This window comes from Tenrec ecaudatus, chromosome 2, assembly GCF_050624435.1.
Source record: "Tenrec ecaudatus isolate mTenEca1 chromosome 2, mTenEca1.hap1, whole genome shotgun sequence".
Classification (NCBI taxonomy): domain Eukaryota; kingdom Metazoa; phylum Chordata; class Mammalia; order Afrosoricida; family Tenrecidae; genus Tenrec; species Tenrec ecaudatus.
The window spans coordinates 133,853,717-133,925,805 of NC_134531.1; the positions used below are offsets into that span (position 1 = coordinate 133,853,717).

Consider the following 72,089-nt stretch of genomic DNA (forward strand, 5'->3'; position numbering starts at 1 on the left):
TGCGCTCACCTTACATTCCATTTGGGTAATCGTCACAATATTTCCAACTTTTTATAGTGCGATTGCATGCGTAGGACGTGTGATCAGGAGAGACCAGTCTCTAGAAATGGACATCATACCAGTAAGCTAGAGGGGCAGCAAAAAAGAAGCCCCTAGATGAAATGAATTGACACAGCGGCTGCCACCATGGGCTCAGACATCAGAGCTGTTTTGCGGGTGGTACAGGAGCAGGCGGTGTTTTGTTCTGTTGTGCACAGGTCACTTTGAGTCGGATCCGACTCGACCAGCATCATCTACCAGCAATACTGAACACTTACTACATACCTTAACAGTATGAACACTTACTAATATAAAAATAACTTGAATATACTCTTAAAAAAACAGAAACACTGTGAGGTTTGCTTTGTTGTGGTGGTCAGGAACTGAACCCACCATATCTCAGAGATAAACTTGTATCAAATATTCTTTGTTTGTTTTTTTATCAAAATGGTTTAATTAATTTATCTGCTCACCAGCAATGTATGAGAAACTCTCACCAACCATATGGTGTAGCTACTGACACATATTTACAATGACATCTTCAGCATTTGACATTGTGTTATTCTTTTCTTATATATTTCTAATCTTTTGTTTGAAAAACAATAATAATAAAGTCTTACCCCTAGTGTCAGAGCACTTCAAAGCAACCAGCCAATATACAGGAGAACAATGTGACAGGCTCCGTCCCTAAAGATTGATGACTTTGGAAACCCAATGGGCCAGTTCTACTCAGCCTTATGGGGTAGTCATGAGTCAGTCAACTATGTGGCAATGGAACTGGATTTGAGTTTATAGAATTGATTTAGAAATTATAAAAGAAGCTCCAAATAAAGGTTGGCATTGAGGGTACAGAACTATAGCAGGTTAATCTAGACGCATCTCTGTTTAAAAGTTGATTAATACTATCCAGTAAGGCTTGTTTACTATTTACTGCCAATTCGATTATGGTGTATTTTTCGTTTGCTTGATAGATTGGTAAGTAGGTCCATTAGCTCAGGAAGCACCTCAACTGCACGCTGTGACCACAGCACACTCTCTATTCATTATCCTGAAAGTGATTGCGAAGGTATGAAATGATGACATACAAGATGGAACGGGCATCAGGCCAAAATAAGAAAGCTGGGATATTTCATAACCTAGAAACAACTGTCTGTAAAGGAGAAATCTCTTTTTGACTTCAATCTTGGCATATTGTTTAGGGGAGTTTTTCTGTAGACCTCCCCTCCCCCTACCAAAATTTACTTAAAAACCCAATCAACAGCTAACGAGTTGATTCCAACTCATAGTGAATCTATGGTGTCAATTAATTTTTAATAGTACAAATTTTCTGAGTTCAGATCCAGGCCATGCCACTTAATTTTTTTTTATCTTGAACTAATTGTATAACCGTTCTTTGCCTCCATTTCTCATCAGTAAATGGGGCTAATCCTACTACTTATCTTTTTAGTTGTGGGATGACTAAATTAGTACAAATAAATTACTATAGTAGCCTGAAAATAGCCCTCCAAATATGATGTCCTAACCCATGGAACCTGTAAATATTAGCTTACATACATAAGAAAACAGTCTTTGTAGATGTAATTACATTTAGGATTTGAGTTCAGGAGATTATTTTAAATTATCTGGGGTGAAGTGGGGTGGGGTGGGATGGGGCATTAGGCTGAGTTTTCTAGAGAAACAAACCAGTGACACTTACATATGTATTAAGAAATAGTTTTATATCAGGAAGGAATTTTATATTAAGAAAGTGGCCAGCCAACCCCAGAGCCAAATGGGCAATCCAAGCAAGCAGCAAGGCAAAGAGGAAGGAGTGATAGCTCAGTTCTCCTCACTGTGTCTCATATAAAGAGGTCCTTCCACCCCCACCCCACCCCCAGACCTCCAAGGAGGCATCATCAGGCTGTGACCTGATTGAGAGACTGTCCTCTACCCCTACCTTCCACACAAGTACCTCAAGTTGACATAAAATCTGACCATCCCAGGTAGGGAATGGAGTTAATTATAAGACTCCTTACAAGAGGGAGGCAGATGGAGATGTGCCTCAGACACGCATAGGAAAAAGCGATATGAAAACAGAGGCAGAGATTAGAGTCATGTAGTTATAAGCCAGAGAATTCCAGCAGCCATTAGAAACTGGAAGACAGAAAAGATTCTTCCCTGGAGCCTCTGAAGGAAGTGTGACCCAGATGATATCTTGATTTGAGCCCAAAGATACTGAATTTGGATAGTTGTACTTCATAACTTTGAGAACAACTTTATCTTTTTGTAACCCATCCAAACAAAAGCAAAACAAACAAATTCTCACTGCCATAGAGTGGTCTGGGACTCACTCTCACAAAGACCCTGTTGGACAGAGTGGAACAATTCCATAGGGCTTTGGAGATTATAAATCTTTACGGGAGCAGACAACCTCATCTCTCCCTCAGCTGAAGTGGTGGGCTTGAACTGCTGACCTTGTGGTTGGCAGCCCACCACCTAACCCACAGCAGCACCAGGGCTCCATGTAATTTGTGATGGCTTGTTACATAGTGACAAAAAACGACCAGTGCCTCTAACACCCCAAACATGAACTTCTTGCTTACAATGCTCCCAGAGAATGGACACAAGTCCACACTAGAAATCCCTGAAAATGAAAACAGCTCAACAGCCGATAACGGTGTGGTTTCTCTTGATTGCTCTGTGTCTGATTGACATCAGAAGCCATTCCAGATAAAAACTCATTCTTATGAAGAAAATGAAGCTAATACATCTATTTCCATGGAAGATAGAAGCAAATCGTATACTGGAACAACGCTTGACCAGATGGCATGGGCTAGAGAGACCAGTGTGGACGTTGAGTGAAGTGGCAAAACGCTCATTGGTCTTGAGTTGGTTCCGACTCCTCAGGAGCCCGCGGGACAGAACAGAACGCACTCAGGCTCCTGGGCTGCAGATCTCCACGGAAGCAGCTTACCGTATGTTTTCACCATGGAGCCTCTTGGGGGTTCTGTGTAGCAGTCCAGGGCTGAGCCCTCCGTCCTGCCGAGGTGCCTGAATGGGTGACAGACACCCTCAATGACCTTCTCCTTCAGCTTGATTAAAAAGACATCCTGTCGATATGTCAAAATCAGCTGGAAATGACTTGGGCATTTCTCAAAGACTTGCTAATCACGGCTTCTGATAGCATCTGGAGGTAAAATTTGCTTCTCCAAGAATGATAAATGTATGCCCCAAAGGAATCTACTATAGTAGTTAGGGCCTTTGCAATCATATAAACCGGACTCCATGCTCTGCCGGCTATAAACTACATGACCCCCAAGCAGCTTTTGACCTTTCTGAGCTATGGTTTCCCCTGGAAAAGATTTTTAAAAGACTAAGTTGTCTCACTGGATTTCTATAAGAATTAGATTTTAATAATGCATGGATGTTGCTCACTGTTGGACCTGGTGAGGAAGGAATGTTGGACCACTGAAGAGGCGACAGCAGGAAGCCAGGCAGGAGAGAGGTGGTGTGGTTGCCACCAGGAGAAAAAAGCAATGGCCAGAAAGGGAAACAATTGAGAATGACTTGCAGATATCTAGCTTAATCACTGGGCTAGGAAGGTAATTTCCCTTCCCTCTGATGAGAAGGAATTTGGACGAGAAGGCTAATGGGAATAAATCAGGTGTGTTGCTTTATTCATGGTATGCTCCAGAAGTCCTTGAGAAATACAAGTGGGGAGGCCAAGTAGGCAGTTCGACTTAAGTGCCTGAAACACAAGGGAGGAGCCAGGACTGGGGATGAGATTGGTTGTTATCAGCAAGTAGGTGGCATGCAAATTATGGAAAATCCAGAACACCTACTTGTGTTCATGTAGAACATGAACGTCTACCAAGGAATACTCTGTGGTTGAAAATCAGGAATGGTGTCCACCAGGATTGTATCCTTTCACCAGACCGAGCAAGGTGAGCAGGTCAGTGATTTCAAGGGGAAGAGCTCCAGTTCCCCCTACTCAAAGGTCACAGGGTTAGGTGCTAAAAGTTTAACTCTGATGCCACGGATGTTCAGGCTAGAAATATTTCCTGGGATTTAGAGATTCAGAGGTCCAATGAAGCTGGCTGTTGGGCTGCAGTAGTGAATAGGACGTGTTATTTTAGCAGGGTCTATGTTTAAGGGACCAAGCTGATAAGGAAATGTGTGTACTGCCATCTGCCAATCTAAATATGGCATTCTCCTTTGTTTTTTTATTTGCATGTGTCTGTGTGTGTTTATGTGGACTGGGAAATACACCAGTAAACAATGGTAAGTCAATGTGTACATGTCCACCTAGCATAGAGCACCAATGACAAGCCACCACTGTGTGACGGGATTCCAAACCAGCAATAACTGAACTGGCAATAGAAAGCATGCAAGATGTGATTAATGAGATGTTGCTAAACAGTTTTAGGTTTCATCAGTTCAAGATCTCAGGACATATTTCGGAGTCAGTGGGCGTTCTCGGTTCAGAAAGGGCAGGGTTGATAGTTTTTCTTTTTATTCCAGATCGGTCATTGAAAAATAAGCCAGACTCAGAACTAGATGGAAACTTCCTGATGAGCTACATGGAAGTTCCAAAAGAAAAATATAATAAATGGTCAACACTGCTATTCTCAAGGGTCTGAGGTGAATGTACTAAAATAGAAATGTGGTTTCGAAAGTATGCTTTCTGTCTTGTAAGAGAAGACAGCTTAGGATTTCTGGGCTAGGACACAATTATAGCTGCCTTCAATGTGGCAGATGAATGTGCTGTCGTAGTTATTAGGTGCTGTCAGTGTAATGTCAGTTATGACTCATGGTGACCCTACGGACAGCAAAACAATAAGCTGCCTTGTCCCGAGCCTCGCTCATATTGTTGTGCTTGCATCTACTATTGAAGCCACTGTGTCAATCCCTCATGTTGAGGGATTTCTTTCTTCTTTTTTTCTTCTGACTCTCTTAATTGCCAAGCATGGTGTGCTTTTCTAGAGACAGCTCTCTCCTGATAACATGTTGAAAGTCCTTGAGATGAAGTCTCTCCAATTTCAATTCTAAACAGCATTCTGCTTGTACTTCTTCCAAGATGGATTTGTTTGTTCTTCTGGCAATCCAAAGTACTTTCAATAGTCTTCTTGTGTTAGTCCTAGTAGACTAGAGAAACAAATTCATAGACATGCATATGTATATAGGAAATAACCTTCTATAAAGAGTAATTGTACATTAAGAAAACATCCCAACCCAGTCCAGATCAAGTCCCTAAGTACGATATTAGCCCATATGACCAGTTCCAGTCTGTAAATTCCTCTTTAAACTCATGCAACACATGCAATGACACCAATTACTGGAAGATCACAGGCAAGTGGGTAGAAGGTCTTGTGGATCCAGTGGTAGTGGAAGCACCTGGGCACTGGCATGGGTCTCCGTGTGGCTCCTCCAGCTTCAGGGATCTGGCTCTCATCAGCCTGTCTCCATATGGCTTGTCAACAGAAACGTCTTGCTGGGAGTGAATAGGCAGAGAGAGTGTGTCTGTGTCCCACCAGCAGCGAGCTATTTATCTGCTTAGTGCCTCCAAATGAGGTCATCAAGCTGTGATCTGATTGACAGGTATGGTAGTTTCATAAGCTGGTGTCAATTTGGGACTTGAGAGGATTAAGAGTGAAGGGGTGGAATCTAGTCTGTCAATCAGATCATAGCCAATGAGGCCTCTGTGTGGGCATGGCCTTCTCAGAATTCTTGGAAATTCTGTTTTTCCTCCTTGGAGGCAGGAGAGACTCTCTCTCTATTCACTCCCTGAGACAAGAGACATGGCATTATGCTGATAGACCCTGTGCCCTGGGAACTGGGGAGCCACTGGAGACCCCTGCCAGCACTGAGATGCTTCTACTTCCACTGGACCCACAAAACTTTGCACCCACTGGACTGTGATCTTCCTGCATTTGTCATCATTGCATGTGTTTTGTGAGTCTGAAGAGGAATTTATAGATTAGTATCGGGCATATGGCTAATATCAGATTTATGGACTTGATCTTGACTGGGCTGGGATGTGTTCTCAATATTCAATTGCTCTGTATATAAACCTCTTTTTAAATATCATTTTATTAGGGGCTCATACAACTTTTATTTCAATCCATACATACATCAATTGTGCAAAGCACATCTGTACATTCATTGCCCTCATCATTCTCAAAACATTTGCTCTCCACTTAAGCCCTTGGAATCAGGTCTTCATTTTTATCCCTCCCTCATGAGCCCTTGATAATTTATAAATTATTATTTTGTCATATCTTGCCCTGTCCAACATCTCCCTTCTCCCACTTTTCTGTTGCCCATCACCCAGGGAGGAGGTCACATGTAGCTCCTTGTAATTGGTCCCCTCTTTCCAACCCACCCTCCCTCTACCCTCCCAGTATCACCACTCACACCACTGGTCCTGAAGGTAACATCTGCCCTGGATTCCCTGTGTTTCCAGTTCCTATCTGTACCAGTGTACATCCTCTGATCTAGCCAGACTTGCAAGGATGAATTCTGATCATGATATTGAGGGGGGGGGGGTTTGGAAGCATTTAGGAACTAGAGGAACATTGTATTTATCATCAGTGCTACATCACACCTTGACTGGCTCATCTCCTCCCCTAGACCCCTCTGCAAGGGGATCTCCAGTGGTCGACAAATGGGCTTTGGATCTCCACTCTACACTCCCCACCTCATTCACTATAGTAAGATTTTTTTGTTCTGATGATGCCTTATACCTGATCCCTTCGATACCTTGTGAGCGCACAGGCTGGTGTGCTTCTTCCATGTAGGCTTTGTTGCTTCTGAGCTAGATGGCCACTTGTTTACCTTCAAGCCTTTAAGACCCCAGACGCTATACCTTTTGATAGCCGGGCACCATCAGCTTTCTTCACTACATTTGCTTATCAACCCATTTGTCCTCAGCTATCGTATCATGGAGGTGTGCACCCAATGATATGACTTTTTGTTCTTTGATGCCTGATAACTGATCCCTTCGGCACCTCGTGATCACATAGGCTGGTGTACTTCTTCCATGTGGGCTTTGTTGCTTCTGAGCTAGATGGCCGCTTGTTTACCCTCAAGCTTTTAAGACTCTCTGGTGCTATATCTTTTGATAGCCGAGCACCATCAGCTTTCTTCACCATATTTGCTTATTCACCCACTTTGTCTTCAGTGGTTGTGTCGAGAAGGTGAGCATCATAGAATGCCAATTTAATAGAAGAAAATATTCTTGCATTGAGGGAGTACTTGAGTGGAGGCCCAATGTCCTTCTGCTACCTTAATACTAAACCTATAAATATAGGCACATGGATCTATTTCCCCATCCTCATTTATAAATATATTTGCATATGTACATATCTTTATCTAGACCTCTATAAATGCCCTTTGCCTCCCAGCTCTTTCCTCTATTTCCCTTGACTTTCCTTCTATTCCTCTATCATGCTCAGTCCCCACCTGGGTTTCAGCAATACCTCTTCGTTACATTACCCTTTATCATTCCCTACCAGGCCTCCCACACCCACCTCACCACCAATTTGGATCACTTGTTGTTCCCTTGTCCCTAGGTTTGTTAACACCACTTCCTTTCCCCACACCTTCCCTTATCCCATGTCCCCCAGAGCTGTCGGTCCCGTTGTTTTCTCCAGATTGTTCATCCAGCCTTTGGAGATTATAACATGCACAAAAACAAGGCAGAGCAAAACCAAGCAACAATATACAACAAACCACTGAAAAAAAAACACAATAAGAATGAAAAGCTTGAAACCTCTTTCTTATATACATATGAGTGTACTTATGAATTTGTTTCTCTAGTCCACCCGGCTAACACAACAGCCTAGACTCCACCCCTTCACAAGTTGACACCACATTATGTAACTACCACACTTGCTAAGCACCGTATTTCAGATGCATCCATTTTTCCTTGGTCTGCCATATTACTTACCCAACCTTCCCAGAGGGGGTCAAGGATATCATGGCTTCTGTCAGGCGTGCCTTAGTTTTCACGGTGACATCCTTGCTATTCAATATTTTAAAGTGGTCTTTAGTACAGATTTGCTCAATGCGGTCAAAATTTGAGTTTTGGATCACTGCTTCCATGAGCATTGATGGTGGATTCCAGCAAAATGAAATTATTTCCCATTTCAACCTTTGCTACCTCCAGCGTGTTTTCTTTCAGTCCAGTTGTGAGAGTTTTTATTTTCTTCACATTAAATTGTAATCCACATGGAAGGTTTCGGTCCTTAATCTTTATCAGCATGTCTTCAAGTCCTCCTCACTTTCAGCGAGTTAGGTTGTGTCATCTGCGGATCACAGATTAATCAGCCTTCCTCCAACCTTGATGTCACATGCTTCATATAATCTAGCTTCTCGGATGAATTGGTCGGCACACACTTTGAGTAAGTAGGGTGAAAAGACAAAACTCCTCAATAGAGCTGTGTTGATTTCTGTCTGAAATGCTCTTCATCACCACTCAATCTCATCTTTAATGCTTCCTTCTAAGAAAGGATATCATGGATTCCAGGGCAAGATGGACAAGAATATCCCTCTAAAACAAGGAGAAAATCAACATGAATGAAAAATCGGGCTCCCTGTAAACTTGAAAAGCACCTTTAAAGCTAAGTGGACTGGTTTCCACACCCCAGTGACTGTGGATGTTGGCAAACCAGGGAACACAGGAGTAAATCCAGCCATGAAGCACTCTGTGTTCCCGCCCACTCTGGTCCCTAGGCCACTTGATCTGCTGCCACGTTCCTACACCTACTCCAGAGTCCCGCCCTTCTCGCTGCAGCTCACCTGTGCCAGCTGCAATGCTCCTGGGCTGAGGGATGATGTCAAGCAAACAGTGCATTTAAAAACTATATATACTTTATCATTTTTATTGCCCATTTTCTTTCTTCTTCCTCCTTTCTTTCTTGCTTGCATGGGGTATCAATGAAATCATTCTATAATTTGAGCATTCTGTTGGGTCACCTTTCTTTGAAAAGGGTGCATATATGGATTCCTTTGTTAGTTGGCCAGGTAGCTGTCTTCTAAATTTCTTGATACGTATGAGTGAGTGCTTCCAGTGCTTCACTGGCCGGTTTAGACGTTTAGTTGGTGTTCCATTAGTTCCTAGAGCCTTGTTTTTGGCTAATGAGTTCAGTGCTGCTTGGTCCTTGGTGGGAAACTGAGGACCAGGAAGAGAGTGTATGCAGACAAATTCCTTATTCTCATAATAAAGAAGCTTGGGAGGCCAGGATTCTGGGTAGAGGGAGGCCTTCACGTTTGTGAGTTGGAGAATATTCCCAATCACATTCTCCTAATTAAGTACCATCTCCACAATATCCTCCTATGATCATGCTGCCTTAATGATACCTCTACGATCAGGCAGACACGCTGCTATTATTCCCCCTTACCTGCCCCCAGCACTGGTGTTAGGTTACTCCCCAATGAGCTCAGGGATCTCTAGGGCTGATACTGCCCACCTTGTCATGGAGATAAGTGTCTATGGTTGGGGGTAGGGGAGTGGGGGACTTGCATGCCCCGATTATATAAGTTGGTGAAATAATACATTCTCTCTCTCTTTCCCACTCAGTCCTAGCCCCTGAAGCCATGGGGGAAGTGAACACCCTAAAACTTTTGTCTGTCTCTTATTTTCTTCTCTTTAATTACACAACCATCCCCTAGGACCCATCCAGATGTGGGCTGGATTCTAGTCTTCCTTCAGAACCAGTGGTTCTGGATCAAGTGCTCCCTCTTGAAATGGTTGAGTGTTGACGAGGCCTTTTTGGTGGTCACACTGTCCTACATGTTGAGTGGATTTGCAGAAACAGGCTCTCCCCCAGGGGACAGCTTCATGTTCTTTCTGCTATGCAGCAATCACGGAGGGCTACCCTTCTGTCGTTTATTTTAAAAATGTATTTGTTTTAATCATTTTATTGGGGCTCACACAGCTCTTATCACAATTGATACATCCATTGTGTCAAGCACATTTGTACATACATTGCCATCATCATTTTCAAAACATTTTCTTTCTATGTGAGTCCTTGGTATGAGCTCATTTTTCCCCCTCTCCTCTTCATGAACCCCTGATAATTCATAAATTTTATATTTTCATGTCACTTCTATAATTTTATAAAAAGCATTTTTGACACATCATTTAGAAACCCATACTCCTCAGTGTGATTTTGTTACTTAGGGCAGTTATTTTCAACTTGTCATCTGAATATCTATTTTGGGGTTCTTGTTCACTGACTCTTTTTAATAATGCATATTTGTTAAACTTACCTTTTACTTTCATCACTGTGACAATTAATTTCTGAGAAGATTAATTTGTCACTGAGATATACAGTGATGGTCCTTTCTTGGTATAGTGATACCCCGGCACACTGGTACACTGAGTAATCAATAAATGCAACTATGCCTGTATCTATCTTATTAACACTATTGGCAATGCTCTGATCACACAGACTGCACCATTTAAATAAGGATTCCAAAGGCCAATTTCTAAGTAGTGAAACAGATACTATTTTAGCAAGGTATTTAAAAATTCTGAGCAGAATGAAGTATGTTGATTCAGGGCCACCACAGAAGACTGTATCCATAAGAAAATACCTGTTGAAAAGGGCTTGCAGGTCAAGTGAATCTGATCTTTAAGCCTCTCTGCCTCAGAAAAGGAACCCTTCCCAACGGTGCCTTCAAAAGTTCTCTTTCTGTAAACAGGCAGCTTACACAGGGATGCTTCTTTTAGCAGTGCAAAGGCTGATCTAAACATTGGAAACCTTGAAATGCAGTGATAATTTCAAAAATATCATTTTGGTTTGAGTTGTTCAGATAGCAAAATTTTCATTGGAATCTCTAAAAATTTGATAAGAAAACACACACACACACAGAAGAGAGAGAGAGAGAGAGAGAGAGAGAGAGAGAGAGAGAGAGAGAGAGAGAGAGAGAGAGAGAGAGAGAGAGAAGAGAGAGAGAGAGAGAGAGAGATATTTTCAATATCTGTATGGCCAGATTTTTCTTCCCAGGGATCTCAGATTGGATTCAACCTCCAACATTTGTGTTACCAGCTGAGTATGCCCCCAGGGACTCCAAAGAATGGTTTTAGCATTCTCAGTTGGGGGCTAATTTACCCTCTAGGGCACATTTACTCACAATTCCAGTTAATTAGAGTGCCCAGAAGCTCCAATGGCCTCAGTAGCTGCTAACCCTAGGATGGACAGTTCAAAATCACCAGGCTCCCAGGACAGAAAACGGAGCAGTAAAGAGTTCCAGTCTCAGCAACTCATAGGGGCAGTTAGTTCTACTCGGTTCCATGGGACCCCTGTAAATTGGGGTCCGCTGGATAGCAGCGAGAGTTTTGAGTCTGTAGACCACAGAGGAGTGTTCCTACTGAAGGTGAGGACACTTCCTTACTTACAACCAGAAATCTCACAGTTCCAATATAAAGTCCAGATGTTTGCTCTCAAGCCTCCTTTTATATCTTGTATTGCACAATTCAAGTCCTACCAAAACCAAATGATGTAGACAGATCTTTTCCTCTAATCCTTTGGGGAGAGAAAAATCTCTAATTCTATTAAAGAAGTATTGACGTGTTACAGTCAATGCTCCCCAATTCGAATGGGGAGTGTGAAATAGACAGGGTCTGAAGCTCACCCAGGGAACTTACCGTAATTATAATGCCATTTGAGGTTCTACAAACGTAATAGTTACAGCGATTGAGATCAATGCAGGACAACGTGTAATCTTTAACATTATTGATGATCTTACTATAACGGAACACCGTGATTGTCTAAAAGACACAATTATAAACTTTTTTTTTGAGGAGTGGTGGTCGCTTGTCTCAAAACAATGGCATGAAGAAGGCATGGCAGCGACTAATGGGAATAGACTGATAACCTTACCTAGTTGGGAGTATTAGATCTTGAGATCTAAGGAAGAGCTTGATAAACTGGTTACTGATACAGACTTTTAAACTACAAACCTTAATAGGCTTGGTTTCTAAGCAACAGGTTTGAATGTATAGGATGCTTCCAAAAGTTGGTGGGGAAATCCTATTATCCTTTCATTTCATTACCAGCGAATTTGTTGAAGCCCCATTCACAGGTGAAAGGTTAACTGAGCTTTTAGAACGAATGCAGCCACTTTTATTTTAGGCCAGATGCTATTTTAAATATGCTGTCCTGACCTAGGGGGGCCTCAGAGGAGCCTTGGTGTCAGTGGTTAGGCCTTGGGCTGCAAGGTGAGCAGTCGCTCAACAGGAGAAAGGGTTCATCTCGGAAACCTACAGGGGGGGGGGAAGGGGGAGGAGGGGAGGGTGTCACTTCTACCCTGTCCTTTAAGGGTCAAGAGTGAAAATCGGCCCGATGGTAGTGAGTTTAGATTTATTGGTTTTACCGTCCACTATTAATGATATCGTGCTCCATGACACTGCAACACGAACGTCTGGGCTTGGATGGCTTTAGATGGGCATTCATCCAGCCTCGAGTCCAGGGACCTGCACGCGCACTGTCTCTACACAAAGCCTACAGGTAACACGCATTCCGGCGGTCTAGACTCGAGGCGGTCTTTTGTAACCAAGCGCACCCTTGAACTCTCCTCCAAAGGGACGTGCGGCAACGCCAACCCTTCCAGGACCCGAACACCTGGCCGAGAACAAACGGACCGGTCGAGGGGGGCACAGGCGTGTGCAGCGGGGACGCGCTCAGCGGGCGGCCCGCGCGGGGGCGGCCGGTGGTCGGGCGGCCGGGGCGGCTGGAGCGGGCGGCCGGGGCGCGGGCGCGGGCGCTCGCGCGCACTCGGAGCCCCGCCCTCCGCCGGGGCGGGCAAGAGCGCGCCAACTGCGGCCAGAGGCCCCGCCCCCTCGCCTGCCGGAGCCGGAGGGCGCGCGGCGGAGCGCTCAGTGGGCGGGGCCGCCGCGCTGGGCCGTGCCGGTGCCTCCGCGCTGCCTCGGAGCTCGCACCCGCTCGGGGGAACATGGCGGCGGAGCCCGTGGTCCCCGCGCTCCCCGGCAGCGGCGGCGTGGGCGGGGGCGCGCCGGCCGGCACGGTGCCCGTGCTCTTCTGCTTTTCGGTCTTCGCGCGGCCCTCGGCGGTGCCGCACGGCGCGGGCTCCGAGCTGCTGATCCAGAAGTTCCTCAGCCTGTACGGCGACCAGATCGACTTGCACCGCAAATTCGTGGTGCAGCTCTTCGCCGACGAGTGGGGCCAGTACGTGGACCTGCCCAAGGGCTTCGCTGTGAGCGAGCGCTGCAAGGTGCGCCTGGTGCCGCTGCAGATCCAGGTGGGTCCCACCGTTGGGCTCCGCGCCCGGCGCGCTCCCCGCTCCGGCTCCCGCCCCCGCCCCCGCCGCGCTCATCAGGTGCCCGGGGCGCCCCGCCTCCCAGACGCGCGGGGTGGGAAGGGCCGCGCCCCGCCGACTGGGCTCGGGGCCAGCTGGGTGCAGGCGCCCCGCGAAGGTGACGGTCACCGGCCGTCCTCGGTCAGGGGAGGGGCGTGGGCCTGCACGCCGATCGGTTAGCCCGCTGACACCCCCACGTGCGCGCGGTCCTCTGCTACCCGCATCCGCTTTGTGTGCCAAGAGCAGGGCTCAGCCTCTCGGCCAAGCCAAGGACTGTGCAGGGCTTGTCTTCCCCACTCGCAGAAACAAACTTTAGGAATCCAATCTCCTTCCTCCCCTTGTTTTCCCGGAGCCCTTGGGCTCACTTGCCTCCGCCCTGTCAGTTGAATGTATCGATTATAGGAAGGGGCGTCACATAGTTCGTGGGGAAATTCCACGAATTTTGTGACGCTCCCTCCTATGTGTCACCTACATTGAAAAAGTCATTTGACCCCGGGATTTCAGTGTCCTTTTAAAGATCCAATATACGTTATACCTGGTGAGGCTGGCGGAGAAAGTCATTCTACTGGAGGGTCATTTTAATAGCTTTATTTGCTCATTCGTAGCTATGATTCAGTACAACGTAGATCCGAATCTCAACATTTCAATCCTAACCCCCCCCCCCTTCCCTGGGAAGCTGATAAACCATTTCTTGAACTGATCAAACTGAAGTGTGGCATTGAGGGTAGAAGAGATTTTTAATACGAAACTCTCGTAACCTGAGGATTCTTCCCTGGTTTTCGTTTGGGATGTGTAGTGTGCTGCAGAATTAGCTGTGTCAGGCCCTTGTGCAAAGCATGTGTTTTAACCGGAGGAAAGTTCCTTGACCAGAGGTCAAGGCTGTGAGACTGCTACGGGGACCCGGGGAGGGCAGACCGGTGATCTCTGAGAACCTGGAGTGGGCTTTGCTGCTCCAGGTGCATACCATTTCCTGGTCTCATGGCTGTTGCAGCCTTCCTTGTGTGCCACTTTAGATTGTGTTTGTCAGAGAACTCGCCGAACTGGATGCCCCTTTGTGTTTATAAGGACAGAGTCGAATTCTAACTTAGCCACCAAAAAGTTACACCGAGTTTGCCAACTTCTTGGTGAAGCATTTCCTGTTGGGGTTAACAGGGGAAGGTGGGCTGTGTTTCCCCCAAGACGATCCTGTCGACAAACTTGTACCCATCACCCACTACATGTGTCAGGAGTTTTGTTTTTAAGATGAGTTTTCACTTGGAAAAATTTCTTTTCAAGGCAGTTTGTTGTAGGCCTTGGTCTGAGAACTCTTTTAAATTAAGCATTCAAGAAACTAATGTCAATGTATATAGTTGAAATACCTTGTTTGGTCTTAAAAGATATGTGACTCAAATAACTTGTGGCTTTTGAAGTATTAACTTTGGTGTAAAAGAGAATTCCCAGTTAATCGTTTTTTTATGGTGAAATTGGCTTACAGTCTGTGTCATCCCTTTAAAAATGGTTTATTTTTCTCATTCCAAGAATTTTTAGGCATTTCATGTATTTTCCTTCTATATTATCTCTAAGAAATCGTAAGGGGCCCTGGTGGTATAGTGGGCCAGCCCCTGAGCTGCTACCCACAAGGTCAGCAGTCAGATGGAACACCGCAGCCTATCCATGGGAGGAAAAAGAGGGTGTCCACTCCCACAAACCAGGTAACGTCTCGGACACTCAGAGGGGCTGTTCTGCCCTGTCTTGTCATGTCCTTGACTTTCTTCAGCCAATACTTCTCCCAGATTCCCACTGCCATCGATTCCAACTCATAGCAACCCTAAAAGGGTGGATGGGAGCAGACGGCTTCATCTTTTGCTCGCAGAGCAGCTGGTGGTTATCAATCAGCCCAGCACTGACCCAACAGAGCCACCAGAGAAATGTGGAGTTGGTCATGATCTAATGCATGTACTAAGCCCAAGAAAGGAAAGATGTTTCTTATCCCACCTACTTTACAGTATTTTTGAGAACTGAGCTGTCTCATAGGAACTGAGAAGTCAGCAGTTTGAAACCATCCTTGGGAGAAAGAGGAAGCCTTTAACTTTCATAAATATTTAGCCTCACAAACCCACAGGCCCAGTTCTACCGCTGTCCTACAAGTAGGTCACTGTGAGTGAGAATCGACTTGATGGCAGAGAATTGAGAACCTGTATCATCCTCGAGACTTGAACGATGTATAGCTAGAAGAGATCATGGAGTTCGTCCCACATACATCTGAGTGGCACTTTAAGAGCCTGGCATAGGGGGAATGGGAGCATGGGTACCATCCAGTTCATATTCCCTATCTAATAAATCCCCTCTTTCATCTGGCACAGAGAAGGGCATGTAGAGGTGAGCTAGTGGTGCGCAGCAGGGCCTCACTTAGAGCACACCACAGTGCTCCTGGGTTCTTAGCGAGGCGATTGGCGCAGTGTGGAAAGCCTCCAACAGTGATGTTGTGGTGTCATTTGTCTTGGTGTTGCTCCCTGCTTTTTAGAAGAGGTGCTTACCACGTGACAAGACTTGGGGCCCATCAGTGAGATCGAGGCAGTAGGTGTGGGTTTGGCCACATGCCTTCCACTGTAAACAAACCTCCGTGGGCCCAAGCTCCCATATGAGGGGCTTTAAAAAGTTCCTGGGAAACTAGGATGAAGAGCTACTGAATGGCATTTTACATTTTCTGAAGCCCCCTTGTTTGTACTAGAGTTTATGCTTAATTTGCATAGGCATCTGGGTTTGCTTTTGTGCTTTTTCGTACTTCTATTGTGAATGACCTTTCGTTTCAAGTGCCCTTGTGCCAACCTGCACCCGTGGTTAGTAGTTCTCTGGGAACTGATCTGGAAGACCCCACTGCCCCCAGCAGATGGTGGTAACTTTTACAATGTCATTGTAAAGTAACTGAGTATCTACTGACAGCCCAGGTAGCAGACACCGTAGCTCCTGTTTCATGCTGGCTTGTCCGCCTGTAGCTTTGCTGGTGCTTGAAGTCGGATGCATTTTGAGACTCAAGGGATGGAATGTGAATGAGGTAATTATAATGTGGGAATTTAGACCACTTTGACAACGTTCAGGTTTTAATTTTTTAGAAAGTATTTCCCACGTTTTGGATTTAACCCTGGAAATGACTGTACATTTGACATCCTACCTCTACCAGTGTAGCACTCCTCTGACCCCAGGTAAGGCCCAGCCTAAGTAGAAGAGAGAGGTGGACGTAACCATTAAGAGAAAGAAGCCCCGGACAGGAATGTTTCCTTCTGGATGTGGGGAAAGGCTTCATGTGGCAGAAGGGCCTCCTTGGGAGGCTTATTTGGGCCTTTTCTTGAGATGGTTAATTGGGGCAAGATTCACCCCAGCCAGCATTTTCTTGATGCTTGTTTTTATTTTTTAAACGGCCCGTGGACATTTCACAACTGGAGGAGCATAGCATTCCCAGAGAGAAAGCAGGATGTGGAAAGAAGAGGCAGAGGAGATAGTTCACCCTCTGGCACACTGGTTTGAAGCCGATCATTGGACTGCTTCACTCCCGTCTGACTGCTCAGGCTGAGAATTTGCATTTCCACTCCAGATCTGTTGAACCAGAATCCATGGACCCTTGTGCAGGTGTGGTTCTGAGTCCGTGTTTCTGGGATTGGAAGTGTGAAATATTAGCAGGGGGTCGGACTGGTGTGAAGGTGGTGATTTTTGATTACAAGACCCTTTCCACAGAAGCAGAGCACGTGGATGAGTGAGTGCAGAGAAACTCTGAATACGGACACAATCTATTTCCTCTCTGTTTTCCGCATAGAGAGGCTGTGTCAGGGACACGGAGAAGAAACAGCTGGATCCTGAGGTCAGATAGGGTGGTGGTGGTGGTGGTGGTGGTGGTGGTGGTGGTGTGTGTAAAAAGCCTTAATGCCCAAAGAATACTACATCCTTTTTGTCTCTTAGGAATACCTTAGAGACTACCTGTAACTAAATGGTGGTTGAGGGTGAGACCTGTGATCTGCATTTGGAATGGTTTTTCTTCCATATCCAGAGCTAAGAGGAATCCTAATTGGTTCCTTATGTGCAGACTCGAATGTCATTGTGCTCTCAGGCTTTGTCCAGCGTCTCCGAGCTACAGCCCTAGAAAGCCTCCAATCCATTGATGAGTGTAGACAGCTGGCTGCTCCTTGCAGTTAGAGACCTCATACCTTTACCTGATTAGCTATAGTTGTGAATTATGCCAGTGGGGGTGTGTTTATGATAGGTGACTCAAGTATGTCATTAAAAATAAGAGTGCCATAATCTCTTCTAGCCTAAATTAAAATGCTGAGACCAGTTGTATGACATCCGAAAATTTGCTTTATGATTAATTTGCCCAACCCTGCAGTTTATGCGAACGTAAGTTAGGCAACATTAGTGTTTCGACATAGGCTTATCTCTTGAAGGATCTTTATAGTAAATGGCATTTTAATTTCATTAGAGAATAAGTTTTATACATGTGCTGTGTTTTATAGTGCAGTGTATAATGCTTCATATATGCAAGTTCTCAAAGCACCCTAAGGCATTTAATCCTTAAAACAACCCCTTCAGACAGATAACCGGTACAGAAATGTAGAGCTGATAAAGGGCTTGGCCCTGATTTCATATGACTGGAATTAGAGAAACTGAGATTAGACACCAATTCCAGTGACTACCTCACTGAACTGAGCAGGGATCTTTGTCTCGTGGGGCAATCATGTCACAGGTGTCTGTTTAAGGCAAGCCTATATGGAACAATTGAGATCCTGGTGGCATAATGGTTACGCATTGGGCTGCCAACCTCTAGGTTAGCAGTTCAAAACCACTTTCCCCGTTCCACAGGGGAAAGTTGAGGCTTTGCACTTCCCTCGAGTTGCAGTCTTGGAAACTACAGGGGCAGTTCTACCCTGTCCTGTGGGGTCTCCCGGAGTCAGAGTTGACTCGATGGCATAAGAGCCCTAGCAGACCAGTGCTTAATGTGCTCAACTGCTAACCGGGAGCTGCCAGATGTTCAGTGAGAAAAGAGATATGGCCATCCGCTTCCGTGAAGATTTACAAGTGGAGAATCCCTGTGGTATCGATATGGGTTTGGCTTCCTGTTTGGAGGCAGCTGGGCTGTGGTATCAGATTCCCTTGGACATGCTTTCGGAATGAAATAACAGCGCAACAGATCCCCTTCCAGACTCTATACCAAGCAGATTAGACCCATTTTATAAGTGATGGGCTACTGACATTTTGAAAAGATCACTTCTACCATTCCAATGATTTCACAGTACTGTGGGCAGACAGACCACGCAGCATGCAGTACTTTGATGGAGAGGACAGATGTAGGGACTGGGGCGTCGGGATGCTGGGCCAGCCCCCCTGCACACAGCTCTCTTTTGTAGTCGTTGGAACTGAGAAAGGGTGAGGCATAAGCCTTGCTGGTTCCGAAGGTGCTGTTGGACAATGGTTCTGAATGCCCAGGGCAGTAGGGAAGTTTGATACTGTTTGATTGTGGTAGTAATGGGCCTTGGGGTAAAAAGCAACCTCAGAGTATGAAACTGCATCAAACCCCAGCTCTGTCAATTCTTGCCAAAGTGCACCAACCTTTATCCTGCAGTTTATCTATCTCTTCAATCAGGAGTGGGGAATCTTTTTTTTTTCCTTTTCTTTTCTTCCAAGGGGCTTTTGGATATTTATAACATTCCTGGACCCTACTGGTCAAACATTTAATTAACTCACCCTAATGGGCTCACTGGAATTGCTTCTTGTTGGTGAGGCCTGTGATATTAGCTGATATTGAAGATTTGGCAGGGCTTGTGTGACCTGAAGGCTGGATGTTCCCCTTCTTTGTCTTAAACTCTTGTTTGAGGAAGCTATTGACAGCGACGGAAATTCTACATTTTAATAAGTTCCGATCTGTAGGTGTTATGTGTATGTATTTTAGGGATGCAAATAGGTGGCATAGATATGTGAAGGTGTGTATGTACACGTAAATATTCTTACACGGGATCCTCTCGCGCTTCTTCAATTCGTGTTGCTCTGTAGTTGCGATTCCTTTACTCGGTAGTGTTTCATCAAGCCCTCTTGTAATTTACTGCGGAAGGGTTGGCGCTCTTGTGGTTGCCCGCTGGGAGAGTTTTCGGTTATCTGTAATGGTTGGGTTTAAGAGAAAGTCTTGAACCGATGTGGAAGAAGTTCCTGAATTGCAGTTGTGATGTCATTTTAGGAAGAGCCTGTTGGGATTCGTGTGGATTTGAGGTGAGAAGCGGTGGTGGTTGCACATCATGAGAGTGTTTAAAATTGGTTCTCACAAAGCCTCCTTTTTGTGGTAGGGAGATTATGTGTGAGGTAGCTAGCATCTTCTTCAGAACTCCTGCAGTGTAGGAGCCCCATCCCCATCCCCCAACCCCACTTTCTTTATAAAAAAAGATTGACAGCAAAGTTGAAAAAAAGAGAGAGTTCCAGTCTGCCAGCATGCGCTTCCTTTATTGTTAATCATCTTCTGTTTCTGTGGTGCCTTTGTCGTAAGTAAGGTACCAGCCTGATATATTGCTATCAACTAAGCTCCATCCTTTATGCAGATGTCACTGGTTGAACCCACGGTATCCAGTGCCTGTTCTTCCACATTAACATTCCGTTGTTGTGTCTCTTTAGGTCTTTCTGGGCTGTGACAGTTTCTCAAGCTTTGTTTGTTTTGGGGGCTCTTGACACTTTGGATGGGTCTGTGGTCCGCTGTCTTGGTAGAAGAGCTCAGCTTGCAGGTGTCCGGTGGTCTCCTGGTTAGCCTGGGTGGTGGGATTTTGAGAGGAAGATGAGCGGTCATATTCATCACATTCTATCAAGATCGTTTGTACCATCAAGATGACATCATCGATCCCACATTTCTCCATGGGAAGCTATCTTTTCCCCACCCCCACCTCTGTTTATATTCTTCGGAAGCAGATCACTGAGTATAGCCCAAGGCGGTGGGGGAGGTAGGGCACGTGTCGTTTATTGGATGGCAGTCAGACCTTCATACAGTATGCTTTGACACTGCATTTATGGTTTCTTGCCTCATTTACTGGGATGGTGTCAGTGATGAGTCCCGTTCTGGAAAGGTTTTGTGCTGAGGATTGTTGTGTGGTCAGCGTTTTCTGACCTCAATCTGTGGCTGCTGTGACATCCGTCTCCTGCCCGGAACTGGATACCCAACAGCTGACATGCAGCACCTGGAAACACCAGGCAACATGAAGCCTGCCAGGCCATCTCTTGGAATAGACAGAATTTCTCAGTAGGAAAGGTTTTAGTCCTTTAAATACCCAACTTAAAAACATCATTGATCCTTTTATAGTGTAATCCTTCTGAAATAGTTGAACATTTTCTTAATCAGGATATTGATATTGGTAGAGTTTTCCAAGTTTATAAGTTATATACAGATCCATTCCTAACTGTGCATTTTAAGTGAGTCAGAACCGGTGCAGACGGCTCCTGTTGCAGTGGGTTAAGCACTGAGCTTCTCACTACAAAGTCAGTAGTTCTAACCCAGCAGCCACTCCCTGGGAGAAACAGGAGACTAACTGATCCTATAAAGAAATAACAGTGTCAGAAACCTATGTGATGAGTCGGAATCCACTCAGTGGCAGTGAGTTTGGTTTTTGAGCTTATGAGTCAGAATCAACTCGATAACAGTGGGCTGGTTTGGGGTTTTCGAGGAATGTCGTGGAGGCCAGGCCTCATCTCTGACTCCACCAAGGAAGAGGAGAATTCAGTGACGTGGAGGTCAGACATGCCTCCACCCTCCAACCTTCTCTACCCTGTTCTGACATCACCCATCCCACCCCTGACACCCTGCTGCTCTGCCTGTGATCGTGGCCACAGAACTCACAGACAATACAAACAACCAAGAGGTAATTTTAGGCGAGTTAACAGGTTACACCATCCGGATCAGAGAATATACGGATGCTGCCCTTTTGTCAGCAGCAAAGCCTCTCATGTTGGCAGGCATGTTTCCCTCAGGTCCTAGGCTTCTTTATCACATGATCCCTTGGCATCTGCCCTGCCGGGCCAAGTGTTATAAAGTTCCTTTAGCGCTGATCAGTGTCCACAGAGCACTCCACTCTGGAAGCCAAGCCAGCCTCCTGCACAAAGGCACTCAGCTTTACCTCTCCTGTCAGCCGGGAGGCCTGCTGCTCTGTCTCATGCTCTCTGCAGCCATTTCTCCAAGCAGTGAACCAAAAAGTGCCTCTTCCTTTTCTGCGTTTGGGATTCTCTTTCCTCCAGCTTCCAAGGTGGCGGCACACTTAGATCTAGTGTAGCGATTCTCAAATGACCCTTTCCCAGGGCTCGCCTGATTCATAATAGTAGCAAATCACAGTTTTGAAGTAGGAACGAAAATAATGTTATGGTTGGGGGATCACCCCAACATGAGGAACTGTATGAAAGGGTGGCAGCCTTAGGTGGAGAACCCTGCTCTAGTGAAGTGGTAAAACTGACCAATCTCCTCCTTACAGCCATGTTGGCATGCTCTCATCCAGTCTCTTGGTGGAGCTACAAAGGCAATGAATAGAAGGGCCTGTATGACCAAGTAACTTCACTTCATCGGAGTTACCTACCTACACACTGCCTTTGAGCTGATTTCTGTTCCTAGCGACCCTCCTTGGCAGGTAGAACTACACAGGGGCTTGGAGGCTGCAAATCTTCATGGACACAGGCTCTTCCTCCTGCACAGCGACTGTGTAGATTTGAACTGGTGACCTTCCAGGAAGCAATTTAACATTGAACTCACTGCCACCAGGGCCCAAAGCCTTTTCACTGACTTAAAAGCTGCACACACGTGCATGTAGTTGTGATGAAGAATTTGTTGCTGGTACGGGTTGGTTTGATTATGTTCAAGTGAGGACAACATTGCATGCTATCAAGGGCAAAGCGGAGTTGTCTTGAAGTCAGAGTTGCTGGAACCTTTGAGATGCTGACCGTAGACACCCTTCAAGCCAAGAACTGAACTCACTCCTGTGGATCAACTTTCAGCCATTGGCCTGTAAGGTGATCAATAATATCAGGAAGGCATGCATTCCTTAGAACACTCAATCATTCGAGGCCAGAAGATTGGCAGTTGTTGGGTGACAAAGCTCAGAAAGCAGGAAGGGACAAGAATGAGGGATGAACGGGAACGGGAAACACAGGAAGGAAGGGGCAAGAGTGCTGTTTCTTTCTGAGGGTTGTAATCAGTGACATGAAACAAATGTGTATGGATTGTTGAATGGAAAATGATTTGTTCTCTGCACTTTCACCCAATTCTCAATAAAAAGTTAAAAAAATTGCTTGAAATAAAACCAATTACCTTGTCCCATTTGACAGGGTGACTCCATGATTGAGAAGAATTTAAAGTTTTCAGTGGCTGGTTTTTCAGAAGTTGGCCACCAGACCTTTCTTCCAAGGTGCCTGTAGGAACCTCTTAACTGTAGATTTGGCAGTCCAGCAAGCTGGTCATTTGAACCATCCTGGAGAACCCATCTTGATGATAGTAATAATTATGAATTTATTCTGGATTTGTCTCTGTTTTAGCTTTATATTCCATAGTCTGTGCCACAGATTATTTTAAATTCCAGTTTACTTGTAAGCTACTCTACTACCAGAGTCATGTGGTCATACAGCTCCGGTGGTCGGCAGCTCATGTGATCCTTTAGCATTTTTTTACTATTGTAATTTTTTCTGATTATTAAGTTAAATATATGTTTTGTCTTTAATACTTGGAAAAAAGCATTATGAAAAAAGTTTGTCAACAATTTTACCACTTCTGTGTAAATACCATGAACATATGTGCTTTACATTTTTTGTTTCTACTTTTTTACAAGATTGAAAGGCTACTGAACTGTAGTGTTTTATTTGTATTATGTTATGAATATTTTTCTTTTGATAATTGCAAAGTCTTTGAGAACATATACAGATGTTAGTTTAATTGGCTAAAAATATTTGCCAAAAAGACATGACTATTTATTAAACTATTTCTTTATTGTTGCTTTTTAAAATAATCTTTTTATCCTGATTTAGATAAAGGTTTACAGAACATGCCAGTTTTACATCCAACATATTAGACCCTTTGTTTCATTCATTGATTACAATCCCACACCATCCACAATATTCATCCCAGTTCTTGCTTGTATTTGCCCTTAGTCCAGCCTTCTGAACTATGTCCCTTGGCAAGTGCTGTCTTTTGGTCTCAAATGTTGTTTGTTCTGAGCAATGAAATGTCCCTCGTGGGACTGTTCACCTTCTCCGCGTGTCTTTTGTTTGCCTGACCATTGATTCCCAGGGCTTTTAGTTCTAGACACAAAGTGTGGCCAACTGTGGCCAGATGTTGTCAGGTGTCACGGAGTTGGTGAGGAGTCACAGTGACCCCGTGGATGGCGGAGAAACACTGCCTTGTCCTCGGCCTTCCTCACAGCTGGCGTTGGTGTTCCTGGTTATGTTTTGCTCCACAGTTTTTCTCCCATTCTTGCTGGAACCACCTACCTAATGTATCTTTTTCAGAGCAGTTGGTGCATCTAGTTAATCTGGGCCCAATGTTCCCAAAGTGATTTAACCTCCCGCTCCCTTTTCAGGGAAAACAATTACTCAGCGCCCTCATTGGCAATTACAGGCTTTGGTTCTGTAGCCACAATCCACCATGAAGGGAGGGAAAGCTGAGCCCATGTGGTCCTTTAGCCCTTTGGACTGATTTTTCCCACATTTCTTAATTTTTTTTCTGACTTTTCGTTGTTCCGGGTGGAAGGTGACAAATAGGTTGATCTTTGATGGCTGCTGCTGACAAGGTTTTCAGACCGTAGTCACTACTCACCAAAGTAATGTTGGTATATATCTTAACTTTTCATTTTCCTAAGCACTTCTGTGAGTTTCCTTGTGAATCCTTCTTCTCCTTGTAATTCAGATCATTTGGGGAAAGAATTGTAACAATTGAACAAGCAGATTAAAGAGTAGGAACGTTTTCCTTTATTGGCTTCCACGGAAAATAAGTAGCAGTGCATAACGTATGCTAAATCTTTTCCTTTATCCTCTTCCCGCAGCTCACCACGCTGGGAAACCTGACGCCTTCCAGCACTGTGTTCTTCTGCTGCGACATGCAGGAAAGGTTCAGACCGGCCATCAAGTATTTTGGGGACATTATTAGTGTGGGACAAAGATTGGTAAGTTTGCTTGTTTGTCTCCGTTTCCTGAAGCATAATACACATCTTTAGATATACACGTGCTGATTGTGTTTCCGTTGGTTGCTTTTGCAGCTGCAAGGAGCTCACATTTTAGGAATCCCAGTTATTGTGACAGAACAGTATCCTAAAGGCCTTGGAAGCACTGTTCAAGAAATTGATTTAACAGGTGTGAAACTAGTGCTTCCCAAGACCAAGTTTTCCATGGTATTGCCAGAAGTGGAAGCTGCACTGGCAGAGATCCCTGGAGTCAGAAGTGTTGTATTATTTGGAGTAGAAGTAAGTACTTTTAATATTTGGCATTTGATAATTATGGAAAAAATTAGTGTTTCCAGAATTCAGTTTTGTATAGGGAATAACATTTAAGCGACAATGATGAAAAATTAACTACTTAGTGGTATTGACTCTTTGCCCGGCACCGGTCTGAACACTTTTTTAACTTGTTAAATCCCCACAATTCAGTTCACTATGTGCTCTCAGTCTCCCATTTATGGATGAAGAATCAAGCACAGTCACCAAGATCCTAGCGCTGACAGGTATAGAGCGAGATTTGAGTCTAACTCATTCGGTCTGGGACTTTACATTTTAACCACTATCTTGAACACGTTTTCAACAGAGGCACTGTTATGAATGTCGAATGGGGTTTTGCTTTGGTTATGCTTTCGTACTACAATCCTAAAAGCAAGTAGTGTGCTGTTTTTCAGTACATGGTGGTAAAAATCCTTATGGACTCCTAATGTGGAGTTAGATTGATTTTGTGTATATGTTTTTTAACATAGACCAGCCGTTCTCAACCTGTGGGTTGCGACCCCTTTGGGGGTTGAACCAACGACCCTTTCACAGGGGTCGACTAAGACCATATTTCCGATGGTCTTAGGAACCGAGACACCACTCCTCTGCTATCTCCAGATGGGTCCACCCACATGCAGATACGCCCACATACAGGGGTCACCACAACATGAGGATCTGTGTTAAAGGGTCGTGGCATTAGGAATGTTGAGAACCCTTGGCATAGACAAATTCTAGGTAATTCATCATAGCTTTTTAGCAACTATTAGCCTAATATTAAAAACAAACTTGAACAAAAATGATAAAATCATGAAGTCAGAACAACAGTTTTATGTATATTTGGTATTATGTCTCTGTCAGCAGTTCTCAACCTTTGGGTTGAGACCCCTTTGGAGGTTGAACGACCCTTTCGCAGGGGTCGCCGATTCATAACAGCAGCAAAATTACAGTTATGAAAAGAATTTTACAGTTGGGGGCTCACCAGAACACGAGGACCTGTCTTCAAGGGTCGCGGCATTAGGAAGGTTGAGAACCACTGGTCTCTGCAGTTTTGATAGACTTCATTCTAGTAACCTCTCTGTCTCTCATAGCACTTTCAACTTTTCAACTTGGGTTTTATAATTTATTCATTGCAGTGGCCACCCAGAACTCACATGGGGTATTCATGATTATGAATTTTATGAGGAAAGTTAACAGGTTACAATTCAGGTGAGAAATGATCAGGGTATCATTGCACATTCAGAACAGTTTTTTTTTTTTTTCCTGAAGACAAACCTTTCTGACCCTCAGCCTCTTGACCTGGCCTCTCTGCTGCTTGGGCAATATTTCAAACCTCTTTTATGTTGCCAATAATACATGCCAAAGGGCATGCCATCCACTCTATGCCTCAGCCCAAAGACATTCATCTCCAGCTCCATGGGTCCGCAAACCCGGTTCCCTCAATGAAGTGCCCAGAGGTACCTCCTTTTCACAAGCCAGGACATGCGTGCTCCACCGCTGCCTCTCTTCTCGTGCTGTTACTGAGTCCCTCCTCCTACTTTTGGGATGGCTGGCTTTCTACCCAGCAAGATAGCAGTCACAGCTGAATCATTTAATCCAATCAGAATCTTCCCCAAACCTCCCTCCCTCGACCCATCAGAATAGGAAAGTTGTTTGGTGGATGGTCAGAAAAGCTATATTAGATAATTCACAATATTACATAGCTTTCAGTCATGGAAAATGTACAGTGAGTGTTAGTACATTTTGATTTCAATCATGAGAATATAGAGGAAGCTTATTTGTATGCATACAGTGTACCAAATGCTGTTGCTGACTTTTGCACATTTTTTGCTTGTTTATCATTACTGCCTCGCATGCTTAATCAGAATTATCCTTGAGCTGTCCTCCAATGCTAATTTTAATGAGCTATCCATTGATTATTTTCCAAAGCTTTTTTGTCCTATGAAATTTAAAGTTGGCATTATATTGATTATATTAACAAGTTATTATAGAAGCATGTGTTTACTCTCTATTCTTTGTTAATGAATTGGTACAAGTTGGTACTTAGAAAGATGGAATCCGTATAATGCATTTGCTGGTGATATAAACTGGATAATTTTTTGCGTGTGTTGCAAATGAATGGCCCTGGAGGTGGAGTGGTTACTCGTAATCACCAGCAGGTCTGAGCAACACGATAGGGCGTTCTGCTCCCATAAGCAGTGGCAGGTCTCGGGAACTCCTGGGGCAGTGCGACCTTGCCCTGCAGGGTTGCTGTGAACCAACATCTACTTGATGGCAGTGAGTTTGGTTCTTTTTGGTGTGTTGCAAATTAATTTTAGTTTGCCTTCCTTTTCTTATTGAATGCCTTGCAATGCCTGGATTTTTCCTCTGTTTCCTCATTCTGCAGTGCTGTAAAATCACTATGTAAGATTGGTGCTTGGTGTGCATGTAGAAATAAACTCAAGTGGAAGTGCCACTGATATTGAGTGGTAGCAGCAGCCTGGGTGACATGAAAATCATCCAGATGATCCAGATGAAAATCCTAAAACATACTCTCCCGTTGCTCTAAGAATATGCTCAACGTTGATAAAACCTCATTACTGATGTTAAAAAATGAGTAAACCCGAGTCAGAGATGTTGGTGTATGTTCAACATCACCTAGTTACCAGCGGCAAGGGTAGGTCTAGAACATAGGATCCCAAACTTACTTGGTCTACCATCCCTGTGTCAGAAAAGCAATTCCTCCGCACCCCCTGGCAACTAAAAGATTTTGTACTCTAGCCCATAGTCCAGGATAAAGTGTAGGTCTCTGCTTTTGTAGCCCCCACCCCCGCCTCCCCTCCCAGCTCTCACCCCACAGCATCGTGCATTTTAGGAAGCTGGTCTAGAACAAGGTCATTAAATTCGTAATGTTGGTTTTGCTTTCTCACAGCAGTAGAATTTGTAGAATATTTTCTATTTACTGTGTATGATTCTTCACTTTGCTGCTAGACTCATGTGTGCATCCAGCAAACGGCTCTGGAGCTAGTCGGCCGAGGGATTGAGGTTCATATTGTTGCTGACGCCACCTCATCAAGAAGCATGATGGATCGGATGTTCGCTCTTGAGGTAACTGACCTGCTTTAAAATAAATCATTTATTAAGTTTTCCTCATAAATTTAAAGAACATTTCTTGCTTTTCAGCAATAGCAGGTTTACTTCTTTAATGTGTGCTTTGTTTGACCGTACATGACTCATTAATTTCCAGAACGGTATCCGAGTTTATTTCTTGCATTCTCCTTTGAATTAGTAAAGCCTCACAACCTCCTATGTACCTATTTTACAACTTCCCTGTAGTTTTATACATGAACGATAGTGGTATTCCAAGAGGCCTAGGCTTAAAAACACCTTACTGCCACGGGTTCCATGCTGGCTCATAGTGATGCCATAGGACAGGATAGAACTGCCCCTGTGAGTTTCCGAGACGGTAGCTGTTCACGGGACTCGGCGGTCTCATCATTCTCACAGTGAATGGCTAGTGGTGTCCGACGCCGACTTTGCCAACTCATATCCACTGTGCTACCCCGCCTCCTTAGAGAACTTCTAATTAAAAACCATTCAACTCAGCCAAGACCTAGCAAGAAACCTGAGGTAAATTAGACCTAAGAATGGTTCTCCCTCCCGTAATGTTAGAATGCCTTCTGTGTAAATTGGATCACTGAGTTCCTTAACTATTCTGTTTTTAATAACAGTGGGAAATGTAGATTATTTTAGAGACTCTCCATTGTTCCATGCAAAGGTTGACCTGTCACCTGCTTGTGTGCCAAGTCTTCTAGTTAGCCTAAGGTGTCCTTTGACCATAAGGTAGAGCAAGATTCAAACTCAAAAACTCACTGTCATGGAGTCAACCCTGACTCCCAGCTAGCCCGGAAAAAACAGAGGAGTGAAAACCGGTAGGAGGAGGGCTGACGGGAAAGGCAGTTGAGGCTCAGTCTTCCCTTCTCTGTTATTTCTAAAGCAGTGAATCCTATTAGTGGATTATAGGTAGAAATAGTTTTATTATTTTTTAAACCTATTGCCAAATCCATTCAAAGTATTGAAACCTTCCTAGTAGCTAGATACTAAGTCAAGTATTGCTACTTCAATCTCTGCAGAGGTCTTTAACCCGATCTACAGGAAAGGAGTTAGTTCAACAGCGCCCCTTGGTGAGTTTCTCTAGAGCCTGATTTTAAACACTTCCCATGACAGGTCCTTACTCTCTCAGCAATCGGTTCTTTTTTCCTTCAGATAACCTTTATTGTAACGCAGAGGTCCAGAACTTAAAGTATTCCCAAGGAAGTAAAAAAAGCTAAAAACAAAGGAACAAAATAATTGCCTTCCTTGCTCACAAAGAAATGTCAAGGATGTTTCTTCTGCATTCCTGTACATTTACTAGACCTGTCTTGAGTGCGACATTCACCACAGTAATCCTATCTTTCCACAAGACTCAGTGGAAACAAAGCCAGCTGCTTACCATCTGTAGCCCATCCTTTGAGAGGCAGTGTGTGAGCCCAGTGATGAGGATGGCAGGTTCAGGCATTCGTGCCTTGAATAAGTGACCTAACCCTACACTTCAGCTTATTCTTTGTCGAAATGGAAATCATACTAGCCATCATAGGACTGTTGTGGGGACTAAATGAGCACACTACAGGACACACTCAACATGAACTATTAGTCAGTATTAGTTAGAAACTATTAGCATTAGAAACTGTTACTTTCTGTTTGAAAACAATAATTCCCACCAAATCAAAGTCACTGCCAGGGAGTCGATTCAGACTCATCACACCTCTGTAGGACAGGGTACAACCGCCTGGGGGTGTTCGGGACTGTTCGTCTTTATGGGAGTGAGTGCCCCTCTTCCTCCCCCACTGCTGCTGCTGCTGGTTTCAAAGGACTGATCTAGGGGTTAGTAGCCCAGCATGCACAACCCCCTGTGGCACCAGGGAAATCTGAGGAAGGGAGGGATCAACCATCTGGGCATATTTTGAGGGACCTCACCAGTGACCCACACAGGAGAACGGTGGGGCTTTCTGCTTCTCTGAGATTTACAGCTTCCGAAGTCCACAGGAGCGTTCTGCATCCTGCAGGGTCACGGTGAGTCCTGATCCACTCGGAGGAGAGGAGCTTGGGTTTCGGTGTTTTCGTCATTTGTTTGTCTGTTAGGGAGAGAGAGTAAGGGTGCCTAGTGGGTTAGGAATTGAGCTGCTAACCAAGGTGTTACCAGGGCCGTCTCATCGCCTGTTCCTCACACCCAAGACGAAAGGCGAGGCATTTTGTCCCCATAAAGATTGGCAGTCTCAGCGACCCAGCGGAGCCGTTCTTCTCGGTGCTGTAGTAGCTAGCTAGGAGGGGAATCGACTCGGCGGCCGTGAGTTTGGTTTGATTTGGTGACAACCAGCATTTCCTTTGGAAAGGATAAATAAATAAAAAGAATCAGATTAGGCCAAGTGGTAGTAAGGGAAACTTGCCAAATTACTCTGCCCCCTTATTTCTTTATTTTTTTAAAAAGGCGATTAGAACGTCCCTAAAATATTGAGAGCAGCATTCCATTTTGTCTTTGGTTCGTGACTGAAAGTTGAACAGAAATGCAGCCACCGCTTCTCTTTTTTTCTGTTCAGAACACAATCCAAGACTATTTCTTGTACTGACCTTCCCGACTAAGATTGCTGTATTCACCAGATTTATTGTGCTCACCATCGGAACTGCTGCAGGGCCAGGGTCTATGGTGTGTGCTTTGTTCAACAACTGTTCTTTGAGCATCTACCACGTGCCGGGCAGTCTTTCTTTCCGCCAGCAATTGTAGAGGCAATGAAGAAAGAGAAGAATAAAACTCTCCGATGCCCTGTGCTTCTGGGGAGTTTGTAGTACTTCTTGGAGATTTATTAGGCTTAATATTTTTCTTTCCTCTCCCTCTGGCTTTGTGCTCTTACATGTTTGGTTTGTAGGTCAGGGCATGCTTTCTTTTTTCTTGGCCCCGTTGGACTGGATGTGCGATGGGAATGGAAGAACTCTGGAAGCCGATTAAGATAGGTGCCCGGGTGCCTCAAACAGAGTATGAATTGCTCCCTTTTCAGTCAGGAGAGCAGGGGCGGCGTTGAGGACCAATATCCAGGTGCTGTCCTCGCTCCGCGTGGCGGCCAGAATCTGTGTTGTTCCTCCCCTCAGCCTCGTGCCGGCAGCCCTGGGGGAAGGTCTAGGAGCCAGATGGCCTCGTTTGCATTTTTGCTGACCCACGCTTTTCTCTCACATGGGTTCTTGGCCAGATTATGTTGAAAGCCAGTCCGATTGGGCCACATTCCAATCTTGAAGCTAAGCAACCCTGAGGTTTCAGTTTGCTAAATGGATTTCTGGGGCAAGAGGAGACATTCTCAGTCTGCTCTGCCACTCTGGCCTGATTCTCCACATCTTTGAGGACTGTCAGTGTGGAGTGGACCAGGCCCAGGGAAAGTGGCCTTTTTACAATGGCTTCTTCCTTAAACATGGGAGCAATCTTCTCTCCCTCCTGCCTCCTAAGCAATTAGAAAAATTAGTGAGCTCTGGGCCTTGTTGACATCTTAGGAGATGATGAAGCACTTTCACATACATTGGGAGTCCACGATTCAGGTTCAGAATGGATCTTTGAAAATCCACGTATTCCACCTGGAGCAGTAAGGAGGAGGAGGGTGGGGCAGAAGCTGGAAGCTGCCTTTGATGTAGGTCTGTAGACTGGATGTTCTGTGTCACCTTGTCACAACTGGTCTCCAGCTGGTCCTGTGTGCATCTCCTGTTCTTCTGTCTGCAGGTCAGCACACAGGACCTTCAGCTTTTCTAACAGCCCTGGAGGTGGCAGAGTGTCATAAGGGGCCAGCTGCCTATCAAATGATTAAAAAGCCTTTGAGATCTGCTTCTCTGAAGCCTGCAGGAAACTCCATGGGTGGTCCCCTTTTGCATGTAGAGTACTGGGAGTCAGAACCAACTGGATCGCACAGGAGGGTTTGATATTACAGCCAGAAGTCAAGCAAAAAGCAAAGAGCAAGGAATTAGGTTTCTAGATATATTCTTAGGCGCCCCAAGATACATGAGCCCTGGTGTTTATCAGAACAGAAGTGGCACTGGCGTTCTTGCTTGGTCCACTTCTCCCGTCCGCATTTTGGGAGAATAGGTGCATGCGGGCTGTCCAGGTGTTCTCCCAGAAACCCTAAGGAGTAGTTCTTTGTCCCAGAGCCTGGCTGTGAGTTGGAATTGCCTCGATGGCAGTGGATCTAAGGATCCCGCATGTTTAGGTGTGTGGGTCGGAACAACCTGCTTTTTCTTCCTTGTTTCGTGGGGTTCTGTCAGTAGCACTGCACCCTTTCTTGACCTGGAGGTCATGCTCCATCCTTGTTTTCTAACAAGCAGTATGGCTTATGCTTCCTTCTACATCCTTGCGGGAAAGAAGGAAGGGTCTGCCAGTGTGAAGGTTAGCAGGCCTGCACGTGTGCACCTCTGATGGAAGATTTAGCGCTAGTACTCAGACACAGTGATATCCTGGCCTCCGGTGTTTCTTTCTGTCCGAGGAAATGTTGAAACCTGGTTTTTCTCTGCAATACCCCCTTGCCCCTAGTTCTCTTGGTGGATAATTTGTAGAATAAGTTTGAGACCTCCTCCCACCTCCCAGGTTCTCGATGACACGTATGTCAGGAGTATGAATCCTTCCTTTCTTTCCCATCTCTGTTTTGTCCTGCTCCTTCCCCACCTCTCTCTGTCTTTTCCTTTTTCCCCCTCTCCACCTTAAAATTTCTCTCCTTCTTTATGACGAGTAGGGACCCCGTGGTGTCACACAGTGAGTTAAGCCATTGGGCTAGCTACAAGGTGGGTGGGTCCTTTCCGCTAGCCCTGCCAGGAGAATGATGGGGCCTCGCTGCTCCAGCCAGGTTGGCAGTCTCAGGAGGAAAGGGGAGCTGATAGTGCTGGTGAGTATATTACTCCGCTCGATGGGATTGAACAGCAGCATTGTATGTGAACGGATATATCGGATTGTGTTAGATATGTCAATAAAACTATTACAATATTAAAGACAACAGCAAAAAGATTTCCAGCCTGCAAAGCAATGTGGTCACTGCCAGTAACCCGATGGCAGTGGGTTGGGGTTTTCTGATTTCACTGGATTAATTTAGCAAGGGGCTTTGATCTACCATAAAGACTTTACCCAATCCATACATTGTGTATGCTGTTGGTTTTAAAACAGAAGCCCCGTTGATGTAGGGAGCGAGATACATGCTGGGCAGCTAACCGCAAGGTCAGCAGTTTGATACCACCAGCCACTCTACAGGAGAGAGATGCTTTTTACTCCCATAAAGAGTTACAGTCAGGAACTCACGGGGACAGTTCTACTCAATCCTCTAGGGTCCCAGGAGTCGCAATCAACTTGATGGCAGTGAATTTGGTGTGACTGGTGTATTCCTGTTAACGTTTACAAGAGTGGTTCTCATTATCCAGGGACACATTTTTAAGCCTCAAACGAGGCTGTTTTCTTCCACCAATCACTTCGAGGAAGAACACTCTTGTCTCTAGGAAGGAATCGCAGTGTGTGGCAGGTGTTGGGCGGGAAAAACAAAAACAAGAACGCGCATTTGAGTTTATTCAGTAGCTTTAATGCAGCTATATAGTCGCAACTTATGAAACGGGATAGCAGTAGAAGTTGATGGAAACAACCTCTAAAGTTAATTAAACCTTCAAAGCGTTAGTCCTCTTCTAATGTTGTTTTTATTTATTAAATGGCTTAATAAATAACTCCTTAATGCCAGGAAAGGTAAGCATTCACACACAGCCCGATCTCATTTCTCAGTTGCTGAGGGGAGAAGTGTGGGGAAAAACAACTCACAGGTATGTTAATAATAGGAACGGAAGCAAAAGAGTTTAATGCATTTAGAAAGATAAGTCAAAGTGAGTGGTGATGTGGAGCTGCCATCTGCAAAGCAGTAGTTAAGAAATAGCCGTGATTAAAAGGGTCAGCCTGTTCAGAGCTCACCCTTCTGTCCCCTCACCTCGCACTGCCTTAGTCTCTAGTTTTGATTACCCTCCCACCCCAGCACCTCTCAGCCATTGTCTCCCCGACTGCTCGCTTTTTCATTTTCACTTCCTGTGTCACCTGTTGCGGATAATCCTAATAGGTTTGTAGTGTGGCTACTTTTGAAATCTAACCCTGTCACTGGATTTCATCGTGTGGGCAGGGACTGCTATAGTTAGAAGAGCGAACAAACCCCATGGAGTCAATTTTGACTCCTCGAGCCCCTGCAGGCCAGGGTGAAACTGCCCTGTCAGTTTCTGAGACTAACTCTACAGGATTGAAAGCCGAGGAGCCGCAGTGAGCAATGCAACGCGTAACCACTGCGCCCAGGCTAATCACTGTGGCCCAGCATGCTTTTGCTGTGTTTATTGAAAAGGTGTTCTTTCGCACGCTCACTTCTTTCTTGGTCTTTTTCTTTTTAGCGTCTTGCTCGAACTGGAATCATAGTTACCACGAGCGAGGCCGTTCTGCTGCAGCTGGTGGCTGACAAAGACCATCCGAAATTCAAGGAAGTCCAGAATCTAATTAAAGCCAGTGCTCCAGAGTCAGGTCTGCTCTCCAAAGTCTAGGACGCCTGAAGGACTGACGGGCCCTTTGCCATCGGGACGAACAGGACTGGCAGCGCAGACGAGGCTGGCTCTTGAAGCCAAAACCTGGCGTGTTGGTTTTATTATTTTGCACCTCGTAGTAGAACTTAACCAGCTAGACCATTCTGGTACCAACAGTTAGTTACAAATGTCACAGGCTTCGGTGCTGCTGACTTTCTTGTTTTCATTAATGTGCTTTTTATTTATGAAAAAAAGAAATCACAGTGGAGGTGCCCATTTTGTCTACATTGATCATGACATCAACAAAAGCGCGCTCTTGTGGAATGTTCTGACTTGCGCACTGTAAAGAACAATAAAACGTATCAATAATTGGTAGACTTCTGTCGCATTGTAAGATGTATTTTATCAGGTTAATGTGGAACCATTGATTTTACTTTTCAAAGTGATTAAAGTAGAATTACTCTGTGAGCATTTAAAATCAGGATTCTGGACTGTCCTCCACAGTATTGTTGACGTCCTTATGGAGTGAGTTAATTTTTACCAAACCAAATTATATTTCCTAATTATATGTCTTCCTCGATTCTTCTGATTTTTGTATTCTAATCACCAATTCCGAGGATGTCCTCTTCTTTAGCTGAATCATTTGTGGAGAAAGACTCGTGGAGTCGTTGCTTACTCTGATTTTGTAAATGGATGGAATCATTGGCAGTGCCATGTGATCCGGGGAGGGCTTTTATAACCTTTTTGACATGTAACATTAGCTGAGTATCTTCTAACCGTCTTGAATAATTCATGCACTCAATTTAGCAAAAAGACAAAGGCTGAATAAAATGTCATTTTAAAATACCCGAAGGTCCCTTCGAATCATTTCCCCACGCACCCTCCAGATAGTGTCCGTGCAGAAGCAGGGGCATGAGGTCGTGGCTGGCCTCCCGTGCTCTTCTCTGTGAACGTGAAGTACTGGGCGGACCTGCAACGTTGGTTGATGTAGTGTGTGGAATATGGAGCACTGTTGTCTTCTATCTCAAAGTCATGAAAGAATATGTATTATGCAAATGAAATTACTTTATTCCCCACAAGATGGCTCTCTGAGTATGATTCCAGGGGTTCGAATGTTTATTTAAAGATAATAAAAGTTTTACAAGTGAAATCTCAACTCCTGGGAATTTTCAAAGAAGGAAAGTCCACGGTGGGAGGGTGGGCGGATTTTACTGGGGAACATTCTTCATCAAGAGCAGCGGCAATGTTTGTTTCTTTTGTCAATGGTAACAAATAGCTCCCTCGAGTTTTTCTTGTGGGCGTTTTGACTTTTTCATTTTTTTCTCCTGGTGAATTTGTGCATCCAAGGAAATGATTTCTTCACATTTCTTAAAAGTGGTTTTTAATAAATTGAGCCTAATGTTTCTCAAACTGTAAAACCCAAACCTCATCGCCATCGGGCTGATTCCTACTCCAGCCAACCCTGTAGGACAGAATCGACTTGCCCCAGGGGGTTCTGAGACTCGCTTTTTATGAGAGCGGACTCTCACATCTTTTGCTCTTGGAGTGGCTGGTTGGGTTGCAGCTGAGTTCACAGAGGCAGATGTGTCTCCAGAGCGCCTGTGAATCAGTCATCCAGGGATCATAGGAAAAGGCGGATGCAGATTCTGTAGGTGTGTGGCGGGCTGGGCTCCTGCATTTCCATCCCACTGCTCCTTGATGTGAGAGCTGCGCCCACACCTCGGGGAGCAGCACCACGACTCTCTCCTTGACTGCAGTGAGGTCTTCACCACGCCAGAACCCAAAGTGGCCCTCTGGGAGGTTCCTCTTGCTGTCGTGACAAATGATCACGAACAGTGGCTTAAAACAGCACGTGTTTCTCGCATTCTGGAGGTGTGAATTCGAGAGGTCAGGGTTTCGGGGCTACACTTCTTTTGAAGCTTGATGAGAAAAACCTCTTCCTTGCTCTGCTCACCTTCCAGAGGCCCCCTGCCAGCTCCACAGACAGATGTGCTCCTTCTAAGTTGGAATCTCTGACTCTCTCACCCTATCCCTTCCTGTTTTAAGGGGAACCAAGGGGAACATATCTATCTTGTTCTTTGCCGATTAGCAATGCTAATTTCACATGCAAGATTAGCCCCCTTTCTCATGTAAAATGATATTAGCATGAGTGCAAAGATCATCACAGTATATTTGGGGACAGGCCTGGTGACACTAGGCATTGGGCTGCACACCCCAAGATCTGTGGCTGAAGCCCACCACTTGCTCCAAGGGCAAAGATGTCTGCGCCCTTAGAATGCAGCCTCAGGATCCCTGTACAATGTCACTGAGAGTTGGAACTGACATGATGGCAGTGGATTAGGAATTTGGGATTATTTTGTACATCACTGACCTCATGAGGTGATCTAATGTTTGATTGCATTTTGTCTCATTTCCATCTGGCCCCCCAGGTTGTTTTATATTATCTATACTCAGAAACACTCTTTGAAAACCTATTACATGCTAAACATTGTGTGTGAACGATATAAAGGTGCTCCCAGGAAGCTTATGATCAATAAGGGTAAAGTAAATTGACTTGCGTCAAAGGTCCAGATAGGTCACTACAGTATTTGAATTCAGGATTAAAAATTGTAAAATTTGCCCCCTCCACCCTGTTTTAGTAGATCATGCCAACCAAGGTGACAAGGTTTTATTACAAGAACACCAAATTGATGTTAATACATTAAATCTTGAAATTAGGCGTGTGTGTAATCCCATGTTGTTAGGTGCCATTGAGTGGACTCTGATTCATTGCAAGCATATGTCCAACCAGCTGCTCTACTGCCCCATCCTGTGCCATCCTCCCAATTGTGCTTGAGCACAACGATAGCCCTGGTGCCAGCGTCTGTCTGGTTGAGGGCCTTCCTCTTTTTGCCTGACCCTGCTTCAGCAAGTACCAGTCATTTCTTGTTCGAGCGACTTGGCTCTCATAACATCAAAGCATGCGAGAGGAAGTCTTGCCGCATTCTCTTTTAAGGAGCATTCTGCTTGCCCTTCTTGCGAGACAGATTTGTGGGTTCTGGTAGTCCATGGCCCTTTCCATATTCTTCACCTTTGAAATGCATTCATTGTTCTCCAGCCTTTCTTACTCATTGTCCAGCTTTTCCATGCATATGAGGGATTGAAAATACCATGGATTTGGTTAACTTCACTTTTCAAAATAACATCTTTGCTCTTTAACCCTTTAAAGGGGTCTTATGGAGCAGATTTGCCCAACGCAATACATCATTTGATTCTTGACTGGTGCTTCTATGAGCACTGATTGTGGATGCGAGCAGAATGGAATCCTGGACCATGTCAGCCCTGTCCATATGTGTCATGATAGCTGTTGGTCCTGTTGTGAGGAGATTTTTTTCCACATTGAGTTGCAGTCCGCACTGGAGTATGCAGTCTGATCTTTGTCAGCAAATGTTTTGGGTCCTGTTTGCTTTCAACAAGCAAGTCCCTGTCCTGCGTATTTCAGTGAGCTCTCCAGCAATTCTGATGACCGGTTTGTCATATAATCCAGCTTCTCAAATTCCGTGCTCAGCATCCAGATGGAATAAGTATAGGGAAAGAATATAACACACATCTTTCCTCACTTTAAGCCATTCTGCATTCCCTATTCTGTTCTAACTACTACCTCCTGGTTCAGGTATTAGTTCAACAGGAGCACAAGAACTGCTGTGGAATTTGTTATCACCCACACAGCCAAATGCCTTTACATCACCAAGAAAATACAAGTAAACATCTCTCTGGTATCCAACTCATAGGATAGGGATATTCTTTAAAATAATGTAAATTTAAAAATCAAAACCAAAAACATGTTTTTAAAATACACATTCTTGGGACTTTGATTGAAAAAGAGATAGGGGAAAAATCTTCAATTATTACAAGACCTTTGCAGAATCTTAGTCTAAAATTAAAAGGGATAAAGATGATAACTTGTTTCAATTAGGAAATCAAAATAATCTGCTACAACCATTAAAATATTCCATGTAGGTGGGAATTACAATAATAACATTTAAGTAGGAAAATTTCATTTGTAAAAGTTGATGTTTAGGTAAATAATACTTTAGAGCATGGTGGAACTTCAGTGGTCATGATCATGATTGCCATTAGCTCAAAAATTCTGAATGGGTTTATTTTGCAGCTGGTACCTGCAAGACGAATGTCTTGTCCAAGGTGACACAGGTACAGAAAGGCACAGGCAGGAGAATGAAGGTTCATTAGCATCCCATTCTGTACTTCCTTGTATTGGTGATACTGAGGATGGCCAGAGGACAAGGAGAGAAGCCATAAGAATGCATAGGAGAGGGGGGGGGATAAGCTGATATCAAGGGCTCAAGTAGAAAGCAATTGAGAATGATGAGGGCAACAAATGTGCTTTACACAATGGATGGATGTATGGATTGTGATAAGAATTGTACGAGCCCCCAATAAAATGATTTTTTAACAAAATGCATAGGAAGGGAAACCCGCTGCCCTGCAGTCAGTGAAGACTAACGGCAACCCGATGGGACAGAGTGAAACTGCTCCAGAGGGTTTCTGAGGCCACAGATCTGTAAGGGGCACACAGCTCCCCTTTCCCCAGTGGAGGATATTGGTTTTGAACTGTCGATCTGATCCAACTCATCTGCCGCAGTGCCAGCAGGCTGCCATACTCTTCACTGCCATGGAGACCATGTGACCCATAGCCAGCCTGTGGGATGAGATAGGACTGTCCCCCGGGTTTCCGAGGCTGTCTCTATAGGAGTAGAAAGCCCCCTCGCTCTCCCTGAGAGCAGTTGGTGATTTCACACAATTGCAGTACACTGCTAGCTCATGGCGAGCTTTTCCTCTTCATGGTCATTAACCTCATCCCCCCATCAAGACTTTTTTCTACAAAATGTGTTTCCTAACTAACTTGGGAGCCTAGCTAATAATGGGAAATGATCATTTCCATGGTCGAAGAACTATAAATCGGTTGTTGCAGATCATTAAAACGATTAATGCACACTCAACCCTCTGGGCATGGTCGTCGCTGTTTAGCCTTTGATTAAAATGATTTTTATAAATCACTAGGATATAATGGCACATATTAACTACTTAGATATGATCGAAATGGCTTTTTAAAATAATTAGCACTAGCTTTTAGAATTCTAATTTCCATGTTGCTTTTATTAATCTTTTCACTTGTCCCTAAATCCTGTATTGTGCTTAAGCAGCAGAGCATCTTATCAAGAAGATATTGCAAAATTACCGATTACATTTTAGACATAAGTGAAATGCAAAATGGTGGGCAATTAAGTAGAATAATTAAGTTCCACTAAAGAGAAATGTCCTGCATGATTCCCAATTGTGTGTGTGCTCACCGTTTTCCCAAGCAAGCAGGCAAGCATGAATCAGGTGCTGCAGTGAGAGATTTATTCATGATCCAGCATGTTAAATCCCCCGCTCAGAACTGCTTTTCTACCGAACATATGCTGAATCCAAACTTAAATTTTAAGATTCCCCAGGGGATGTACCTGGGTGGCTAAGAATCACCTGAGCATTTTGTTAAACTGCAAATTCTCAGCAGGGTTTCAAATGGGAATGTTTGCCCTGTCCAAAATCAGTTTAGCTTACCGTATATACTCATGTATAAGCCAAGTTTTTCAGTATATTTTTTATACAGTTTTGTGGTAAAACTGTGCCTCGGCTGATATTCAGGTTGGCTTATACTCGAGTATATATGGTAAGATGTGGCGGGTAGCCTTATTCTGATTTAATCAGGTTAGTCAGTAAAAGTGATGGAACGCTTCCTTATGAAAGATTCCCAGGGAGAGGGATGAGACCCGAAGAAGAATTTCCATTGAGAATTGAGGAAACTCTTGGCAAAGAATGGCAGTAGCCTCTGTGAGCGGGAGGTAAGTGGCCCCTACAAACACGTGGGGAAATGGCGTGGGACCCTCTTTGATCACCTCTGCTTACACAAGAGAGAGGAGAATTCATCCCCAAATCAGCTCACGGATTACTCTTATGAAATAGAGGTCAGACGTGCCTCCAGCCACCAAGTTCCTAGACCCTATTCGTCTCCCATAGCTTGGACATGTTGGCAGGAGAGATCAGTCCCTGGAGAAGGACATCATGGTTGGTCAAGTGAAGGGGCCGGAAAAAGGGAAGGCCTGACACAATGGCTGCAACAATGGGCTCAAGTACAGAAAGAATTGTGAGGTTGATGCAGGACCAGGCAGTGTGTCCTGGTGTGCATGGAGTCACCATGAACCGGAGCCAACCTGATAGCACCTAACACCAGCACACACATTCTAAGACCAACCTTCCCTCCCACGGCACTCCATTTCTCTGCTGGGTTCAATGATTAGCCCCATTTGGGAGTGGGTTGATTTTCCTATGTTAATGAGGAAGGATTGATATAGGGTGTATTTTTAATCGACCTCTTTTGAGTTGTGCAGGAGATTAAACAAGTGTGCAGAAGAGGGTTGAGATCAAATTGATGCCAAGACAGTGATCTACAAGGAACCAAGAAGCTGAACCTGAGCCCAGGACTTTCCTACAGAGCCAGAGAAAAGAGAATGCCTCCAGACTTCTAGTTTTTAAACTGAGATAAGCTTTTCTGTTCACTAAAGCCATCTAGTTGTGTTATAGTAGCATTCGATAACTAAAAACACTCACTTGCTGAAGAGTCAACTCTGACTCGTCCTGCCTGTACAGGACAGGGCAGGGTAGGGGTTCTACCACAGAGCGGCAGGGGTTTCAACTGCTGACCATGTAGTCGGCAGCCCAGAGAAGACACTTCTTAACCCTACTCTCTGTTGCATGGTGATTTCCTACTGATTCGTGTGGACTTGACACATTTTCATATTGGTGTTTACCTAGTTTCTCTGTCATGTTGGGGATTCTGAAAGCTGTGTGGTGGTAGTTTTTCATACTTTATGTTCAGTACTTGGTGAGCCTGCAACTTTAAGTTTTGCCCTTGGAGACAATTTTACTTTTTTTTTTTTTCGATAATTACTTTTCCTCCACGTCAACTCTTTTCTTTCTAGGGCTCCTGTAGCTGGGTATTAAGCTCCTGGCATAGTCCTTTAATTTACTTTGGTTTTGTTTCATATTTCAAGAGGGTTCTTCTTTATCTTCTGGCCTTTTTCATTGATTTATAAAATTTAGGCAATCGTGTTTTTCGTTGCTTAGGGTTTTCTCTTGCTCTATTGCTTTTTAATAACACCACGTTCTCTTATAGTGAAGCAACTTCTCGACTTGATGATGGTAATTGGAATTTTCAAAGTTTTCCTCGGAACCCCGTGCTTCCCATGGTGTCATATTTTTTCTATGTAGTTTATGGTCACTCCCTGTCTAGTCTTTGTTTTTTAAATGTTATTTTTTCAAAAATGTTTTTGTTATCATTTGTGAGCACAGGATTGTATGTGTGTGTACTAGTCAGCTGGCTGGTGCTTTAGTGCACTGTCTGCACGTGAGGTCCTTGTCTCTGTCCGGTACTGTCCAGCTAGCTCTGGCTCATAGGCTCCCGTGAACAACAGAACACTGCCATCATCACCATGGTTGTAGGTTAGCCCATTGGTGCGGCCCCTGTGCCAAGCCATCTCCCCCAGGGCCTTCCTCTCGGTCGGGGATGACCCTCTGCTTTACCAAGCATAGCGTTCCTTTCCAGGAGAACAGACGTAACACCCGTGAGTTGGAATCTTGCTCTCCTCCCTTGTGAGAGTCACGCTGACTGTACTTCCTCCGAGACAGATGAGCTAGGTCTGGAAGTCTGAAGAACCTTTGATACTTTTTGTTACCACCATCATTCAACTGTGTCAACCTCCATTGGCCGCCCTGCTTTTAAAACAGCGGGCAGCTGTCAGGCTAGGGGGTCCTGAAATGTCACGGAGAATAAAGACGAGACCCCACAAGGGGAGCTGGAAGTTTCTCATGATAGTTTGTTCTTTAGAGAGGCTTCCAATTCCCAGGCCCTATTCTCCTCTACTCCTGTCCCAAAGATAAAAGCATAGATAGCTTCCCAGAAATACCTAGGTGAGTGTTGGAATAATTGGGGATGCAAGCTGTCCATAAGGACTGCAGTGAAAAAAAAAAAAGGAACACAGCTAGACAGCTTGGTTTTCCGGGTCTCACAGGTTTTCGCCTTTGACAGAGGGCAGTGCTACCACTTTCTGATCACACTTTATCATTGGGACATATTTGCATTTTCTTCTTGGATAGTTCTCCACCTTACACAGGCTACATGTTGTATAGTAGTCTTCAATAATAATCTGAGCCACTAGGACATTCTGAGAGAAAAATTTAGCTTCTACTCCTGAGCTTAAGTCATTTTCTCCTCTATGAGTTTGTATCTAAATTGGTGACGTCCACAGGTACTGTTTTAGTCCCCCAAAGTGTACGTCAATAATTCAGGTGGACCTTCCCGGTTCTTTTAATCCACGTGGCATTGACCAGATTAACTGATTTGAGCTGATGATTGGGGAAGTCCAGAGAGTTGAGCTAGCTTTGTTTGAACGTGTGACAGGTGGATGACTGCGAGGAAGGCAAGGATGGCTGCAAGACTGGGCTCAGCTAGGATTTCCCCCACATGACATTTTTCTTTCATTGGATCTCTGTATGGTGCCTCAGGACTCAAGGACTCAAGACTCAAGGAGCTCAGGATATCAAGAGTATCAGGACTCCAGGATAGCAAGTTGCCAGGTCTCCTTGAGTTCTAGAGCGGCCACAGTGTCCTCTCCACGGGGCTCTGCTGATCGCAGCCGGCCAGATTACTGAGAAGGGCAGTGATCCCGTTCAGGATCTGCAGACTGTTCACGATTGTGTCACCATTTGTAATTTGCCACCATGACCTTGCTCTAGTTCCCTTGTTCACTTTGCCCCAGGTTCATTTGAGTTTCTGCTCTTCTATGAACATCTCGGGCATGTGTGGGATCCAGCCCCACATCCGGATGGGTTCTAAGAGGCAGTCGTGTGATTGAGGGGTGAATTAAGGAGACGTGAGAAAAGGCATGCAAGGGCTCACCTCTTGTGATGGAGAGTGGAATCAGAATGAGGGAGTAATGTGTTCTCTCACAGCCTTATATAATCTTGCGCATGCAAACTACGGTAAACACAGAGAGAACAGGAGGGGCTGTATTACAGGCATACATGTAACATGAGGGGATGACCTATGGGTATACATGCAATAGAAATGGGCGGCATTAGAGGCACACATGTGACAGGATGTAAAAGATGGGTGGGTTTCAGAGTTAAAATGGCAGCCTAACTTTTGTTGTCTCTGAGCTGGCTTGACCTTGACTCTCTGAGCTCCTCTTCAGGGGAACAATCTATGATCCTTACCAGAAGGGAGTGGGCCCTACTCAGGGAGGAACAGACAATCAGGTCTGATGGCTTTGATGACAGACAACCTGCAGGCAGATAGCCGTGAAACGGTTGACATCCAAGCTTGCAAACAGCACTTTAAAATTGGCATTATTATGGGGGAACATTGAGGGGAATAATTTTTACTCAGGAGAATGTGACTGGAACACATCTCCAACTTAATGAATCTGAAGGTTTGCCCCATGGGAGCCAAACATATTAGCATCCAGTTTGTTCGCATACTCTCTCTTCCCGGTTCTCAATTTCCCACAAGCAGTCCCTGCCTTGGCATTTCCGCTTGTTGTCCCCTCTGCCCTACTTGTTCTTCTCCCCTATAGCCACCTACTCTCTGCTCCATGCTCCTTCTCAACTATCTTTCCACACGGTCCTATTTAAATTTGTCACCACATGCGCTCTCCAATCCGTTTGTTTTATTATATTTTGTACTAGTTGTTGGTATCTAATGGATATTTTCTTCTTAAAAAAAATCTATCTTCATGAAGTAAGCTTTGTGCAGATGAGGACATTTGTGTGTTTCCTTCACTGCTGTGTCTTCAGCCCTAGGACATGCATCTGTCACAAAAGACGCCGTCAGATATGTTTGATAAACAGGAGGATGCCCCTGGCCTGTTAGGGCTCGCTGGCTTCTTGGCTCATAAGTAGATTTATCTCACAAGGCAGCAATGTCTACCGTGCTCTTCAATAGTGAATAACCTTTAATTACAGATTTCTCGCAAACACACATATGGTCATAAGGAAGAAAGAATTATTTATGTGCCGAATATGGGAGGGCTTCAAAACCTTCATAGAAAAGTGGCGTTAACCAATACTGGAGCTTTCCCCATGAACTTTTAAATCCCTCTTCTTGAAAGGTTTTACTGATTCTTCAGTAGTATGCCAATTATCTGTAATTCTTTCGTGGAGTAGTGTTAGGTTTATGTGACAGATTCATTGGATGAAATAAACCCATGCATCCTCAGTGTATTCCCTAGTTACAAAGCGTAAACAGTTATTGTAAGACCATCGACCCTTCCTAACCCAGGGAGCCATTTGCCATGAAGAAGAGAGGCCTAACCCGTTGGCTTGTGTGTGGAAGGGCATCACTATTTTGAGGCTTTTATTATGGTCATTTCCAAGCATTGAATAAAAAGGAGGAAGCAAATGAGAAGCAGGGTGACATCATGAGAGTAAAATAAGTCTGTTTCTTACATCCCAATTAGCCCCTATTAATTTATTTCCAGAAAAGGAGGTGGTGAATTAGGAAACTGGATGTCCTGCTATCCTTTGCATTGAGAGCAGAGCATTTCTCATTAGAAGGTTAGTTTCGTGAGTGTGTGTGTGTGTGTGTGTGTGTGTGTGTGTGTGTGTTTCATGGCGGGGAATAGTCAACCGAAAGCACACCTGTCATATCTGAAGCTTCCCTTATTTACACCATTGTTAGGGGCACAGTATACTTTACTCTTCAGCTCTGGAAGTCACTTGACTTTGGATGCGTTCATTGTTCTTGCAGCTGCTTCCCTGTTGAATTGTTCCTCCCACTTCAGACAGTAAGGCAAGAGACGAGAGCTGAGGTGCCGTAGAACCTCTAGTTAATACACAGGCACTAATTGGTAACGTATATTGAGTACATGCATGCATGTCCTGGAAAAATCCCTCTTGTGTTTTTTAAATAGCCTGTTAGGGAGTTCCAATAAAATATGAAGTGTTTTATGAATAAAAATACTGGCAATACATGAGATTTTTATAAGAAATAAGGTCTCAGGAGGAGAAAGGGACCATATAAATGCATGAACTTTGTGTGAAGAATGCAAGTATAAATGGTTAGTCACTACCCAAATGTTAGCATCGCTGTGGTTGTACGGTTTGTAATGCCAATAATTAAGCTCTCTTAATCATTTGGGAAAATATGGGAAAATCAGTTAGCAGTCTGAAACCACCAACCACTTACTTCTGGGGGAAATCCAAACCAAGTTCACTGCCATGGAGTCAAGGCTGCCGCAGAGTGAAACTCCTGTGGATTTCTGACACTGTAACTGTTTACGGGAGTAGAAAGCCCAGTCTGTCTCCCACGGAGCTGCTGGTGGTTTCAAACTGCCGACCATGTGGATCACAGCCCAGCCAGTAACCTCTGCACTTTCCTTGGAGGAAAAGATGAGGCTTGTGGCTTTTTACTCCCATGTGAGTTATAGTGTCAGAAGCTCACAGGGGCGATTCTACCAATTCTATAGGGGCATGAAGAGTCAGAATAACTCAGTGGTAGTGAGTTTTATCTTGTTTTGTTTTGAGTAGGCAAGTGTATCTATAACGTGGTATACACATGTGGGCATACATATGTGTATATGTATGTTTATGTGTATAGGTGTGTACATGTGTATATTATGTATTTTCATGTTTAAATAATGAGTGGGGTGGCTAGTGATGTGAGTTTGTATGGCAACAAAGAGTACCGGTATTTTCCCCTCAAACTGGAGAAAGAAGCCCGGGCAATGGTATGCAGTGCACATTGGAAGCATCAAAGTGGCAGGCTTAGCTTTATCCTTAATAGTTTGGCACTTGGGGAAATGTCTTACTTATACAACGAAGAGATTAGACTCAACCACATCATGCTTCATATTCTTTATTGTTATAAATTCTCGGCTCCAAAGTTTTAACCTGTTTTCAGTGTATGCTTGCATTTGATTCTGAATGCCCATGATGTTAGGGAATGCTCACTGCATGTCTGCTCTGTGCCAGGTACCTAAGTGCTTATATCTATTCATTTAAGTGCTGTCTGTCCAGCTGATGCTGTTGTCGGCTGCACTGGGTCCAGGAAGCCTGTCACTGCGTTAGCTGAAAACAGGGACCAGTTTGATCTGGGGAATTCTACGTTGACTCCTGCAAGCGTGTGCAGAAGGAAGTCAGCCAGGTTTCTCCTCTGAGCTGTTTCAGATTTCAGTCCCGACTCGGCAAGGAAATATACCTAAGTGACAAGACACAGGCTCTTTTACAATGATCACAAAAAGAAACGAACAGGTTTTAAAATGATCGCAGGATACAGCTGATGCTCTAAGAAGGCAGGTTGTGCAAAGATCGTTAGGAAATTATCTATATGGACATTTCTCCAGGGGCCATTAGCCTGCCATCTGCTGAAGCTTCATGTGTCCGTGTTCACTCCTTCCTGAGTCAGGACATCCCTGCTGCCTAAGTTTAAAAGGAATTTTTCCTTCAAGGGCACAGACTTTTACTTTTTGGAATTTTCACAAATAAATCTACCATATATTTGAGTATAAGCCAACTCGAATATCAGCCAGGGCACCTAATTTTACCACAAAGCAGCATTGAAAATGTGCTGAAAAACTCGGCTTATACACAAGTATATACGGTATATTATATTCCTAATGGTTTGACTACCAGCAGACTAGCTCTTTCACCTGTCAGTTCTAAGTGGAGAGACTGAGATTTTACCTTCAGATTTAACCTGAAATTTAGTGACTACTCTTTGAACCAGGTTACCACACTCCTCCTCCCTCTGTCTTCCTGTGAGGCAGACACCACCCAGGGGAAGCGCTGGAGGAAACCTCTGAGGGAGCCAGAAAGCATCAGAGGCACAGGGAGTTCCTGGTCCCCACCTTTGTTTGTTAACCCTCTCCACACAGACAACCCTCTCAGAGCTCCCAGTTGGTTATACAAGTTGTTGTTTTTTAACCCAAGACTTAGATGAGGATTTGAGATAGCTAACTTCTTTAGCAGGCTCATTAAGAAACACGCAAATCCCATGACTGCCAACTCTCTAGCTTTATTTTTAAAATATTTTAAAATGCAATTTTCCTGGCCAGAAACATTTTTGTCAACTCACCCAACCTCTATTCCAATCTTTGTGAGACAGCGAGGAGCTTATTTCATCGATGGTGAACACCCATTGACTTTGAATGATTTCTTGCATACTTTATTTTGACCTTCAGGGTGACACTATGCTTACCAGCTCTGAATATATTAGTCATTCTCAAGGTGGGTGAAATATAAATTCTGCAGTAACATGAATGATTTGACCAAAATCAGCCTAAGAGTTTATTAGAATAAAAAGTAATGGAGACACATATATACCATAGCTTTTGAGTCTTTTTCTCATTGATCCCTCGTTATGTTCTTAGTAATTTGAATCTAACCCACTCTTTGGGTAACTTGCACATGTGGATTTTCCAGTGGGACGTTGACGGTGCGGGTCTGGGATTTGACGTTACCCTTCTTACATGCTCCTGTTAGCTTCTGTCGGTGTTTCCTGAAGGCTGGCAGAAGACATGGAGTCCCTGGATCAGAAACAAAGGACTGCATGACTCACTGTCCTACAAGCCATGTGAACACAAGCATATTTGCATGAGTTTCCCTCTCTCCCGTCCCACGGGGGAGGCACTGCGGGCCACATGGATGCCGGGCATCCAGGGGATTCACACTGAGCTTTTTTAGCAAGTAGTAAGCACGCCTGCTCTCTGTCCACGGGGAGCCGTTACCTCAGCTCCCAAGGTTACCAGCTGTATAAACAACACTGAGAAATGGCCTGGGTAAAAGAGTAATCGGGGCCTTGAAGTCTTGGCGCACACCGCGAGAATGGAGGAGCGCAAGAAGCCCGGAGAGGATCGTGTCCCCTAACTGACAGCTGCGGCACACCAGGTCTTCAGCAGGGTCCTGGCCCAGGCTCTCATTCAGGATGCCTTTCGGAGACAGCTCCAGCTTCTCCCACGTGGGAAGTGAGGTAGCTGCATTAGACAATTTAGAAGATTATCCAACCCTTCAACAAGCTACGAAAGAGTTTGTCCTTTTCCGGGCATTAAAAAAAAAAAAAGACAGCCTACTTAGGCCTCAAAATTGAGCCTCGGTGAATTTGCACATAACCAAGCAACAGAAACACAATACGACTGATTGCCCTCAAGGGTTGAATAGATTCTTAGGCGAGCAGATGGATCAGAGCTGTTCAATCAGGGCGTTTTGGGGTAATGTTAAGAGAAATATGTTTTCGTTTCTCGTGGTTCCAGTGGGGAGTGGAAGAGGAAGCAGGGAGCGGGGTGGATGGGAGGTGGGGGACCTGCCACAGGCTCTGTGCTCCTGGCTTGGGAAGGAGGCATGAATCCCCGCGGGAGGGTAGCGGAGGGATGGTGATGGGGGACATGGATGAACTCAACACCCATCGCAGCCCCCTATGGCCGCCGCAAGGGCGGCCCAGCCTGGGAAGAGTGTCCAGCTGCAGGAGATGAACTCCGAGGCCTGTGCCTGGCCTCCCCGAGATCATTCGCAGTCAGCCTTTCCTGCTGGCGCTGGGAGCGCCTCTCAAACGGGTGGTGCCACCCTCCCGTGATCTGCTTCCACTGAGTCCGGTGAAAGCACCTGTCTCCTGGGGCCTGCGTAGACACGGGAAGCAGTCCTTGGAGACTCTGCCTTTAGGGGTCTAGAAAACAAAGCACCCCGGACGTTGTCACTTCTCCGAGGGAACCACGAATGTGCCAGCGTCAATAGAATTTGTGGATTTTACAATGAGCGGAAAAGAAGCGACACCATTAACCTCTGGAAAACCTTCACGGACTGCCAGCAGCCGCCGTCGAGGATGGGAGTCTGGTCTGCGGTCGGGAAGGTTTCTCACCGGAGCTTCCCTCGTGGAGCAGATTCGGGGAATGACCATGTCTGGGACTGGACGGAGGTCTCCTCTGCGATCTTGTGTGGTCTGGCTCCGGGAGAGGCGTCTGAGGCTGCGGTGACAGTGACAGGAGTGCCCTTCACAGTGGGCGCAGAAGTGCTTGCGAAACGTGTTCCTGAGCATGATGTGGACCTTAGAAGGGGAGCCCACGGGTGGTTGAAGATGGGGATGAATGTCACCCCGTTTCCTGCCCCAGTCAGTGTGGAGGGTAGACGGCGTGGGTGCTCTGAGGAGTGTGCAGGCCACGCTGACAGACTGGTCAAGGCTGCAGAGAAAGGAAGCCGAGCGCTACCAGACAGCTCGCCAAGGGTCTGAGCACAAAGCAAGCCAAGACACAGAGGTCCTGTTGGCACTGCCTAGTTGGGACTTGTTACACAGCGTCTATGACTTTCCTTTTTGAAACTGTAAGGGGTAATAGCTCTGTTGTGTTTGGGGGCCCCCTACCTCCAATTTTTGATTTACGGAATATCATTTGCTGGTTGTAACAGTGAGAGAATGGAAGACCCTCTCCACTCCCAAGAGAAAGAATGTGTTTGGTTTTCTAATTCTCCATTCCTTTTGCAAACAACTTGACGGATGGCGTTAAAGCTGCTTGCCCTGTCTGAGGGGAACAGAAACAGCTGGTCCCCACCCCTCACCCACCCCCAATTCAGTACAGAGAAGAATGTCAATGCTCGTGTTCTTTAGGGCATAAAGCGAGTCCTAGGGTGCTCTGAATCTGTACATAAACCTATGGCATTGTCATAAAATGCAAACTGTTGATATAAACCACTGTGAACCTGTTTTGTTTTTAAGTTGTTTCAAAGGGATGACTTTTTTTCTTCGTTGTCTTTTCATGTACAAACTGGTTTTTATTGCTATCAACATATTAGGAGTAACCCTCAGCCTCACCAACATCACTGGTAGGATGTATATTTAATTAAAGCACAGATTTTCCTTATCATATACTTAAAATGACAATTTAAAGCCATTATTTAAAAAAGGAAATATAACTTAGAAAAGGCAAACACATTTGTAAATGCATGGCTTGGAGAAAATTGTCTCATTTTCTTTATATTTATTTGGCAACACTAAGAAATGATTGGATAAGGCATTAGGATGTTAGAAAAATTATTAGGGACTATCCTTAGGGACTGTCTGAGACAGCATGGAGCTCTTTTAGATTTGCTGCATTATTTGAGACTATCTTTTGAAGAACAACTGAACACAAGCCCATTGTTACCTTGTTAAAGAATATTTTATAGATGTTATTTTAGATATTGGAATGATTTCTGCGAATATATAAATTTGCTTAATAGTACTATGCTTAGATCAGCTTAGTTTGTTGAAAGCATCTTAAAAATATATTTAGCATCTCTCTTTTATTCCTTAAAAAACTCTTACTCTAATGAAAGATGTAGTAAAAATATAAAGATAGTTGAGAATTATGAAAGTGTTAAACGATTTCAAGCCACATAAAGTGACATAATTGCCAAATGTGGGTCTGGAAAAAACCCCACATCAATCATTAATTGATAAAATTTGGGTTCTTTGTGAATAAACTATTTGGAGTTAATTTGAATGTAGATTGATGTAATTCCAAATGTACTGAAATTCATTTCTCTCCCCATCATCTGGGCGCTTAGGACACTTTGGCACTGGTAAGCTGTTGTATCCTCGGTTTTAAAGTATTTAACATGGAAAAAAGCATACTGCAAGCAAGCCTCAGCTACTGAGAACTTTCTGGAATGATTATATATGGCCTCATTTACTCATTCCTTCAGTACAACTTTATTGATTGCCTACCTTGTGAAAGCTTATCTGCTGAGACCCTTAGAGAAGAGACCTATTGTCTTTAAAGGAAGTCAGTCAAAGATGAGAGACAAAGCCTTCTGATGCAGCAAAAGACAAGGAATGGACACAGGGAGCATTAGATGGCGTATTTGCCTGATGGACCAGGGCTTCTTTAAGGCCCGGATGTTGCCATTTTCATTCTTTTTGGTCGGTATGGTTTGTTTATTCTTTGCTGGTGTCTTTGATAGGTTTATTTAATGTACACATTTTCCCTTTCCTTTAAACATAATGGAAATTTTACTTTGGATGTGTCATCAGGAGAGATCAGCCCCGGTAAAAGGACATTAAGCTTGGTAAAGTTTAGTGTGAGGAAACAAGAAGGACCCTGACCAGACGGGCTGGCACAGTGGCTGCCCTGACAAGTTCAGACATAGCCATCTGAGACTGGCAGAGCTCCAGGCAGTGGTGGCCTGAGGTGCACACAGTGTCCCCGTGAGCTGGAACCGATGAGTCAGCACCGAACAAGAACAACACCAACCTAGGGGCCTCCAGCCCCGTGATCGAAAAAAAGATGCTCACTGGCACTGGCCTTAATCAGCTATGCACAGGTGACATAGTAGAGCAGGGGTCCTCAAACGACGGCCCGCGGGCCACATGCGGCCCACCAAGGACATTTATCCGGCCTGCAGGGTGTTTTTGCCCCGTTTGTTTTTTTACTTCAAAATAAGATATATGCAGTATGCATAGGAATTTGTTCATAGTTTTTTAAAAAAAACTATAGTCCACCCCTCCAATGGGTCAGTAAGATAGTGAACTGGCCCCGTTTAAAACATTTGAGGACCCTGCTTTAGACCAAGACTCGAATGCCCACTCACTGGTGGCTTCAGAGATGTCAACCGGCAGGCTCCCAGGAAGCTTCTTGGCCTCCAGAGAGGTCCTCCGTGTGCCCACAGGCCACACCAGGCTCCCTGGAAGAGAGCTGGCGGACAGAGTCAGGCTCTGATGATGGGCGCTTGTGAGAAAAATCACTGAGACCAAGTATTTGGGTTTCTAAAAATTCAGTTGGTGAAGTGGTGCCTGAAGGTTGGGCCTCTCAGGAGAGAGCGAGGGGGGAGATGAGGATTCATGTCCTCTGAGCTCGCAGAGGAAGACAGCACGGAGAGTGTGGGGCATCAGAGTTGCAGACAAGCCCTTGGGTTTCTTTGCGATCCCTGTCTCCTGGGGTGGGGAGGGGTGGCATGCTTTCTCAGGCCTAAGGAGGGCTGCCCACCAAGCCCCGCCTCCACCCCCCCTCCCGTATTCAGGAGACCTCAGCGGGTCCCTCTGGTGGTGTCATCAGGCCTAACATTTCCCGCTTTGGGAGGCAACAGAGCTCACCTGGCAGAAGTCACAGGGTGTTTGGGAGATGGTGGTAGATCCCAAAGGCAGACACCTGGAACCTAGGTGGTGCTGTGTTGAAGCGTCGGGCTCCTGACCACCGGCCGGTGGTTCAAGCCCACCAGCTGCTCTGTGGGAGAAAGATGGGCCCTGTGCCCCTGGAGAGTTTTACAGCCCGGAAACTCGGCTTTGGGTCCTATTGCGCTGGACTGGACTCGGGTCCAGGGACTTGTTATGACTGAAGAAGCCCCAGCAGTGTCAAGATAAAGTAGCGAGCGCTTAATGGCAGAGGCGGCCATTGGTTCGAACTCACCAGCCGCTGTGAGTGCGAGGACGAGGCAGCCCGCTGCTGTCAGGCGTCCAGACCACTACAGTCTGTGGCAGTTCCACACGGTCCGACCGGGCCACCGGGATTACAGTCAACACCACTGAGCACAAGAGCAGCCGTGTCCCTGTGCCGTCCATCCCGTTTAGGAACTGGGTTTTCTAGGGTGGATCAGGAGCCCTGACAGCCTAGAGGGTCACACATTGGCCTGTTCACGGCAAGGTAAACAGTTCGAAACCATCAGCTGCTGCCCGGGACAGGATGAGGTTTGGCTTCTATAAAATTTAGTGTCTTGGAAACCCCTAGGGTGGTTCTATACTGCCCATTCGGGGCACTCCAAGTCAGACTCGCTTGATGACAGTGAGTTTTTGCTGTTGTTTTAGTTATGAAATGCTGTTAGCCACTGGTGCTCTGCAGGTGACGTATTGCACCAGATAATCCTGCGGCACAAGCCCTCTTTAGAGCGTTGAACAGCAAGGATGTTACTTTAAGGACTAAGGTGTGCTTGACCTAAGCCAGGGTATTTCCCACTGCCTCTGATGCATGTGACAGTTGGACATCGAATAAAGAAGGCTGAAGAAGAATCAATGCATTTGACTTATGGTGCAGGAGAAGGATATTGAAAATACCTCAGAGCAGAGGTCTTCAACCTGTGGCCCACCGAGGACATTTATCCCGCCCGCTGGGTGTTTTTGCCCCGTTTGGTTTTTTACTTCAAAATAAGCTATGTGCAGTGTGCATAAGAATTTGTTCATAGATTTTTTAAAAACTATAGTCCGGTCCTCCAAAGGGTCTGAGGGACAGTGAACTGGCCCCCTTTTTACAAAGTTTGAGGACCCCTGTAGTAGAGTATGACTTGGGTTGCTAACTGCAAGGTCAGCAATTTAAACCCATCCAGGAGCTCCTGGAAAGAAAGAGGAAGGTTTCTGCTCCCATGAATGTGGATTGCCTCAGAAGTCCACAGGGTCAGTTCCACTCTGCCCTGGAAGGTTGGTATGAGTCAGAATGAGCTATAAGGCAGTGAGATGTTGAGTATGCACAAGTAAAGGGCAATGAAACAAAGTACCGTACATTTTCGAAAATAAGATGAGGCCCAACATTTTAAAATCAGACAATGACAGTCTAGCTTTAACTAATTTTAAAATGAGGGGCCTTGGCTTGTATTTGAGTATATATGGTAGATAAAAATAATAACAGCTGGATATTAATTATTTACTAGGAGAGAAGCACTTTGAAGTGTACTATGTACACATCTAATTATCATAAGCTATCAGCCAGTTCTTCTTATGCTCACAGCTATAGGCTTAGGCACATGTCAGGAGTTGAGAAGTTTGGGCCCTTTTAGGAGCTCTTTACCACTCGCTGAATAGCCCTGAATATTCCTGGATACCGGGTGTGGGAAAGATCAGCTCATTAATCCATGCAAAGTCTGAAAGCTTTAGAGTTTATGTTATGTACAGTCTATCATGATTAAAAGCAATCATCCTTGGATTGAATGCCTTTGAACTGTGTTCCTGCCAAGTGACCTGGAGTTCGTGTGCAGCAGCTGTTGTGTAACTTAGCGCCCTGAAACCTGTTCACCCACAGAGGTCAGGCGGGTAATATGAATGTATGAAATGGATAGGTAGGAACGAACACACTGAGGAGTGCAACTGCAGTAGGGTGCCTCTGGGCATGTGGTCCAGGAGCTGGGTTTGCTGACCTACCAAACGAGCTGAGTGCCATCGGGGTAGGGCTTACAGCCGTGGCATGCCCTTTGGCGTTCTTTAGCTGCCCTCAAAGAACTTTGCTGGCACATCCTGACTGGGTGTCTGTATCCTAAGGATGTCTCATCCACATTGTAACCTATTGAATTTGAAAATGAACCCCATAATTGTGACATTATCTGTGAGTTCTGCATAACCATTTTGATGAATTAGAGAACCTAGCTGAAAAATAGATAATGCTCTAAGACAATGGTTTTCAACCTGAGGGTCCCAACCCCTTTGGGGGTCGAATGACCCTTTCACAGGGGTCGCCTAAGACTATCGGAAAACACATATTTCCCATGGTCTCAGGAACCGAGACACCGCTCCTCTCTCCGTCTCCAGGTGGGTCGACCCACATGAGATACGTCCACGTATAGTACCCGGCATGAAGACTGTTACCCATGTCACACCATGCTTCAAGACAAAATTTAATTTATTTGTCATTAGAAATAAATATTTCACAATATATAATTACATATTGTTTTTGTGATTCATCACTATGCTTTACTTATGTTCAATTTGTAGCAATGAAAATACATCCTGCATATCAGATATTTCCATGACGATTCATAACAGTAGAAAAATTATTAAGTAGCAACAAAAATAATTTTATGGTTGGGGTCACCCCAACCTGAGGGACTGTATTAAAGGGTCACGGCATTAGGAAGGTTGAAAACCACTGCTCTAAGAAACAGAGCAAAAAGGCACTGAGGATTTTGCCTATGACCAAATTTGTGTTGGCTCCTGTATTCTCTATCCGAACATTTGGTTTATTACTTATACTAATTAACTCTCCATCTACCACTGCAGAAGAGCGCGGTCGGAAACCACCAGCCACTGCACGTGCTAAAGACAAGGCTTTCTACACCCCTAAAAAGTTACAGTTTGGGAAACCCACAAAGGCAGTTTTGTCCTGTCCTGTAGGATGCTGTGAGTCCAAATTGACTTGATGGCAAGTCAGTTTTCAACTGGGGCGTCCTTCAGTGTGTGGTTCTCAATGTTTCTCTACAGCAAAATCATCTAGGGAGCTCTTGAAAAATAGGATATCTGGATGCATCTACATTTACGACCCTTTTCCAGAGCTCAATAGCTACTTCTGATGAAGGAAAGGGCAGAATCATTGCTTCCGTCTTCCAAACATAGACCCATCATCAACCACAGAACTGGCTCAATCAGCCAAGTGTCGTGTCTACCTTAGGGAACATAGACACCACCAAGAACAGGTCTGATTATATCATGATGAATGCCCCACCCCCACTGTGAACTTTAGTTTCTCCTCTGGAAAAACGAGAGAACCTCTTCTGTGCTCTTTGTTGTAAGAGAATTTCATATAACGTGTGCATTTAGCACAATGTTGGCTCTCACTGTCTCTCAAGACAAATATTTTGATCATAGGTTTTCATTTCAAGTTGGCTTCCCTTTCTGGCTTTTAGCACCCATTCACCCCCAAACTCAAACTCGCTGCCATTCAGTAGATGCCACCTCAGTGACCCTGTAGGACAGGGGAGCGCTGCTCCTGTGAGTTTCTGAGATTGTAACTCTTTATGCGGGTACATAGCCCCATCTTTCTCCCTTGGAGCTGGCTGGCGATTTGAAACTGCTGACCTTGTGGCTATTAACCATTACGCCACCTTAACTCCATTCATTGCCTCTACTCCCCCAACCCCAACCTGCAAACAAAACAAAACAAAAAAACACTGCCATCAATTGGATTCTGACTTAGGGACACTTTATAGTAGGGCTGGGGAATCTTTTCTTTCTGCAAAGGGCCATTTGGATATTTATAACATCATTTTTCCAGTCATGTCAGTCAAACATCTAACTAACTAAGCCCTAATGCGATGGCTGGAACGGCTTCTCTCAGGCAAGGTGTGTGACGTTAGCTGGTATTGATGATTTCCCAGGCCTTCTGTACCCTGGGGGCTAGACATTCCCAACCTCTGCATTCTAGGATTTTCAAGGCTTTGTAAAGCTTTGTGGGACAGATAAAAACCAATTCCACTGCCATTGAGTCCATTCTGGTTCATATCAATCTTGAAGGACAGGGTAAAACTGCCTGTGTTTCTCAGTTTCCCTGTGTGAGAATTTCTGAGACGGTAACTCTTTAGTTACTTCTCTTAGAGAAGTTTCAAACGACTGGACTTTCTGTCAGTAGCCCAAGGGGTTACCACAGTCGCCTCACTTAAATGAACTCTCATCTGTCCTTTAAGCATATGATAGTAGGCTGTACTAAGAAGACAAGGAGTTCCCTGAGAAGCCACATGATACCAATTGCTGTAAAACTCCGGTGTTTTTGTTTCGTTTCTCTCCCAGACAACTAAACCATTCAATCGAGTCATTTGGATTATTTTGCTTTGAGCGACATATTGGAGACCTACTGTAATTCATGTAGGTGGACATAGAATCAGATCTACCATAAGATTTATACTAAAAGTTTTTTTTGTCAACAACCAGCAGGCCACAGCTGTTCGGTGAATTTAAGAGCTTCAAATATTGCATGCAGGACAGTGGCAGAAGTAGAAACAAAAGAATACAAACAAATGAAAACACTAATATTCAAGGAGCATTGTTAACACAATGGTTAGGTACTGACTACTAACTGAAAGGTTGATGCTTTGAACCTACCTGTGGCTACGGCTACGCTGCAGAAAGACCTGGTGAGCTACTTAGTCCTGTAAGAATTACGGCCTAGAGAATCCTCTGGGATAGTTCTGTGCTGTCATATGGAATTAATCTGAGACAAAATTGTCTTGACAGCTTCTAACAATAGTGACATTGTTACTCAGTCATTGAGGGGGAAAGAGACAAAGTTGGCCCAGGAGAGACGATGTATTCAAATGCTCTGTGTGCACTGAGGTTTGGAAGCTCCGTATCTCAATGAAAGCAAGCCTGTATCTAGCACACGTGCACTCTAGTCCCAGAACACGTGCACCAGAAGCTCTATGGCTCCCCCTCAGGGTGCATTGTGGTAATGGTTTAATAAATCGTCATGTATAGAAAAGTTGATCACGTAACTATAGAACAGGCTGTTGTTTACATATTTGTACATATTCATACTTGCTTCTTTCTGGAAGGGACGAATACCTCAGACCTCCAATATTATAAGAATATTGTAACAGGCTTCCTTGGGTGGCCAAAACGATTAGCATGCATGGCTACTAACCTAAAGGGTATTTAGTGATTGGGGTCCGCCCTGAAAGACCTCAGGAAAAAGGCCAGATGATCCGATTCTGAAAAAGCAGCCAGTGAAAACTCCAGGTGCCATTCTAGTTTGACTGACACAGGATTGCCCTGTGCCAGGATCTACTCGCCGCAGCTATTGAATGTTGGTTTTAATGCAGAGGAGTGACACTAAGAACTTCCTGTACCTGGACAAAGTCCCTGTGCTGGTGGAGTTGATACAGTGGTGACATCTCAGCTTTAGTTTCAAAAACTGGATCGGGTCTATTTCGACAACAAGTTCTCTTATTTTTAAAAATTGTTTGTGTCCATTGTAACAGGAACAAAACAACACAACATAGATGGTGAGGTACATTGAGAGAGCATGACTGTTTACTTACAAATCTAAGAATCTTCTGACATGTGCAATCTTGGAAGTTATTCACCCATTTCGTCCTTCTGCAGGCGAGTTTTCCCTCCTAGCAGTAATCTATTCAGTCAGCTTCTGAATCTTCCTGATTAGGCTGCATAGAGCCTGCAATGCAGTGAGTTGGTTAATATGGAGCTTCAAGTCATAACCTTAGTTCCTCTTACCAAGTAGCCTTCATGTTCCTCATGGGTTTGCATAAGAAGTTGGGGGGGATCAGGGTGGAGGGGGAGATCCTGACAGGAGGCTATCATTCCGCTGTGAGTTATTCATTGTGATTGCCAGCCTGCTGCGTATGAAATGAGACATCGTAGAAGCAGCAATGTGTATTTCACTACCAGCAAGCAAGAAAAGGCCGGAGTGGAAGGTGTCCTTTGGACCCCGGGATCTCTGCACATTGAACCTCCTTAACCCGGGAGCCAGAGTGACATCGAAGGAGCAACAGAGGAGTAGGTACAGTGGAGCCAGGAGACAGTGTGGTGAACTCCCCAGCCCAAAACACAAATAAAGGCAAGTGTTTGTGGACAGGAAGCTGGCTCATGGAGTGGGGTACCTCTGGGCACTTACTTGGGGGTGGGGGTGGGGGCGGGGACGGGGGGGCTGTTGCCAATCTTTGGAGCTGGCACTGAGTGCCTTCTGACTTAGGGTTCCGGCAGAGTGATGTGCTTTTTAGTCATCCATTGCCATCCCCAAAAGAGCCTCTGTGACATGGAGCGCATGGCCAGGCCAAGTGACTGAGGGCCAGAAAGGCCTGCCATTGGTCGTGGCAGAGAAGACACTGTCCTGACTGAACAAGTGTCCCCTGAAGCATTTCTCAGATGAACTGGAACCTGTTTGTTTCCCCAATAAGCCCCATAACCTCAGGGTTGTCTGAGAGTTCTGTGTGGCCACTGCGGTGGGTTCTTCAACCCAGCTAAGAAGTGGACAGTGTTGTGGAGGAACAGTTAGGGCCAGATTGGGAACCCTGCGGCGTGTCTGACCCAAGGCATGTGGCAATCAGTCTTGCAAGTGACAGAGGACAGCAGATGACATCAACATGCCGTTTCTTCAAAGCCTCTCTGCTTTCTTCCCCAGTTTGAAGATGACGCTGCTGAATTGGAAGCTGAAGGTTTAAGGTCTGGGAACCTTGATTGTAGAAAAACCGAACCAAGATATGAAAAAGGATGACTCATTAGTTATCAAAAGAGCATGTTTACAAATCACAGTTTAATTAATTTTAAATTTATGTGCATACTGTCTTTAGCTAATAAGCTGCAAATACTTTCTGATACAAATTCCTGAGAGGATTCTAAGCTACTCAGCTGTGTTCTTTATGAGCTTGTACATTCAAAGAGCATTTATATTTAGATGCAGCTCATGCTGTGAATAGAGAAACCTGAAAAAGGAACTCTTCCCTAGTGGGGAAGGTCAGCCAGTAAACAGATCACCTCAATAAAACAGCGTATTTCCGACGGAGGTTTATGCTGTTCAGATCGAAGGGTTGGGATTCAGTTCCGAGACGCTGCACGTCAGAATCAGCTTGGTGGCAGTCATTTTCTTTAACTAAGCTGTTGGTTTACTTGCCTTTCTTATCACTAGCCACAAATTGATTGAACACTGGGCTGTCACTGAGTGGCCTCCAGTCGATGCCAATCCTATAGAGCAGAACCGAGTTTCCGAGACTAACTGTTTACTGGAGCAGCAAGTCCCACCTTTCTTCCGGAGGGTGGGTGGCGGGAAAGTTTGGACTGCTAACCTGCCAGATCGCAGCCCTACATGGGTGTAACCACTCCCCTCCCAGGGCTTCCTAATTAAAACTGGACTACACAGAGCTAACTTTTTGTTCCCAACAATGGCTCTTTGTCCATATTTATTCTTTCAACAGTGACCGGAGTGCTTTCTACGTGTCAGACAAATTCCTAGCCTCGGAGCCTGCAGACTTGTAAGGTACGGTCCTACCTCAAAGCACTTATCTGCTCTGGAAGAAAATGCTGATCAATCCGAGCATTCAAAGGAAAAATGCATGCTTGTACCCATTAATGCAACATATAATAATAACTGTCAAAGTTGAACATTTCATGACGGACATCTTCCTTTTATTTTAAGGGTTTCCTGACCCACAAAACCAAATATTAACCATAAAAATTTCTGACCTCAAATAAATCCTGCAAAATCAAATAGAAAACGGCTTATCTTTTCTTGCCTCTTCTAAGCCGGATTAACTTAATTTGAAATTTGGAAAGATGTCATATTTGCAGATGGATGGAAGGTCAGAGACCACCTGTGATTAGATATCAGTAAAGAGGGAAGGAAGGGTTCAATTAATCATGTTTAGATTAGCCAATGATGGGCTTCCTATTCTGTGGTCTCTTTTCTTTATAAACCACCTGCATTGTAACCAGCCTACTTCAGGCCATTAATTTTTTTTAGAATCAGAATGGTCTCCTTATATGCATACAGAATAACTGCTCAGAGTAAACCTTATGTCTCAAAACCTCGACTTTTGATTATTTTTTAACAAAAAGAAGTTTTCTACTCTCAAAATATTTCATGAAATAAATTCCTTTTAAGTATTTAGAAATTCACTATAATTTTTAAAAATGTAGTCAGAAACTGCATCAGTATACAGGATGCTGGGAAACATAATAAACTTTTTATAATAAAGTCTTTTGGCAAAGTAGTGTAAGGCAATGATTTCTTCCCTGCCTCCCTAAACTCTGTGCTAGTTCTGTGATCTCAGATTATTAAAAGAAAAAAAGAAACACAAATTCTCTATGTACAAAAGTTAGGGAAAATATGCTGAGAGGTTTCCGCAAATTACTAACTTAACAAGTTCATTGACATGCGTTATGTTATTTCACCTAAATATCAAAATGGAAGTTAATGGGCCTCTTTTCTATTTCACTTTAAAAGCAAGAAGGCACGGAAGTTTTGGTCTCCTTCATAATCAACTTTAGCTGAAGTCCATTGCTGCTCTTAAAGGATGATGGGTAAGGCCAATTGCTATAGTCAGAGAAATAGGTGCATATCTATAGACTAAATATCCTTTTAATATTCTCTCAAGGTCTCACATTGAGAGATTACTTGACAAAATAAATTACATTTAGATTAAATTTCATCAACAATAGCAGAAGGACATCAAGAGGTTGAGAATACCCATTCATTAATCCATTTATTTATTCATATTTAGTACTATAAGTTAAAATTTTGTTTCCAAGGTAAAGATATCTTGGTGAACATGAGCCATAATTTAAACCTATGATCTCCATATATAATGTGTAGCTATGAACCTGTGACTACTTTAGACAATTTCAATGTTAAAAAGAAAGTGATATTAAAAATACATTTGGTCACAAAAACAATTAAACCCTATATGGGACCAAATCCTTTTTAACATTAAAGATTTGTATAAACTCAGGATCTATATGTAAGAGTTAATTTAAAAAGTGCTTATATGAGCAAATGTAGTGAAGAAAGCTGATGGTGCCTGGCTATCAAAAGATATAGAGTCTGGTGTCCTATAGGCTTCAAGATAAACAAGCAGCCATCTAACTGAGAAGCAACAAAGCCCACATGGAAGAAACACACCAGCCTCTGAGATCACAAGGTGTCGCAGGGACCAGGTATTAGGAATCAAAGATCAAAACTAATCATAGCATTGTGAATGAGAGGGAGTGCGGAATGGGGAAATCAGGGCCCATCTGTGGCAATTGGACATCCCTTGTCGAAGGGTCACAGGAAGGAGATGAGCCAGTCAGGGTGCGTGTAGCAATGATGAGACATACTGCTTTCCTCTAGTTCTTAAATGTGTCTTCCCTCCCCCACTATCATGATCCCAATTCTACCTTACAAATATGACTGGAGCGGAGGAGGTTCACTGGTACAGATAGGAACTGGAAACACAGGGAATCCAGGACAGATACACCCCACAGGACCAGTGGTGAGAGGCGTGATGAAGGGAAGGTGAGGAAGAAAAGGGGAACCAATTACAAGGATCTACATATAACCCCCTCCCTGGGGATGGACAGTGGAGAAGTGGGTAAAGGGAGATGTCAGATAAGATATGACAAAAATAATAATGATTTATAAATTATCAAGTGTTCAGGAGGAAGGGGGAAGTGGGGAGGGAGGGAAAAATGAGGAGCTGATACCAAGGGCTCAAGTGGAAGGCAAATGTTTTGAGAATAAGGATGGAAACAAATGTACTTGACACAATGGATGAATGTATGGATTGTAATAAGAGTTGTACGAGTCCCCAATAAAATGATTTTTTTAAAGTGCTTATAAGTAAATTTTTAATAGCAGATTCTTTTTGGACTATGGATATGGGCAAATAGAAAATTATCAAACATTTACCTTAAAAGTAATTTAAATGACCAAAGCATGAAAATATATTCACATGTTCATATTATTCTTCTAAATATATGAGTAAAAATAGGAATTTAAACTTTACAATACTTAGATTTTACAATACTTGGATTTTACTTGCAAAAACAAATCAAGTAAAGTAGTTTAATACAGTACTGATGATATGTAAATGGGTATATAAAAATTGGTGTATAAATTGTCCCAAGCTTTTTCAGGGGAAATCAATAGTTTTTTCTCCAAAAGTATTCATGTTTTTAAAATTCTAGTATAATTTCTACCAAGAAAAGCAACATTAAAAATGATACCTACACAAGTGGATACTTATATATGAGGGAGGAGGCAGGGTGGGTATTAATATTTGAAAGGACATTTGTCAAAATATTAATTCTTATCACTGACTTTTTCAATTACATTGAACAAATACAGGATGGTCACACAACAAGCTAAGTACTGTTTAAACACTGCAGATATAGCAACGTGCAATGCAGAATCCTCATCTTGGCAGAGCTTGCGTTCTAGTTGGGGTCTGAAATGTTGTCTTATTTATTTTCCGTATACTTTTCTGTATCTTATGAATATTTCTAGGGAACAGCCTTTCTTAACATGTTGTTCAAGGTTGCTTGATTAACTATAGTGAAAAGAAAAGCATTTACTCTGTTTAAACCTACAAGGGGTTTCAAACGGTTCATTTAAGAAATGGATAAGTAGTAAGAGAATATTTCTGTGGATGTTTTGAAATCCCTCATGTCTCTTTGCATGGCCATGGAGCCTGGTCTCCCTGCCTTCATAGGAGGGGGGGATGAGAACTTTGCCAGTCCAAGGCCAATGAGGTGAAAGTCAGGCATGTCTCCATCCTTTCATCTTCCTTACCAATTCTGAAGCCAGCACCCCTCCCACAGCACCCTATTTTTCTGATGGGTTCAATAACCCATTAAAATGGCCACATGGAGCTCACAGAGAATACCCACAATTATGGGAGTCGTTAGAGAAGTTGCTGTTAGATGCCATCTAGTTGGCTCTGACACAGGGCGACCTTATGTGCAACAGAATGAAACACGGCAGGGTCCTGTGCCACCCTCACAATTGTTCCTGTGCTTGAGCCCATTGTTTCAGCCGCTGTGTCCATCTGTCAGAGTAACCCAGCCTCTGACAATCGTGGCGGGGTCCAAGGGCACAATTGTATGGTGGTAATATATACAGAGTATAGTAAAGTCATAGAAGATAGGGAAGGTAGGAGAGAAGATAAAATAAATGAGCCAGACACACTTCATAGCAGCATGCTCACCTCTGGGATGGCCATGATGTCACCAGCCAGGTCCATACAGACAGAGGGAGGAGGAGAGAGACCCTCTTTATTTCTGACCAAGGCCTATAGATACTTAGGGGCATGTAAGCCCTCCTGACTACAGGTAACCACATGCATCGCAGGAAGGGGATGAACTAGGGGTGTACATGTAATAGGAAGGGGAGGGACTAGGGGTATACATGTGACAAGATGGGCAGACCCTAGACTCAAGATGGCGGCCTAACCTTGTTCATCCTTGCATGGGCTCAACTTGCCTCTGGGCATTGTTTCCTTCAAGGAAACAATCCACTATCCTTCTCAGTAGGGAGTGGGCCCTACTTGGGTGGGACAGACTACACAGTCTGATGCTATAGATGGCTGATAACCCTCAGGAAGATTAACCTCTAAGCAGCTTGTGTTGATCTACAATTGTACCATCATTTACCATGTGTAGCAAACAGTGTCTTAGGGTTAGCATATATTTGGGGGAGACAACCTGGGGAAAAACTGGTTTGCATCCCACATCAATCCATCTCATTGAGGACCTTCTTCTCTTACACTGCCCCTTTACCAAGCATGATGTCATTATCCAGGGACTAGTTTGTCTGGACAACATCTTCAAAGTATATAACTTGAAGTCTCACTGCCCTTGCCTCTAAGGAGCACTCTCATGATACTTCCTCCAAGACAGATCAGTTTGTCCTTTTAGCAGTCCATGGCACTTTCGATATTCTTCTACTGCAAAACAATTCAAATGAATCCATTCTTCTTCAGTCTTCCCCATTCAGTGTCCAACTTTCACATTGCATCTGAGGTGATAAAAAGTACCATTGCTTGGGCCAGGCACACCTTAATCCTCAAAGTAACATATTTATTTTTCAATCATCTAAAGAGGTCTTGTGCAGCAGATTTACCTAAAGCAGAGTTTTTTGATCGCTTAACTGCTGCTTCCTTGAGCGTTGATTGTGTGTCCAAACAAAACAAAATCCTCAACAACTTCAATCTTTTCTCCGTTTATCATGATGTTACCTATTGGCCCAGTTGTAAGAATGTTTGTTTTCTTTACCCTGATTTGTAATCCTTACAGAAGGCTGCAATCTTTAATCTTCATCAGCAAGTGCTCAAGTCCTCCTAACATTCAACAAGCAAGATTGTGTCATCTGCAGATTGCAGGTTGTTAATAAGACTTTCTCCAATCCTGATGCTCCACTCTTCTTCACACAATATAATTTCTCTGATTATTTGCTCATGAGAGAAGTTAGAAGTTTATAATTCAAGATTAGAAAATCCCAGGACACTGTACTTCCAGTCAGAATGACCTCTTCTCAGCCATGACCACAGGCATGCTTCTTTCTGGTCCTCACCTTCTTAACCACACAACCCCTTGACCTCTCTCTGCTAGGTAAGTATGACAAATCTCCTTTAGTATTGCCAATAAATGTCCCAAAGGACCTACAACTCTACCACAGCTTCAGCCCTATAGCACTGGACTCTATATTCACGAGTCAGCAAACCTAAGTAGCCCAATTACCAGTGAGTGCCTGTAGGTAGCTCACTCCACAAGCCAGCATTCTTCCCGAAGACACTTGATTTTATTTCTGTTGCTGCCATGTACTCCTTTTATGTCACAGATTGGCTCCAGGATTAAGGAGGTTCAGCACACCAGAATCTCTGGTCCAGAGGACACACTCTACTTCTAATTTGTCTTTTTTGATGGCAGTGAGATACCCTGTTCCTCCTTCTGAGCTGGTTAATTTTAAAAACTAGTAGGATGGCAAAATGGACCAATCTCCTCATTAGAGTACCATACGCTTCGTTTACATGGCCCCCCTCAATCATCTGGGAGTAGTAGAAAAATCTATAGCTAGAGGAGTCATAGTAAGAAATTCACTGAACCACACTTTTATGTTAAATACAGAAAGATTTTGAAAAATAGCAAAACCTATCAAGAAGCTCTACCCCAAGTTGAACCTGAAATTTCTACCACTTTCAACATGTACTACATCTGTAAGTAGAGGTAGTACCAAAAGTCAGGACCAAAGTCACTCTTACCAAGTTGATTCCAACTTATAGGGGCCCTATAGGCCAGAGTAAAAATGTTTCATAGGGTTTCTGAAATTATCGATCTTTATGGGAACATATAGCCTCATATATCTTCCATGAAGCATCTGGTGAACTTGACCCACTGATCTTTTGGTTAGTAGCTAAAGGGCTTAACCCACTGCACCACTAGGACTCTACCAACAGTCATAGGGCAGAAGAAATAGTTATCTTACAGTCGATATTGTTCCATAGTAACCTGCTATCCCTGAGTAGTCTTACTTAATGCTTTCTATGTATTGATGAAGCGTTTTGGGGTCTTAATAAAAGTGGACTGTCAAGTCCGTGCTTAAGAAATGGTCATTCAGTAAGTCTGCAGCTGAAAAGCTGCTCTGTTTTAATCAAGTTTCCTCAAGCAACGCCGCTGGCCACCTGTGAGAAAACACTGAGAATAAGCACTTCTGAGCTTCCGTACTAGTACTTTAATTTAGCTCTCTGATAGAGATTTGTGGTGGGTTGCTGAATCCTCTATACAATTGCTTATTGGACATTTTTAAAGCTCTTCTTGATGAGTTTTAGAAGCCCTGTGGGTTCTCCTTTTCTGAGCCTAATACATTCAGACTGAATGGAAATGACGAGGTCGCTTCTAGAATGAATAGCTGTTTTCTTTTTAACAATTTATTGGGGCTCATACAATTCTTATCACAGTTCATACATATACATACATCAATTGTATAAAGCACATCTGTACAGTCTTTGCCCTAATCATTTTTTTCTCCTCTTTTCTTTTTTTACATTTTATTAGGGACTCATACAACTCTTATCACCATCCATAGAATAGCTGTTTTCTTGCAGGTTTTCCTATTTAGCCTTTGCTTCTCAAAATTGAGCAATTTATGCTCAAGGGGAAAATTTTTTTTCAGATTGTTAATAGACCTCTAAACATCCCTGCTTGAGAAATACCAACCCAACAGACGAAATACTTTATTTTCTAGAAATGCCTTCCACTGAAAAATATTACTTCAAATGATAACCATTGACTTTTCAATTAGAAAAACAAATTTTCTTGTACTCAGCATCAAAATGAAATCATAAGATTTCATACAGAGCTCGAGAGCCCTCAAAACATATATGTGGTATATTTTTACACAAATCGCATGTGCCTTCATGTTTTATTGTCAACCATTCTTTCCCCTTACTGCCATCCAGTCAATGCTGGCTTACAGCGACCCCATAGGGCAGGTAGCACTGCACAGAAGTTTCCAAGACTGTGACTCTAGGGGACCAGAGAATCCTGTCATTCTCCAGCTGATATTGTGGTTTCTAAGTGCTGCTATGTTGATTTTTTTAATTGGCAAATGCCTCTCTGGGAGAGGGAGTCATTTTCAAAGAAACAGAAGGCATATGTTATTTGTGTGAAAATTGTATGTGTGGTAGGGGAGAGGGATATCAAAGAGATCACTCAAAGTTTTAATTGCTTTTAATTTCATTTTCCACAGACTTTTCTTCTGTGATACAGATTGACATAGTGGCTGCAACAATGGGCTGAAATGTAGCAATGATTTTGAGGAAATTATTGTAAATAGATGCTGCAGTTCATTGAATGTGAATTAACAGCACCTAAAAATAAATGCATTGCCATCAAATTGATTCGGACTCATAATGACCCTATATGTCAGAGCAGAATTTTCCCATAAGATTTCTGAAGCTGTAAATCTCTCCAGAAGCAGACTGCTTCATCTTTCTCCCATGGAGCAGCAGGTGGGTTAGAAGCTTAGCACTTAGATCAGGGCTCTTTCATATGTACATAAGGGGGCTTCAAAAGTGTGTGGGAAAAACTGCTATCTTTTATTTCCATGTTTCCCTTAACTTTGAATGCGCCCTTGTGTGGATGTGCATTTACACACACATACACTTACGGAGCCTGTAATACCAACTTAAGGAACATTTTAAAGTCCCTTAAGTGATAATATGAAGCCTTGGTGGTGACAACAATTAAGTGCTGCACTCCTAACCAAAAGGCCGGTAGTTGTAAACCATCCCGAGTGCTTCCGAAGAAAGGCTAGTGACCTGCTTCCTAAGGGTTTCTGTCATGCAGACCCTATGGTGGGAACAGTTCAAGTTTGCATACATACGGTTTCCATGAGTTGGATTATACTCACAAAACCTGGTTAGATTCATTTTTCAGTTAAAACAAACAAACAAACAATTCAATGGCCCAGTAAAGATGGCGTCCAGGTAGAATCACCCGCCCAGTGCTCCTGTTGTTAGATCAGAAAATTAAGGGGCAAGGAGGCCAACATTGGGAGGCTGTGTTAAAAAAAGTGCAGAGTACCAAGGTCTGGTTCAGACCACCTGCTGTGATTTTGGTCTACAGAGCGATTCTAGAATCACTAAAATGCTCTAAGTTCACTGCATTTGCCCTCAGGTTCCACTAATTCCTCACCAGATCCAGTGGACTAGTGTAGGCCAAACCTTTCTACACTCACGGTCCAAGGCTTGAAGCATTCGGTAATTTCCCCAGGCTGCTGTCTACAGTAAGGAGCCCACAGAAATAGAGACCTACAGACTTTTATCTCTAATGAACATAGATGCACACATCCTTAACAAAATATTGGCCAATAGAATATAAAAGTGTATAAAACGTATCATCCATCATGATCAGGTGGAATTAATTCCAGAGATTCAGGGGTAGTTAACATCTGAAATGCCACCAAAATGATTAACCACATTGATAAGAAAAAGGACAGGAATAATCACATGATAACATCAGTAGACACAGCAAAAGCATTTGAAAATATCCAATATTCATTCCTAGATAAGACACTGAGAAGATAGGAATGGAAGGAAAATTCCTCAAGTTAATACAATCTATTTATGAAAAGCCAAAAGTCAACATCATAGTCAACGTAGAAAAGACGAAAACAATCCCACTGAAAGGGGACTAGACAAAGATGCCCCTTGCAACCCATTTTGGTCAACATTGTACTTGAGGTCCTAGCTAACAACAGAAGGCAGCAAAGGATATTAAAAATATCTGTCTGGGAGATGAAGAGGTGAAACTACTGCTATTTGCAGATGACATAATTCTATACATTGAAAATCCCAAAAGCTCCACAACAGGACTATGGTAGTGATAGAGGAATAAGGAAGAGTGGTGGGATACAAGATCAACAACCAGAAATCTTTGGGTTTGCTATACACATCTGACGGGACCATGGAAGAGGAGATAAAGACGAAGGCAACCCTTGATAGTAGCCAAGAACAAACTGAAATATCTATCGATATATCCAGCAACCAGACAAAAAAAGACTTACACAGGAAAATTTCAGAAACCTATTACAGGAAACTAAACACGACCTCCACAAATGGAAATATATCCCATGCTCATGGTTAGGAAGACTCAATATACTAAAGCTGTCCATCTTAACCCAAGGCACTATATAAGTTTACCGATATCCCGATTCAAATAGCAACAACCTTCTTCAAAGAACTGCAAAAACAGACCACCAGTTTCATATGGAGATGGAAGAAGCCCAGAATTAACAGAGAACTCCTCATGAAGAAGGACACAGTCAGAGGACTCACCTTACTTGACTTTAACACCTACTATATAGCCACAGTGGTCACAACAGTGTGGTACAGGAATAATGGCAGATAGTCAAACCAGTGGAAAAGAACAGAAAACCCAGCAATAAAACCATCAACATATAGACAACTGATCTTTGAAAAGGGCCCCAAAAGCATCAAGTGGGAGGTGGAAACCCTCTTTTAACAAGTGGGGCTGGAAACAATGAATGTTTACCTATGCAGAAATGAAACAAGACCCTGACCTCACCCCAGGCACAAGAACAAACTCAATATGGTTTACAGACCTAGAAGTAAAACCCCGAATTATCAGGACTATCAATGAAGGAATCAGCAGAAACCTAAGAACCTTGGCACAGGGAATACAAAGGCTAATTGCAATAGGGAAGGGTACACACACACACACACACACACACACAGATGAAGCTGGAATCAACAAATGGGCTATACTAGAGATAAAACACCTGTGTGTGTCCAAAGACTTCGCCAAGAGGGTGAAAAAAGAGCTCCCACAGGGTTCTCTTTACTGGGAGAGGAGTTTTAGCAATGACACAACAGGCTTATTACTAAAACGTACAATACTCTTCTAGCCTGCAAAACAGAACCAAACAGTTAACTCCCGATGGGTGGGCAACAGATTAGAACAGAAGTTTTATTAGGGAGGAGATCTGAATGGCCAATAACATATGCGAAAATGCCCCTGCTCATTAGCCATCAGAAAAATGCAAATTTAAACAGCCATGAGATACTACCTAATGCACTGGAGGATAGTCCAAATCAGACCATCAGAGAGCAAGCAATGTTGAAGGGGACATAATGATAGGACTCCTCCCCTGCTAGTGGGCATGCAGATGCAGTCAGCCACTAGGGAAAGCCATCTGCCAATCGTTAAAGAAAATGGAAGTTGATTTACCTGACTACTCAGCAACCCTCTACTGGGCATACACCCAGGAGAGGTAAGAAATGGACCACCAACAGTATTCTGCATTCCAATGTGTACTGTGGCGCAATTCACTATCACAAAGAATTGAATTGGAAACTACCTAAATTTCCATCGATAGATGAGTGGATTAGAAAAACTCTGGCACAAATGCACAATGGAATACTATACATCACTAAAAAGCACTGATGATCGCATGAAGCACATTGTCTCATGGGAAGAATTGGGGGAAATTATGCTAAGCAAAGTCAGCCAATCACAAAAGAACAAGTACAATATGAGTCAATGAAGTAAGTATAATCAGCACAGTAGGTAAAGAAAATAGTCACTTATTTCACACTTTACAGGTTGAGGTAGAGGCAATTGGGCAGGGGCAGACCAAACCCAGGGATGTACATGTCATTCCAACACAAAGAAGGGGAAAGGGGGGGTGGGATAAAGAAAAGGGGGGAAAGGAGAAAAAGAGGGGGACGATGGCACTGGGGGAGTGGGGCACTAATTCACCCAGGGAAATGGCATTGTTTGTGTCTCCACAGAAATGGGAGTGTGAGTGAAGACCCCACCAGGGCACACCAAACTTTGAGGGCAATGTAACACATGAAACAACTCATGAATGGAGAGGTCTACAGGGCCAGCCCTAGTCAGAGCCCCCAAATAGACTTCAAGCTAGGAGGGGCAGTTCCCAGAACCCCCACAGGACAAGTGGGGAGATAGTCATAAAGGTTAGCGGACATACCTGGAATTATGTATGGTTTTTGGTTTGGGTTTTTTTGTGCTTGTTTTTTCTTTTTTCTCTTTTTATTCAATCTTCTGTTTTCCTTTTGCTTTGCCTGTATTGGTGTTGTTTTGCCTTCTTAGAGAAGATAGCCGTGGGAAGCAAGCCAGAGGAGAAAGCAATGGGACCAATTGTTCTGTACTAACTTGTGGGAAGGAGGAGGCAGGGTAAAGGAGATGTGAGCAAACAATGCCACAGAAAGGGGAACGACTAGCAAGTTAAAAGCAACAAGGAAGACTTAGAGATTCTGGGGGTGTTGGAGCAACATCAATCTAGCTGAGAGGAATTACTACAAGGCAGAAGGGTGAGCATGATGGTGGTGCAGGAGGGAAGGGTAAAGGAAACAGAGGAAAGATCTAGGAAACAAAGCTACAGATACAGGTACAAACATCGTTGTGCACTTATGTACAAATATTAATTCATAACAATAGAGGTATTGGCCTATGTATGTTTATTTATATGGCAATACATTGAGGAAGTGGATGGACTTTGTGCCTCTGCTCAAGCTCTCCCTTAATGCAAGAGCACTTTGTTTTAACAACCTGGAATTCTGTGATGCTCACCCTCCGGACAAGATCACTGAAGACAAAATGGGCGCATAAACAAATATGGTGAAGAAAGCTGCTGGGTCCTGGCTATCAAAAGATATAGCATCTGTAATCTTAAAGGCTTGAAGATAAACAAACGTCCATCTAGCAGAGAAACAACAAGCCCATATGGAAGAAGCACACCAGCTTGTGTGATCATGAGGTGTTAATGGGATCAGGTAACAGGCATCAGAAGACCACCCCCCAAAAACATGCTGAGAACAAAGGGAGTCCAAGAAGAGACCCCAAGACCACCTGTAGATAAAATAGGACATCCTTTCACAGAAGATTCCCCAGGAAGGGATAAGTCAACCAACACGCAGTATAGCACTGATGAAACACACAATATTCCTGATTCCTTG

At 44.1% G+C, this 72,089-nt stretch overlaps 1 protein-coding gene across 1 annotated transcript; it reads left to right on the forward strand.

The window, feature by feature from the left end:
• Positions 1-12,920: 12,920 nt before the first annotated feature.
• ISOC1 (isochorismatase domain containing 1) lies at positions 12,921-35,363 on the forward strand. The gene is made up of 5 exons (XM_075543099.1): positions 12,921-13,284; positions 24,357-24,476; positions 24,570-24,773; positions 27,753-27,869; positions 34,230-35,363. The coding sequence occupies exons 1-5, from the start codon at positions 12,979-12,981 to the stop codon at positions 34,374-34,376; spliced, it is 894 nt and encodes a 297-aa protein (XP_075399214.1). The 5' UTR covers positions 12,921-12,978; the 3' UTR covers positions 34,377-35,363.
• Positions 35,364-72,089: the final 36,726 nt, after the last annotated feature.

Bases quoted from the DNA above. Each gene is read 5' to 3' on its own strand.
- ISOC1 (XM_075543099.1), top strand. From the start codon at position 12,979: ATGGCGGCGGAGCCCGTGGTCCCCGCGCTCCCCGGCAGCGGCGGCGTG. The intron at 13,285-24,356 runs GTGGGTCCCACC...CTCTTCCCGCAG, and splicing joins TGGTGCCGCTGCAGATCCAG to CTCACCACGCTGGGAAACCT. The intron at 27,870-34,229 runs GTAACTGACCTG...TTTTCTTTTTAG, and splicing joins ATCGGATGTTCGCTCTTGAG to CGTCTTGCTCGAACTGGAAT.